Below are 65,777 nucleotides of genomic sequence, written 5' to 3' on the forward strand. Positions count from 1 at the left end.
CTACTCTCGTGACCGCATGATCTGCCTGCGTTGAATCCCACAAGTATAGCTCATAGCTCAGTCCCTTAGCAGAAGCATTTGTACAAAATATGTGTTGGGACATGGCCAAAGCAACAAAGCATTGACCCTGGGCAACACATTTGATGCAGCGCCTTATCATTTCTTCAGGGCGTCTCACAGAATATGCCGGATATTTTGTGGGCGAAACACGGCAGACAATTCTCGTGGATTGAGTAACCCAAATTTTTTTNCGTTAAAATATTCTTGGAAGGGATTATTACTCCCGGGAAAGCGATCTGCTAATTGACTAACAACCGGGTTCCAACTTGCTGCTGGGTAAATAGAGGCGTGCGGAGTAAGGAAACTTGCCCAAGGTTTTGTCCTGCCCGGGAATCGAACCCGTGTCCTCTTGTATAGCAAGGCGAGTAGCTGATATGCTACAGGACTCCACAAAGTACAGAGCGCTTTCCCAATCTTCCCTTCCAGTGCCAAAATATGGAAACAATAAAGCTGTTGTTTGCAGGCACAAACACACGCACAAATAATACAGCCCCCAACACGGAAAGTATTAACATTAGTTAACATCTACTTCTCCTACATTACCTGTCTCTATTTGTCTCCCTCTCTTTCTCGCTCTCCCTCTCTCTCATGCTCTCACTTGCTCTCTTACAAAGAACTTACCTCTGTGTAAAAAAAAGTACTTTCTGGCGATTGCCCTGAAATTGCCCTTTGCAACTATAAACCTATGGCTTCTTCTTCTGCTGACTCGATGCATCTGAACATATTGTTCTTAAATTGCTTTCTCAATCCCATTTGAAATCTTATCTAACTCTGTAAGGTGCCCCATGGCGACAACTCTTTTCATACTTATCTAATCGTTGCTCATTGCTCACCCCACTGACACTTTCTTTGTTGGCCAGACAAGTGTCTCACACATGTGGAAACCCCTCACCGTGCTCAATGCCAATAATAATGATAATAATCCTTGCGTTTGAAATAGCGTCTTATCATCTCTTCGAAACGTTTCAAAACGCTTCACAGATTATCCTATTAAGGGAATTGACTGTATATTTTGTGGGCGAAACGCAGCAGCCAATTATGCACGGCAGTGTCCCACAAACAGTCGTGGATTGAGTGACCAAATTATTTATTTCTTGAAGGGATTATTACCCCCGGAAAAGTGGTCTGCCAATTGACTGCAGCTAGGTAAACAGAGACATGTGGGGTAAGGAAACCTGCCTAATGTTTCACCCTGCCTGGGAATCGAACCCAGGTTAGCATGTGAATGGGATTACCAAAGCCACCTTCAAAGTCCTTCAGCAACAGCAATCCTGTAGCTCAGCAGTTAGAGCACTTGCCTCGCAGCGAGAGGCCTGGGTTCGATTCCTGGGCAGAGCGAAACGTTGGGCACGTTCCCTTACTCCACACGCCTCTGTTTACTTAGCAGTAAGTAGGAACCCAGTTGTTAGTCGATTGCTTTTCTGGGGGTAATAATTCCTTAAATTTTTTTTAAATGTGATCCCCTTTCTTACATTTCTCCTTCTACTTGGCTTGGTTACCGGTGTTTTCCGAGCATTTTCAGTGGCTTTGAGCTCACGGCCCAGGCTGATGCTCCAGGGCAGTGCTGAGGGGAGCATGACATTGTCGGAGGTGCTTTCCTTCGGACGATAAGTTACACCAAGTCTCATCACAGTCCTGTCAGTTAAGTGGCTTCAGCTGGTTAAACTCCACCAGTACCCTCTGGGGCCCCTCACAGATAAAATCACTTCAATGGTTGCGGGGAATTGCCGTGTACAAATTTATTGGTCATCTGCAAAATACGCAGTGAGTACACACTACAGTAAATCCAGCAAACCACTTTGAGGCACTATAGCAAATGCAAGGATCATTATTGTTGATGGGCGCTTTGCGACGTGCTAATGCTAATTATCAAATGCAAGGATTAGTCATCATCGTATTTGATATAGCGCCTTATCATGTTCTCTGGCCCACTGCTGTGAGCTGGTTACTCGCAATCAATGTACAATCATTCCCCAACAAAACAAAAAACCAGTTTGATGTGCAACACAGGTTTTGCATGAGAGCTCCAATGGGATGCTTGCCAGCAAATGGTTGGAGTCCTGTAGTGTGGTGGTTTGAGCGCTCGCCTCACAAGCGAGAGGACCTGGGTTCGATTCCCAGGCAGGGCAAAACCTTAGGCAGGTCTCCTTACTCCACACGCCTCTGTTTAACTAGCAATAAGTAGGAACCCGGTTGTTAGTCAATTGGCGGATCACTTTCCGGGGGTAACAATCTCTTAAAAAAATATAAATAATAATTTCATTCAATCCACGACTGTTTGTGGGACGCCGTTGTGCAGAATTGGCTGCCGCATTTTGCCCACAAAATATACAGGCAATTCACTTTACAATATATTCTGTGAAGCGCTTTGAGACATCTCAACAATGTGGAAAGGCGCTGGATCAAACGGAAGGATTATTATTAAGCGCTCTGGGACAATATCCGCTCGAAGGGCGCTATATGAATGCAACTTGTTGTTAATATTCAATGGCAAGTTAAGTGGCTTCAGCTGGTTAAACTCCACCAGTACCCTCTGGGGCCCCCAAGCCTTAGCTCTTGCCAACCCTTGCTTAATACTCTCCAGATTTAGATAAATATGGCATATCCCCCTGGGGAGAGAGCGAGCATTCCATCATCCATAAGAACATAAGAATTGTTCGACAGTCGATCACGCCATCCTCCTCCACCGCTTCTCCTCCCTCATTCAACTTAGTGGGACGCTCTCGCATGGTTCGAGTCCTACTTAACCAACCGCCAACCGCCAACATTTCATCTCGGCAAATGGTTTCTCCTCACGCCCTCACCAGGTCACCGCGGGGTATCTCAGGGCTCCATCCTTGGCCCTATTCCTTTGCTTATCTACACACTACCTCTCGGTGATGTCATCCAGTGTTTGCGGTTGACACCCAAATCTACTTCTCTTCCAGCTGCGACTCTTGCCTGATAAAAAAAAATGTAAAGAGTCACAGCTTGTTTGACGGACTTCAATGTCAGGATAAGCACAAATTTCCTGCAGCTGAATGTCGGCAAGACGGAAGCCATACTCTTTGGCTCCCGTCAACGTCTTCTCTCCTGCAGGTCTGAACTCCTCAACCACCACCCCCCCCCCACTTCCAGGCTCTCCCACAGACTCTTCAAACCCACGTGCAATTTAGGTGTCAAGTTCGATCCCCAGCTTTCTTTCCCCCCGCACATCCATTCCCTGACCAGGACCACTTTCTTCCACCTCCGACACATTGCCACTTCACAACCGACACAGCTGAGTTAGGGTTAGTCACTTCCCGGCTGGACTATCCCAATGCCCTCCTCGCTGGTTTCACCAGCTCCGCCATACACAAAATCCAATCCATTCAAAACTCCGCCACCCGGATACTGACAAAACACCATAGCATGAAGCATGGTGATGGGTTTCCGCCAGATAAAAGAAACACTGTAAAACGTCACAGAATCCATACCCCCGTTACTCAAAAATATTTTTTTATTTTATATGCACATCATAAACATTAACATAAATAGAATCGAACGGGAAAAAAATCTACGGATCAATCCAACATGTACAAAATTGAGGAGATACAATATATACAAACAGGACTATGTAACAAGAGTTTTGAACATTATATTACCATCAGCACAAAAATGTCAACAACAACTTGCATTTGTATCAACACATATCAATGCAAACAACAGCACAGCTCATAGCATTGGCGAATGGTGCCATAAGGAGTGTATAATGAATGGACGTGAGAAATCAGGGGAGAGAGAAAGAGAGAGGACTGTTAGGAAGGAAGAAAGAGAAGGGGAGGTAGAGAGAGGGAGGGGGATAGATGGAGATAAAGGTCTCACTCTTTCAAGGCTATCTTACCATCACAATTGTAGACTAAACAAGGAAAGGAGAGGAAGAGAGGTCATAAAGGGGGAGAGAGAGAGAGAGAGAGAAGGAAGAGAAGAAACAAAGTGATAGAAGGAGTAGGGAGGCACGGCAGAGGAGATGAGAGAGGTAGAGAGAGAGAAGGGGGGGAAGGAAGAGAAAGAGTGGGAGTGAAGGAGGTGGGGGTGGGGGGAGAAAGAAAAACAACAACTTGTGCATTTATATTGCGCTCTTCATGTGGGTGTAGGCTCTCAGGGTGTTGAAGAAAAAGAGGGGGAGGGAGAAGAGAGAGGGAAGAGGCTCTAAATAGAGGGAGAGAGGGGGATTGCAGAGAGTGTAGGAGTGGGAGTAAGAGGAGGTGAGAGGAGGAAGGAGTGCGCGGAGAGAGGGAGAGAGGAATTCCAGAGAGTGTAGGAGTGAGAGAGGAAGTGAGGAGAGAGAGGAGGAATTGTAGGCAGAGTAGGAGCAAGAGTGAGGGAGAGAGTGGGGGTGGGAGGGAGAGGAGTGGAGGGGAATATGGGCATCGATAGTTGTGGTGCATCATTGTGGTGCTTCCATCAATACCAGAGCTCAGAGTCCATATTGCATCAAACAAGGTGACTGGAGAAATGACAACCAACGAGCGGGTGAGGAAAGGTTCTCAGGGCATTGAAGAAAAATAGGGGGAGGGGAAAGAGGGTGCAAATAGAGGGAGAGAGGGGGATTGCAGAGAGTGTAGGAGTGGGAGTGAGCGGAAATGAGGAGGGAAGAGAGGAGGAGGGAGGAGAGTGCGGAGAGAGGGAGAGACAGAGTGTGACAACTTTGTGACGGGCATCAGGGAGAGGAATCGCGTCAGTGAAAGGTCACGGCATCCGGTCACAACCGCAGGTTTGGGCGGTAGGAGGAGAGCAGGGGAGGGTGAGGGAGAAAGTTCTCTCTCGTCCTTCCAAGGTCATCTTGTCCACGACGCTACACGTTCAGACTATACAAGGAAAACAAGAATAAATAACGTTACATTGAAAGAAAAAGGAACACATTCCATGTCTTACTGAAGCAATGGTGTTTAGATGTGTTTGGAAATAACAACAACAAACAACAACAAAATTACATTTATAGAGCGCCTTTCACATCGGGAGGACATCCCACGCACTGGACAGACTGGGGTTGGGATCCGAGGAGGGGGAAGGGGTGGGGTAGGGGTGAGGGAAGGCAGAGAGGTGGGAGGGCAACCGAAGGCACGATCGAAAAGAGACCGGCCTTGAAGGAGGTAAAGGACTGTGGGATGGAGTTCCAGAGTGTGGGGGCAGAGAGGCTGAAAGCCCAGCCACCGATGGTAGAGCGGGTCGGGCGGGAGACATGGAGGGAGCGGGCAGATTGGTAGGGTGTCAACAGGTCAGAGTGGTGGGAGGGGGCAAGGCCATGGATGGCCTTGAAAGTGAGGACGAGGATCTTGAATTCGATCCGCTGGGGGATGGGGAGCCAGTGGAGTCGGGCGAGGGTGGGAGAGATGGGGTCACGGAGCCTGGTGCGCAAGAGTACACGAGCTGCAGAGTTTTGGATGATCTGCAGTTTGTGAAGGGAAGAGTTGGGAAGGCCGATGAGGAGGGAGTTTCCATAATCGAGCCTTGAGGTGAAGAATACGTGGGTGAGGGTTTGGGCAGCCTGAGGGGTGAGGCAGTGGCGGAGTCTGGCAATGTTGCGGAGGTGGTGGTAGGCAGTGCCGGGAGCCGGGAAATAACATCTCCCCCGATCCTCCCCACCGACATTGGAATAATGGCAACCCCAAACCTGGTTGAGAAGCCCTGGGTTCTGCCACCTTGGATGATGGTTAGAGGGGGATCATTCTCAAGCAGCAAATAAAAAGATCTCTCCAACTTTAACCAACAACAACTTGCATTTATATAGCGCCCCTCACGCAGGGTAGCGTCCCAGAGCACTTGACACTGGTGTAGCACAACACCAAGTTGAGGGAGATGACCGTAGGCACGGTCAAAGAGGAAGGCCTTCAGGCGTAACCTGAAGATGGGGAAGGAAGGGGCAAGGTGGAGGGATCGAGGAAGAGTGTTCCAGAGTTTTGGGGCATAGCGGCTGAAAGTGTGGCCACCGGTGGTAGAACAGTGGGCACGAGGGACATGCAGGAGGCTGGAGCTAGTCAAGAGGAAAGGTCCCTGGGTCTTACTTTGAACGACAACATTTTCAGTACAAACTCATGCTACTATATTCGAAAGTGGAGATGGGGCAAGTTTCTGAACACATTTTAACGCCGTTCATTAATAGTGACATTCCACTAAAATAAATGTGGCCACTCAATCCGCGACTGTTTGTGGGACTCCGCTGTGCACAATTGGCCGGTGAGTTTCCCCCACAAAATACTTTACAATATATTCTGTGAAGCGCCTTGAGGAGCCTCAACAATGTGCTAAGGCGCTGTATGAAACGCAAGGATTATAACTCAAGACCGGAATATCACTCCATCTCACTCCACATCCAACCTCCCAAACCACCTACAGGAACAATGTGGGTGGGAGCAGACGTAAGAACTTGTTGGCGAAAGAAGACCCAAGGTCTATCCAGTTCGCCTTCCACCACCCTGGCAGTCGCACGTCATGTCCCAAACTATATATTGTATCCTGAAATATTTATAAGGATAAATATCCTTATTTTTGCTGGACAATTTCTTCATCTTGTTCCCCATCACAGAAAAGAATCTGGTGTGTTACCTAGTTTTGTTTGTAGCCTTGCCCATGCATTTGACGAACAGCATTTCATTTCCTGGGGTGATTTTCAGGGCGGAGGAGTTGGCTGCACAAAACACGTATCTGCAAACATAAACCCAGAGGTTAGTTACAAGAGTAGGTGGAGCATGCAATGGGGAGAGATCAGGGAATGGGGTTAAGAGTACAGAGCTCCAGCACAGATACGATGGAGGAGAATAGAGATTGGGGTTAGAATAGAGAGATCCAGTTAACAAGGGTTCAATGACCCCCTCTTCTCTCCCCACAAAACTCCCCCTCCCTCCTTGGTCAACAGCAATTGGAGCTTCGTTTCGCCCACAAAATATACAGTCAATTCACTTTACAGTATAGTCTGTGAAGCGCTTTGAGACGTCTCGAAGACTTGATAAGGCTCTAAATCAAATGCAAGGATTATTATTATTATTATTACTACTCACTTTTTCTGCAATTCACCAGATTTGATGCGAAGTTTTCTGATCTCCATCTCGGGCATGTCGTTGTGTGTCGTCTTGGAAAAGAAGTTTGTGATCCTTCCCCACAGCGAACTCCACGTGTTAGCCGTTCCCTCCCATCTCAGCTTAATCCTCAGCAAGTCCCCAATGTCATCCTCACAATACACCAGGAAAGAGTTGGTCTGGTTTATGGAGAAATTTTCTGCCCTGGAAATCACACAGGAGGGGGTGGGGTGGGTGGGGGGAACGAATTAAAAATCATAAAAATCACAGAAATCACAAGATATCATAGACTTCACAAGGGTGGGGGAGGGGGGGGGAATCGTAAAAAAAAAAAATCGCAGAAATTCCCCCCAAAATCATTGAAATCAGGGGAAATTGTAAAAAAAATTAAAGGAATCAGGAGAATTGCAAAAAATTCATCCAAAAAACACAAGATTTTTTTTTTTGGTGGTGGGGGTGGGTGGGTGTAACGTCAATGTGATGGAGAGCGGGGAGGACAGTGTGGCTGATCCAAGCCGGGGTCACAATCTAATCACAGGAAAACTTTCTTTGGGGTCTGTTTTACACCTTCCCACTCACCCCACATAATCCCAACTACCCACCCGACACATAATCGCCCTCAACTCCAACACAAAACACACCCTCGTCTCTCCCCCCCCAAACACACACACACACACAAACAATCACCCTCATTCCCCACTCCCCCCCCACACAAGCACTCTTCATACCCACACAAAAAAAAATTCGGAATCACAAGCACCGCACGCACACACAATTTCTCTCATCCCCCACCTCCCCCGAACCCGCACATAATTCTGGTTACGTACATTTTGATTACCAACTGTTTGCCGTCACGAGTGGTGCCGTGGAATCTGACGGAGAGTTTGGGTCTTGGGTCAGACAGGGGGGCCGAGCCGAAGGGGTGCATTTTCAGCTGGTAATGATACACTGATAGAGAGAGAGGGAGAGAGTTAAGAGGCACAGCAACAACAACAACGTATATTTACACAGCAGCTTTCACGTCGGGAGGACGTCCCAAGGCGCTGGACAGTCAGAGATTTGGACCCGAGCTGAGGGTTGGGAGTAGGAGGGATGGAGGGCAGAGAGGGTTGAAGGATACAGTCAAAGAGGAGGGTCTTGAGATGTGCTTGGAAAGAACCAAGGAGGGAGCGAGGTGAAGGGGATGGGGATGGAGTTCCAAAGCTGATGGCCTGACCGCCGATGGTGGAGCAGGATGGAGCTCACTGAGTGGAGGGCACGGATAGAGTTAGGGGCGAGAGCATTAGCTGCAGCCTGAGCCAGACATTACCTCTGAAGGGCATGTCAGCCCTGGTCTTCAGGTACATGGGTGCCTTGGGTTTGTTGCGGACGCGGTTGACGTTGTAGCCCAGCTTGTTGCAGCGGTTCTTTCGGCAGCTCAGACACAGGCCCTTCTCAAAGGTGTCGGTGTCTGAGCAGCGATACGCCAGGCTGGTCTTGTCCTGGTTCAGCAGAGAGTCGACAAACAGCTTGACCGAACGCACATGCTCACAATGCACCACATCCCACAGCTCTGCCGCCATGCACGAGAGAGAGAGAGAGAAAATTCCAGTGAGTCCCAGCCTTAACTGTCATTTATTTCAATGGGTTAATCAACCACAGCCAATACAGATCTGTTAAAGGCAAATCATAGAATAATACAGCACAGATGGAGGCCATTTGGTCCATTGTGCCTGTGCCAGGTCTTCGAAAGAGCTACCAACTGGCCCCACTCCACCACTCTTACCCTATAGACTTAATCCATCTACACAACATCAACCCACTCAATCAAGTTTATTAGTCATTTGAGGCCAAAGGGCCGATTGGCTTCCATCTGTGCTGTAATATTCTATAAATTTACCTTTAACAGATTGCCGTGTTGGCAGTGATTGATTAACCCATTAACCGAGGCCTCCTACTGTACTGTAAGATTCTATTATTCATCATCCTCCCATTCCCGGCCCCCGCCCCAGTGTTGTGAAGAGCCCGTTGTAGCGACAAGATAAATATTTGCTGGCAACGAAGAACGCTGACCAATATTTCACGTGTCCCCCCACACACTGAAACTCCCACTTCCCCCAACCTAACTCCTGCTGTGGGACACTTCAGTGCACACTTGGCTACCACGTTTCACCAACGAAATACACAGTCAATTCACTTTACAGTAGATTCCGTGAAGCGCTTTGAGACGTCTCGAAGACATGATGAGGCGCTGTATCAGATGCAAGGATTATTATTGTTATTATAATCTGAAGCACTTTGAGACGTCATTATTACTCATAAAATTAACAGAAGTACTCACGCCCGAAGGAGATGGATTTCAGGACGTCCTGCAGACCACACCCGGGCTGGTAGCCCCCACCGTTGGGGTAAACGTCCACGTGGCCCACGGCCTCCTGGATGCCAATACTGACCCCCAGGGCGTTCTGCGAGAACGTGTGCAGGACGTCGACGAAGTCCGCGTCGTCAGGTGACAGGCGATTATCTTCCGCAACCCCCTCAAACATGGGCCCAGCTGGGTCCAGCCCTGGAGAGAGAGAGAGAGGAAGAGTGATCAGTCGGATGCCTGACCCACAAGGAAACCCATCGTCGTAAACGTCACCCACATATGCAAATTCTGAAATGGCAGCTCTCCCTGGAAAGACACACCTTGCTTACCTAATTTGGGAGAGTATTAGGCAGGTTGGCCACAGCCCAGCTTTGGCGGTGGAGCGTGTGTTGGATAACTGCTGGAGTCTGACCAGCTAACACTACGTAGCTTGCCACTGATACTGTTTGGCACGCTTTCCCGCTGCTTGTCTAGCTTGGCCCACCTTTGGAGCTTTGGCTTGCAGGGTTAACAGGAGCTGAGTGGGAAGAATCCCTACCCCCAGTGGCTGGTCTGCCTTTCCAAGCCCTATTCATGAGCCAGGCCGGGCTAGTGTATATATATATATATATCTCAGCCGTGCCCTGGAATACTGCGGACCTGCATAGCTCAAGAACTGGACGATGTAACTGGACATGCTGCTGCCAAACACGTCTTGAAACCAGTTCAGCTCCAAGGAAACCGCACTTACCTTCCCTTCCCCCACTTTACTAATCCAAGTCCTGATCACACAACCTCCTCAGACTCAGAGGCGAGAGTGCTACCTGGCTGAGCCAGCCTGACACACTGTTATTACAGACTAATGATTATTATTATGTGATTAAAGTTAAAATCACGCGTTAGAGGTCATTTCTAACTGGTTTTCGGTGAGGAGTCAGCCAGCAATAACACTGCCACGTTACACGTGAATCGATATCACTTTTCTTAGTATGTTTGAACTTCCTAAAGCAGTTACTTGGTATTTTGTCAAGCCATCGGAATAGTCTTATTAATGCTCCCAGTTCCACCCATGATTATAGAAACTAATTTGTTGATCAATATAGTTCCTAATTTTTCTCTCGTTCATTTATTACGTTGTAATCCCTTGGGATAGCCACAACAATAATGTGTGGACGTACAATCTATTTGATTTTTTCTGATAATATTATAGTAACAATGATAATCCTTTTGTATAGCGCCTTATGACATCTTTGAAACGTCTCAAAGGGCATCACAGAATATATATTGTGAAGTGGATTGACTGTGTATTTGTGGGCGAAACATGGCAGTTGTCCCACAAACAGTCTCGATTGAGCAACCACATTATTATTTTATATACCTATTTCTTTAAGAGATTATTACCCCCAAAAAGCGATCAACAATTGACTAACAACCGAGTTCCTACTTACTGCTGGGTAAGAGGTGTGCGGAGTAAGTAAATTTGCCCAAGGTTTCGCCCTGCCAGGGAATCAAACCCATGTCCTTTTGCTGGCGAGTCAAACGCTCTAACCAATAGGAGTCCTGTAGCTCAGCAATTGCCTCGCAAGCGAGAGACCTGGGTTCGATTCCCGGCAGGGCGAAACCTTGGGCAAGTTTCTTTACTCCAACGCCTGATAATAATCCCTCAAGAAAAAAAAGAAACAATAATAAAATTGTTCACTTCAATCCGCGACTGTTTGTAGGACGCTGTTGTGCGCAATTGGCTGCCGTGTTTCACCCAATGCAATAATTATTATTATGATGATGATACAGGACTCAACATCTGGTTTGTTATAGCTGATTATCTTGCCTGTATGTACTTGTCATTAATTATTATTATTAGTAAGCACTGGGAGCACAGACATGATGGGATGAACAGACTCCCTGCACATTGCCACGAGAGAACAAGGGGAGGAGGTCGAAGGAAATTAAAATGTTTAGGAGTTTTTCCTCATGCCCGATGCTCTTACCGGTGATCCGGCCGATTTTCCCGGCTCTCTGCTGCAATGCCCCACCGGCAAAACCGGCGACGTGGGCTCCCAGGCTGTACCCGATCAAGTGGACCTTGTGCAGGGGCAGCTCTGACATCACCTGCACAACAGGGTTTACACTTACGTTCTTCCCTCAACACCTCTCCCCTCCACCCCCCCCAAACCCTCCACGACAACCCCTACCCCCACCTCCAGTTCCGGCCCTTCCCTCTCCAAAACCACCCACCCTATAGCCGCCCACCCGCCCACCAAGAGCCAGTTCCTCCTCCTCCTCCCACCCACCCCACAGAGCCATCCCCTCCTCTTGTTGACCCCTACCCCACCTTCCCCCAGAGCAGGCAACCCTCCCCCAACACACACGCCCTACTCTCCAGAGCCAGCCCCATCCCCCTAGAATTGGCCCCTCCCCCCAGAGTCAGCCCCATCCCCCCCAGAGTCAGCCCCACACCCCCAGAGCCAGTTCCACCCCTCCCAGAGCCACCCACTCAATCTGGCCCCTGCCCCATGATCCGACCTCTCCGCCACCCTCTTCCGCGCCAACCCAGACCTGAGCACCCGGCTCCCTTTCCCCGAAACTGCTTTGGCATGCAGCGAGCTGGTGGAGGCGGGCGAGGACGGGGAGGGAGGGGGGAACGAGGATAATAGCCGAGCTGGATGTTGGGGCCAGTGATGCCAGCCTGAGGGTTTACCTGGAGCCACTCCACCATCTTGCCGATCTCCGTGCCCACACGCCGGGTATTGTTGGCCGCGGTGATGTAAGTCTGGTGAGCGCTCATCAGCCAGTCCACCACAATCACATTGGAGCCCTCCTCTCGGTCCCCCAGTGCCTTGGCCATATCCGCAATCCAGCTCTCAAACAACCCAGTCGTCTGTGAAGACATTATAATAATTATTAATAATAATCCTTGCATTTGATATGGCGTCTTATCTCGTTGTCCAGACAACAACAACAAATTACATTTGTACAGCTCCTTTCAAGTCGGGAGGACGTCCCAAGGCACCAAACAGCCTGGGGGCGGAGAGGGAGGGAGCATGAACGAAGACACGGTGGAAGAGGAGGTTCTTGAGATGGGCCTTGAAGGGAGGGAGCGAGGTAAAGGGAATATGGGGTAGAGGTCCAGAGGGTGGGACCGGTCGGGCAGGGGATGTGAAGCAGAGGGAGCTGATGTCTCAAAGCGCATCCCAGAATATATTGTAAAGTGAATTGACTGTTTATTGTGTTGGTAGCCAATTGCACACGGCAGCGTCCCACAAACAATCGAGCATTGAGTGACTACATTTTTTTTTAAATATATTTTTTTAAGCGATTATTACCCCGGAAAGCGATCACCAATTGACTTAACAACCGGGTTCCTACATACTGCTGGGTAAACAGAGGCGTGTGGAGTACAGAAACTTGCCTGGAGTTTGGCCCTGCCTGGGAATTGAACCCAGGTCCTCTCGCTTGCGAGGCAAGTGCTCTAACCAATTTCAACCACGAACTACAGTCAATTCACTTTACAATATAACCTGTGAAGTGCTTTGAGACATCTCAATGACGTAATAAGGCACTTTATCAAATGCAAGGATTTTTATTATTACTATAGGACTCTTAACGCTCTCTCCTTTTCTCTCACTATCTCGGGGACGATGAGAAGAGCAGAGTGGTTTGACTCCTCCTCTACATTACATTTCAGCGGTTCCTCATCGATTGGGATGGATGCAATCGCTACTCACCGTCCAGCCGTGGATGATGAGGAAGGTTTTGGAATCCTTTTTGAAGTTACACTCTTCCAGGCTCTTGCCCACCCCTGGCCTGAGGTCACACTCCTTCGGGCCTGACTTGTCAGAGACGCTGAGTTTGAATTTTGTCTGAATGTCGCTGTAGTTCATAGTCACCTCATCATTGGAGGGCCCCTTAGCTACAATAAGAGACACCGGAGGTCAGGTCACACACCCGAACACCACGTACAAAGTCTACATGAAATTGAAGGAAAATATTATTAATAATACTTGCATGTTAATCACAATAATAATCCTTGCATTTGACATTGGACCTTATCACATCTTCGAGATGCCTCAAAGCACTTCACAGATTATATTGTAAGGTGAATTGACTGTATATTTTGTGGGCGAAATGTGGCAACCAATTGCGCACGGCAGATTTTTTTAACTACTAGGTAAACATAGGCATGTGGAGAAAGGAAACTTGCCCAAAGTTTCGTCCTGTTTGGGAATCAAATCCAGGTCCTCTCCCTTGCGAAGCAAGTGCTCTAACTGTTTTTATTGCAACCGGGGGTAATAATTCCTTCCTCTCCAAAAATAAATAATAAATAATAATTTAGTCAAGCAATCTAAGACTGTCTATGTCTCAATCACATTATAAGACGGTATATCAAATGCAAGGATTATTATTTAACATAGCACCTTATCAGGTTGTTAAGAGGTCTCAAAGCGCTTCACAGAATATATTGTAAAGTGAATTGACTGTGTATTTTGTGGGCGAAACGCGGCAGCCGACTGCACACAGCAGTGTCCCACAAACAGTCGTGGATTGAGTGACCAAATTATTATTTACGGAAGGATTATTACCTCTGGAAAGCAATCCGCCAATCAACTAACAATCATGTTTCTACTTACTGCTTAGGTAAATAGAGGAAACAGAGGAAATTTGCCTACGGTTTCATCCTGTCCAGGAATCGAACACACCGCTTGCGCGGGGAACTCGCTAACCACTACACAACACCATTCAACAACCTGAAAATGACTCCCCCCGCCTTCCCCCCCCTTCCCCCGCTTCTTTGTGTGTGTCTCTGGCTGGCCTTTATCAGCCAAGGTTGTGTGTTGACTACAGAGAGTAACTGATCACCACAGTAAGTTGTGGTAGCCAGTTGCTCTAAAGAAAGAGAGTATTTTTATTTCACGTTAAAACTACTCAAAATGCTCTCCAGCTCTTCCAGTTTTAGTGTAATGGCTGCTTTCGTCCCCTCACATGTACCCATGAGTGAAAGGCCAATCCTATCTACATATTTCTGCATATTTTATCCACAGAGTCCACTTTACAGTATATTCTGTGAAGCGTTTTGAGACATCTTGAAGATGTGATAAGGCGCTATATCAAATCCAAGGATTATTTATATTTCTATCTAGAACATTATCAGCCACGAGACTGGGAAATTTAACATCCACCTAAACAAACAGGACCTCGATTTATCTGAAGGATGGCAGTGCAGCATTTCGCAGGAATTACTGTAATGTGTAGTGACAGTGTATTTGTAAGTAAAAAAGGCAACCAATTTGCGCACAGCAATGTCCCACAAACAACCGGGAGAAGAGAAACCCTCTTCTCTTTTCCACTAGTCCACTCTTTTAACATTCTCCTGAACAGGACCTCGGTTTAATGTCTCATAAAAAGAATAGCTCCTCAAGCACCGCAAGGGACGGAAACAAAAGTGATAATAATATTGGACTGAGACAGCAAGAAACACTTTCAATTTCAGGTCCGGATATCCTTGACCAAATGCTTTATCTCAGCTGCGGTTACACTGAAATTAAATAATTTCTTTCAACAACTATTTTAAAGAACAATTCGTTGGGGAAATCACAAAGTGAAAGCAGGTACTGATTGCACAGTTTCTATTACATTGATAAGAGAGATAATAGTTTGATAATAGTTACTGGAGCTAATTCACCCACGCTTAGAAAGAGGAATCCTGTAGCATAGCGGTTAGAGAAAAGCGAGATTTGATTCCCGGGAGGGGTGGAATCTTAGGCAAGTTTCTTTACTCCACACACCTCTGTTTACCAAGCAGTAAGTAGAGTGTTAATCGAATTGACTGAGGGGTAATAATACCTTCAACAAAATAAATAAAAATTTGGTCACTCAGTTGGGTGAGACATTGCTGTTGGCTGCCACGTTTCGTCCAGAAAATATGCAGTCAATCCATTTTACAATATGTGAAGCTCTTTGAGACGGTTTAAAGACGTGATTAATAGTCAATCTAGTCCCAGATGAAATCCTTCAGATGAGATGTTAAACCGAGTTCCAGTCTGCCTGTTCCGGTGGACATTAAAGATCCAATGGTACTATTTGAAAAGAGAAGGGAGTTTATCTCTTCCGATCTCCTAGTTAACAATCCCCCAAATCAAATTGATTGCTCACTCCCTGGCTGTTTGTGGGCCAGTACTGTGCACAATTTTTCGGCCGCATTTCCCTACAAATACACTCACTCTATGTCACATTAAGCCCTGTGAAGCGCTTTGAAATGTCCTTCCAAGGTGATAAGGCACGATATCACATGCAAGAATTATTATTATAATTCCAACACACTGAGGTTAGAAATCATGGAAATATTCAGCACAGCAGATGGCCATTCGGCCCATCATGTCCGTGCCGGCTCTTTGAAAAGAGCTATCCAAATCAATCCCACTCCCCCGCGCTCTCCCCATAGCCCTGCAAACTTGTCCTCCCCAAATAGTTATCTACTTATCTCTCAAAAGTTGTTATTGATCGGCTTCCATAAACATTTGAAACAATGCATTCCAGATCCAAATAACTCCTCACCTCCCCTGCTTCTTTTAACAACTATCTTAAATCGGTGCCCTCGGGTTATCGACCCACCCGCCAGTGGGAGTAGTTTCTCCTTGTTCACCCTATCAAATCCCCTCATCATTTTGAAAACTTCTATTAAGTCTCCCCTTAATCTTCTCTGCTCCAAGGAGAATAATCCTAGCTTCTCTACCTCTCCTGATAACTGAAGTCCCTCATTCCTGGCACCATCCTGGTCAATCTCCTTTGCACCCTCTCCAATGCTTTGACATCCTTCCTAAAGTGTGAGGGCCCGAACTGAACACAGTCTGTAGCTGAGGCCTAACCAGTATTTTATAAAGGTTCATTCTAAGATTTTTTCCCATTCCCCCACTCAAGACATCTGCATTTCCTCATAGGAACATAGGAATTACTGGACAAAGAAAGACCAAGCTCCATCTAGTTCGCCTTCTACCATCCTGGTAGTCGCTTTCTACAATAATGGAAATGTTCATAGCAATAGCCCACAAATATACAGTCAACTTTACAGTCTATTCTGTCAAGCGCTTTGAAGACGTGAAAAGCACTATATCAAATGCAAGGATTATTATATATTATAATTAATCCTGTACGGATTTGTGTACAGCAGAGTGGAAAGCTACGGGAACTTTTATTCAAGGTTGCCTGGTTCTTCCAAACATGCCATTCAAATTACTCATATACTGTAATCCCAAATATTGTTTTTTAATTTGTTCCTCAAATCTTAACAAAACAAGTCTTGGAGGTGGGGGAGGGGATGGGGAGGCTGGAGCGAAGTAGAGAAGGATAAATCACGGAGTCTTAACACATAGGAAACAACTCCTATTCCCAGCCCAACCCGGAGGGGCGGTCATTGTCACCGAAATCCCTACACAATAAAGTGGGATTAGGTGGGCTGCGGGACAGGATGCCTGGGAGGGAAGTGTTTTCTCCTACACGATTGGGGGTGGGAGAGACAGAGGTAGGTTTGGGGAGGTAACGATCAACTGAACTGCAGTCGTGGTTCGTTTGATATCCTAAGAAACGTTTTGCCTTTTTTTAAAAAAAATTCAAGACAAGTAACACTTTACATTAAGAGCATAAGAATTTGCTGCCAAAAGAAGACCAAAGTCCATCCAGTTCACCTTCGACCATCCCGGCAGTCGCTTGACATGTCATGTGTCCGAAACTATAGATTGTCATGAGTTAAAATCCTGTACAGCACTTGGAAACGTTTCAGCAAAATGACAAGGCATTATTATGAAATAAGACTGAAACTTAAAATATTTAAGAAGCTCATCGTCAAGATGGGTTGTTAAACCAACTTCCTGTTCAGATGGATGGTAAATGGCCTACAGCGTTGATGGATAAGCGAAGGGAGTTTCTCTTGGTGTTTGGCCAACAATCACAGTTCCAAAAACTTTCACTTCCTGATTGTTTTTTGCTGTGTGCAACAAATACTACACCGAAAAGCTATTCAGTCTACACTGGCACTGCTAATAGAGCGCTGGGGGAACGATGTATTGTCAGAGGTTGTGAAGTCCTTTGGATGACAAACTGAGATTCCGTCCTTCTGTTCTGGTGGACATTAAACTTCCCGTGGTACTATTGGCTGTCGCATTCAAATGTAGTCGCTATACTTTACAAGTAAATCCTGTGAAGCACTTAGATGACATGACAAGGCACGATATGAACTATAGGATTATTATTCCAGGCTAGTTTTGCTCACTGAACTGCCCACCTCTTCCCTCCACTCTGAACTCTGCAGCTTCTTGTCCTTTCCCACAGGCCTATCACCACCATCCTCACCCGGCTCCAATGGCTCCCCATCCCCCAGCAGATCAAGTTCAAGATTCTCGTTCTAACCTTTAATTACCTCCTCGGGCTTGCCTTTGACTTGCCCCCTTCCTTTGCCCCCTTCAAGGTCTGTCTCAAGACCTTCCTCTTTGCCCGCACTTTCAGGCACCTCCTCCCCCCCAGCTCGGGTGCAAACCCTGGACTGTCCTGCCCCTTTGAGACGTCCTCCCAAAGGGTGGGTGTGTACAGTGAATGATTGTCTGCCGGGGTTTGCCCACAAAATGCAGTCAATCCATGTTACAATATATTTGTGAAGTTCTTTGAGACGTCTCAACGATATAAGGCGCTAGATCAAATGCAAGCATTATCATTATTATATTACTAGCTGTACCTGTTGCAGATACACTTGCAAACAAAGGATCCAATATGAATTGTAGATTTCAGTGATACCATCACAAACCATTTAACATGCGATAAACACTGTGTGTACACCTTAAGCAAACATGTGCGATGAGCTTGTTTGGGTCATAGCTTATGAACGATAGAAGATCCTATCAAAGCTACGTGAACCGAACGTGGTTTACTGCGTGATCCGGCAGGTCCTCGAGTTATTGCAAGGCTTCCGTGAAGACGACATTTGCGGTTTTTCCTCCTTCGGTCATGAAGTACAGGTTTTGAGATGTAGCCACACATGAGCAGCCAATATAGAATTGTCCACGGGAAAAGCAAGCGATATTCAAGAAAAGGCCAACAACCTTTAAGCTCTGCCCCTTGTGCCTTGTTAATTGACATGGCAAAGCACATTTGAACAGGGAATTGGAATCTTTTGAACTCAAACGGGTAGTCACTTGCGAGCAGTGGGATGCGAGGAATGAATACATCTTCCCCTTTGAACTGACCAGTCAGAAACAGTTGCTTCTACAACATGCGGCATCAACTGCTTCACCACCAACCTTGTGCCGTTGCATAGCTTCGGTGCATCTAGATTCCTCAGCAGCATGATTATGCATCGAAGCTTCAGTACGGGTTTGTGTGCAGTCATGCTGGATGGTTCCAAAGAGTTTAAACACTCAGTTGGATAGTTGACAGCATTTTCGACGTCACGAACAGTATCTAATCGACTAATACACAGTTTCTTGGCCAGGGGTGTCATTTAGTAGCCGGGAATTAATTTTGCTGGGAATTAATCTTGCTGGCAGACTCATTTTTTTTGAACAAGGATGGCTCGCTCAAACAGTCACTTATGATTTACTTAGTTATGGCTGAGGTTCAGGAAAACTTTGTTTTGGAGTTCTGCTACATCTTGTTGATTCCACAACCTCGGAGGAATTTGCATTCGGCCATCTGCTGGATCCACTGGAATCTTGCCATCCCCAATTTCCAGAAGGTCGGCATATGTATTGCTCCAGATGTGAAACTGCCAGGAAGATGGACTTGCATGTTTGTTCTGAGACTCTTCTTTTCCCCACACGCCCACAGCCTGGAAGCCTTAAGAGTGGCATTGAGTTCATCAGCACGAGCACCACACTGTACGACCGCTAGTGTCTCCTGACAAGATAGATGTCATCCCTCCCATCATCTGGGCATTTTCCCTGATGTCCTGAAGTGTCCCGTCCAGAGACTCAAAGGCACGTGCGTGCGAGCTGGTGCGTTCATCCACCACAATGTTTTTCAGTCCTTGTTCAATGTAGTCGCGGAATATATTAATATAGTATCTCTCTAGAAGTGTGTGTGTGCTTTCCTCTGACGCCACTTTGTTGTAGAACACCCCGCATACATTTTGGGGTGGGGGGGGCTCAATTAAAGTATTTCTTGGAATATATATTTTTTAATATAACTCATCAATATAGATCCCTGAAAATATGCCCATGTCTCTCCCCCTTGCAAGACCTTTCCGATGAGGTATAAATCATGCCTTGTCAATAGGTTTATTGCGTTCTTGGTGGACAGAGACACACACACACACCACACACACAGACACACGTTTCATCTTTATTAGATATTACACATGCGTAGTGGATCCAGATTTCCTTGTTGACATTATGGCACCATCTGCTGTTTAAAGTGCAAAAGCACAGACTTTAAAGATTTTACTGGGATTATCTATCTGAACTTTTCAGAAAAAACGTCATCTGGCGAGCAGTTCCTGCGAAAAGTCACCGGTTATGGATGGTGTGTGTGTGTGTGCGTGCGGGGGGGGGGGGGGGGGGGGAGGAGGGGGTGGTGGGATGTGGTTAAGTGAATCTCCTCATTTCAACTAATTCCAGATCCCTAGAATTGAAAAGATTATAGTTTCCCAACAAAATCTCTGCCGGCTTATTATAGTCACATAAATATGGTCACATGTATTAAATTACATGCGAGTCAAATTATAACCATCTCCAACACAGGCCAGGAACCGGGCAGGACATTTTTAAAAGTTTCTTTCACAGAAGCATCCCGGTCTTTGAATAACACACCATATACCCACCCACACCATACACCCAAACACACACCATACACACACCATACATCCACAACGTACACACACACTCACAACATGCACACACACACACACAACATACAATATGCACACAACACACAACAGGCACACATAACATGCCCACAAAGCACACACAACATACAACACGCGCGCACAAACACGCGCGCACAATATACAACACGCGCGCCCACACGCGCGCGCACAACTTACAGCACGCGTGCCCACACAATCGGCCGCAACATACAACAAGCGCGCCTACACATGCATGCACAACATACAACACGCGCGCCCACATTCACGCACAACATACAACGCGGGCGCCCACACACACACACACACGCGCACAACATACAAAATGTGCGCCCACACACGCATAACAAACAACACCCACACCAACTTACACTTATGTAGCGGCCTCCATGCTGGGAGGCGTCTCAGAGCGCTTAACGATGGCGGAGCCCAAGGCTGAGCCAGGCGGAGGGGAAAGGTGACCTGAAGATGGTGAAGGATGGGGCGAGGAGAAGGGGTTGAGGGAGGGTGTTCCAAAGTATCGGGGCGTAGTGGCCGTCGATGATGGTGCGGAGGATTCAGGGAACGAACCTAGAAGAGCGGAGGCAACGGATACTGCTGTGGGGAGAGAGGAAGTTGGAGAGATGGGGGGACGGGTGGGGGGATGGCAAGGAATGGAGGGATTTAAACACTACAGTGAGGATCTCGAAGCGGATCTACTCTGTGACAGAAGTCAGTGGAGTTTGGCCAGGACTGGAGTAGTCGGGGTACAGAGAATGCGGGCTAACACATGCACACCCCCCCATACGCACCACACACACCCCCCCATGCGCACCACACACACCCCCCCATGCGCACCACACACACCCCCCCATGCGCACCAGACACACCCCCCCATGCGCACCAGACACACCCCCCCATCCGCACCACACACACCCCCCCATCCGCACCACACACACCCCCCATCCGCACCACACACACCCCCCCCATCCGCACCACACACCACCCCCCCATCCGCACCACACACACCCCCCCATCCGCACCACACACACCCCCCATCCGCACCACACACACCCCCCCATCCGCACCACACACACCCCCCATCCGCACCACACACACCCCCCCATCCGCACCACACACACCCCCCCATCCGCACACACACACACCCCCCCCCATCCGCACCACACACACCCCCCCATCCGCACCACACACACCCCCCCATCCGCACCACACACACCCCCCCATCCGCACCACACACACCCCCCATCCGCACCACACACACCCCCCCATCCGCACCACACACACCCCCCATCCCCACCACACCCCCCCATCCGCACCACACACACCCCCCATCCGCACCACACACACCCCCCCATCCGCACCACACACACCCCCCCATCCGCACCACACACACCCCCCCATCCGCACCACACACACCCCCCCATCCGCACCACACACACCCCCCATCCGCACCACACACACCCCCCATCCGCACCCACACACACCCCCCCATCCGCACCACACACACCCCCCATCCGCACCACACACACCCCCCATCCGCACCACACACACCCCCCCATCCGCACCACACACACCCCCCCATCCGCACCACACACACCCCCCCATCCGCACCACACACACCCCCCCATCCGCACCACACACACCCCCCCATCCGCACCACACACACCCCCCATCCGCACCACACACCCCCCATCCGCACCACACACACCCCCCCATCCGCACCACACACACCCCCCATCCGCACCACACACACCCCCCATCCGCACCACACACACACCCCCATACGCACCACACACACACCCCCCATACGCACCACACACACACCCCCCATACGCACCACACACACCCCCCATACGCACCACACACACCCCCATACGCACCACACACACCCCCCCATACGCACCACACACACCCCCATACGCACCACACACACCCCATACGCACCACACACACCCCCATACGCACCACACACACCCCCACACGCACCACACACACCCCCACAACTAAAAACAATAATTAAATTGGTCATTTTCAACCTACACATCACACACCCCCCCCACAATATACAGTCAATTCACTTTACAGTGTGTTCTGTGAAGCGCTTTGGGACGTCCTCCCGACGTGAAAAGCGCTATATCAAATGCAAGGATTATTATTATTATTATACCACACACTCCCATACAACATACACAAATACACCTCACCCACACACGCCCAACCACGCCACCACCACAAACAACCATGTACACACACACACACACACAAAACCCTCACATAATTATTTGTTTTGGTCGGCCGGGTCTCCGTCACATGCGGAAACCCATCACCGTACTTCAGAGTATCCAAACCATATTGAGAATTCCATGCATCCGATCTACACGAGGAAATTCCAGAGATAAACTGTGAAACTTCTGCGATGTTTCAATCTTTCTGGTGCAATATTAACAGCAACAACCACAATGTACAACCAGATCATTTAAGAGATTAAAGTTAGAACATTTTCTAAAATATCATGATTATCGAATATTATCTCTAAATTGATCTCATTGCTATTGATAGCCTTGTAATGCCCTCCACAGTACGCATTTCAAAAGAAAATCCACGGGAATGCTCCCCCCTCTCCCCCCCCCCCAAAAAAAAAATGTTAGTTTAGAAAACCTTCAAGGCTTTGTGTTTTTTCTGGAAAAGAAACAATAAATTCAGGATTGCCGAGTATTCGCTTTAAACTTTAAGCAGAGCTGAAGTAATCAGTTACAGAGGCAGTCGCACGAGACTTGTCAGGGTCATCATACATCGCATTTCCACACATTGACTTTGAGGGAGCAAAAGCGTGACATTGGACGATAAGGAGCCAGACCACAGCTGCAACTGATCAATGAATGAAACCTTTTCAGTCTCTCGGAGTTTGGGATTCGGTGCATAAATTTGCACACGACGACGACAACTTGCACTTACACAGAGCGCCCTTCCTGTAAGGGTAGCATCGCAGACACTCACCTTCCTCCCACCCACCCACCCACCCACCCGAACAAAAAAAATCCCTTACTTTTTTTCAATATGAAATACACACAATACAAAAATTTCACCCACAAAACACACAGTCACTCCGCTTTACAGTGTATTCCGTGAAGCGCTTTGAGACGTCTCAACGACGCGACAAGATGCTGTGTCAGACGCGAGGATCATCGGCATTATTGTTAAATCCCTTTCCACTTTAAGTGCAATTAAAATACGCGGAAAATAAATGAGAGAGAGTGGGGGTGGGGTGGGGGGAAAGAGATAAGAAGACAAAAATAGTTAGTGAAACTTGACTAAATGTGGGTATTTAAGCTTCAGCAGCCAATTGAGCAAAGACACCCCAGAGACAAACTAAACTGATGGATAACTTAGTACAATTAAGAACAAATCAGCTTTTCTCACTCTCACTCTCTCTCTCTCTCTTACCAGGAAGTTGTGTGAAAGGATCGACCTGGGTTGAGCTGGTTTGCATTGAGCACATCAGACACAGCAGCACGTTCAGACCTTTCATTCCCCTCTCCATTCAAGTGAAAGTGCTTTAAAGCCACAACGATGTTAGAAAAATGCCCTTTCTCCTGTGTAATGCTATGTGATGTTCCCCCTCTCTCTCTCTCTCTCTCTGTCTGTCTCTCTGCCTTAAATCTCACAGTCAGTCCAAAAAGTCTCAATAAACTTTATGAACCATCTGTCCCCCCTTCCATGGATGCACTACAAACTTTGGTGTGATAGCCAGCGATTGGCTTTTTAAATAGATTTCCTTAAATCACCCGACTAATCGGCAGATAGATATTTGACTAATTTATTCTGCTCTCACATTGAGGATTGGTTTAGTTGGAAAGGGCTGGCGTGGCTTTAGTCAGTCAATGGGATGAATGGTAAAGTAATACCTGTTAATATTCTCTTAACAATCTTCTTTCCAGACTTTGGGAAGGAATGTTGTATAACATTTTTTTTTGCCTAAAACACACACTGCAAATAACATCAGAGACCAAAAGCTCATGATCTTCAATGACTCACATCTTGTTGTCCAGGATTACATTGGAAAAAAAGGAAAAGAAACAACTTATTGTAAACTTTTTGCAAGACTGTGTGTGTGTGTCTCTGTGTGTATGTGATGAGGAAAGTCCCTCTTTTTAGGAAGTAGATTAAACTGTGATATTAAAGATTATTAATTCATATTTTAGCGCTGATTGAGTTGCGATGTTATATTAACTTAAGGTAAAAGCGGTGGATTTGTTCTTACACCTTGGTCCCTCTTTTTCCGCCTCTCCCTCTACCCCAACCCTTCTTTGCTTAGTGTTAATTTCAATGTTGATTTCAGGTGTGACCAATTGAAACCTTTGCACTGCGCGGAGAGAGATTGAATGACATTGATCTGGTTTCACCTACTGGTTTTCTCGTGGAAAAAAATGTAGATCAGAAAAAAAAGCAGGAGTAAGAGAGGGAGGAATTGGCAGGTTATAGGGAGGCTGGAAAAAAAAAGGTCAGTACTGTACGTCTCGAATGTAACCGGCTGATACGTGTCTCCACGTGCGCATTCCATTCCACACACAAGGATATTTCCATAAAGTGGCTATACATGGAACTCTCAGTCTGGTTTGGATACTCATAAGCCCGGCGATGGGTTTCCGCACGTGGCAGACCATAAAAAAAACACCAATCCCCGACAACAACAACAAATCACATTCGTATAGCGTCTTTCGCATAAGCAGCAGCAGCAACAACAACAACAAGATTCCATTTATAGGGCGCCTTTCACGTCGGGAGGACGTCCCAAGGCGCTGGACAGTCGGGGAACACAGTCACTATACTTCACAGTAAGCGCTGTAAAATGCTTTCAGGTGTTTCAATGTCACAGTCGTTGTATAACAATAATCATCTTTGCGTTTGATACAGCGCCTTATAACATGGCTGAGATGTCTCATATACCGTAAAGTGAATTGATTGCATATTTTGGGGGCAGCCAATTACGTACAGCAGTGTCCCACAAACAGTCTTGGATTGAGTGACCACATTTTTTCAGGATTATAAACCTCTAGAAAGCAATCTGCCAATCGACTATCAATCAGATGGCTATTTGCTGCTAGGTAAACGGAGGCGTGTGGAATAAAGAAACGTGCCTAAGGTTTCACTGCGCCGTGAATCAAACCCGGGCCCCTCACTGGCAAGGCAACTGTAACAGGACTCCGCAAATGCAATGATTATTTATTGGATATTTATAGCACCTGCAGTGGAAAATCTGGCTGATTCACACACGCACAACCAGATAATTACACACCTTCCTAGCGCAGGGTCACTGTGGTCAACGCAAAGCATTTGGGAAGCGATGCCCAGTTTGCAGTCAAGCGAACACAAGGCAGAGAGGGAGAAGTACTGAGGCAGTTGACAGAAAGGGAACTAAGCCACCACAGGACTTTGCAGTGGACTACCACCTGATTTTGCAAGAGGAAGTTAAGACAGAATAGATAAAGCATTGCAGAAAAAATGCATAGAGAAGCTAACAGAAGGCATGACATTGGCATTTGTTGTATTGGATACAGCAACAGGAACAACTTGCACTCATATAGAGTCTCAGACCGCTTAACAATGGCGGGGGCTGACTCCGAGCTGGGGGTTGGAGGGGGGGGTTGAAGTCACAGTAAGCACGGTCGAAAAGGAAGGTTTTAAGGCAGGACTTGAAAAAGGGGAGGTGGGGGCAACTTTGCAGCTAAACCACACTCTGTGAGGCACTACTGCTGTGTGCAATTTGCTGCCACGTTCGCCAACACAAAATACACAGTCAATTCACTTTGCCATATATTCTGCAAAGCGCTTTGTAATGTGTCAACGAGGTGATAAGGCGCTATATCAAATGCAACGATTATTATCCTCTCCACACAACACTGTGCGGTTAAAAAACAATATTGCTCCTTAAGTAATTTGATAGAGCGCCTTTCACATTGGGAGAACATCTCAAACCGCTTTTCACAGGATTTCATAATGCTGTATAATGAACCTTGCGCTTGACACAGCGGTTTATACGTCAAAGTGTTTCAAACGATTTACTGTAAAGTGCAGTGTATTTGGTAAGACAATGTGGAAGCCAATTTGCACACAGCAATGGCGTTGCAAGCAGCTACCAAGTACAACAACAACAACAACAAGATTCCACTTACAGAGCGCCTTTCACGTCAGGAGGACATCCCAAGGCACTGTACTGTTGGGTCAGGATCCGAGCATTGGGGGGGAAATGGTCAGGGTGAGGGAAGGGAGGGAGTGAGGAGGGGGTCAAGAGTCGAGAGGGGAGCTGAAGGCACGGTCAAAGAGAAAGGTCTTGAGACCAGCCTTGAAGGAGGAAAGGGAGGAGGCGGTGAAGGCACTGGGGGATGGAGTTCCAGAGCCTGGGGGCTGAGAGGCTGAAGGCCTGGCCACCGATGGTAGGGCGGTTGGGGCGGGGGATGTGGAGCAGACCGGAGCCAGAGGAACGGAGGGTACGGGCAGGTAAGTAGGGGGATAGTAGGTCGGAGAGGTAGGAGGGAGCGAGGCCGTGAATGGCCTTGTAGGTGAGGATGAGGATCTTGAATTCGATCCTCTGGGGGATGGGGAGCCAGTGGAGGCGAGCGAGGGTGGGAGTGATGTGGTCCCGAAGCCTGGTGCGGGACAGTACACGAGCTGCAGAGTTCTGAATGACCTGCAGTGTGGAGGGAGGTGGCGGGAAGGCCGGCGAGGAGAGAGTTCCCGTAGTCCAGCCTTGAGGTGATAAAGGCGTGGACCAGAGTTTTAGCAGCGTGAGGGGTGAGGCAGTGCCGTAGTCCGGAGGTGATGGAAGGCGGTGCCAGTTGTGGCGCGGACACGAGGGAGAAAGGACAGCTCAGGGTAAATTAAATTACTTGCACTGTTGTGTTGGCCCATATGATCTCAAAGTCCTTGTTGTGGGGGGAGCAATGTGGAGTCCTGTAACGTAGTGGTTAGGACCAGGTTTAAATTCCCGGACGTGGTGAAACCTGAGGCAGGGGTGGGGAGAGATGAGCTCATAGTGGTATTAAGGAGCCTCCAATGTGTCATTTGGCCTTAGATAACTACCTGGTATTGCGGTGGGAGAGAGGAGGAACTCATAGACTATCCATTAAAATCACTGGGAAACCTGAGACACCTCAGAACTTTGTGGTAAATAACACCTGTGAGGAATTCGATCGCCATGGAGCTGAGATCAATCAAACATGTCCTTTAGATGTTAACATAAGGTTATATCTGCCTGTTAGAAGTGGGTGTTTAAAGATCCCAGGACTCAATTAAAAAAGGGTAGGGAACTTCTCACAGTGTCCTGCTCTGCCCACAGCACAGAGACAGTTTGTCAAAGTCACATACAACGTCCTCTCTATCTGTGATCAGGGCTCCCTCTGCCTCCTCATCCTCCTGGATCCCTCTGGGCAATGTCATCCGCAGACATGGGCTAAACTTCCACATGTATGCGGATGACACACAACTCTACTTTTCCTCCTCCAGTACCAACTCCAGGTCTGCTGATGTTTGATCAGCTCGTCTGACATCAGGGTCTGGATGAATGTAAACTTCCTGCAGCTGGTCAAGACAGAAGCCATACTCCTCGGTCAACAATCTAAACTCCTCAACCTCCCTGGGCTCTCCCTCAGACTCACTGAGTGTCTGGTTCGACCCCACAGCCGTTCTTCCTCTCCCACATCCTGTCCCTGACCAGGACTGCCTTCTTCCACCTCCGCCACATTGCCCGCCTCCGACTGTACCTTACACCAAATACAGTCGAAACCTTTGTGCATGGGTTTGCCACCTCCCGCCTGAATTACTCCAACGCACTCCTCGCTGGTCTCCCCAGCTCCATTTCAAAAAATCCAGCTCATTCGGAACTCTGCCGCCCGCACGCTGACCACAACCAAACTCCGTACCCCCATCCCACCAGTTCTGGCCCAGGCCCCACTGGCTCCCCATCACCGAACGTAATCGAGTTCAAGAACGTCTGCCCCACCAGTGGAGGTCAAGCTTTAAAACACTACGCCCCGAAACTCTGGAACACTCTCCCTCAATCCCTCCGCCTTGACCCCCTCTCTCCCCTTTTTCAAGTCCAACCTAAAAAACTTCCTTTTTAAATATATACTGTGAAGCGCTTTGAGATGTCTCAATGCACAGGCAGACATTTCGTCTTGATTAGTATAGATGTATCTCCCTGGAAGGGTGTGTGATTTCCTGTCGCTATTTTGTTGCATCCCTCATATTTTGGGGCTCAATTAAAACATTTTTTAATTCACGTCTCTATGTCAATACCCGGTTAGTGCGTACACACGACTGTCTATGCTGGAGACAAGGACGCTATCAGGTGAGCCAAACTGCCACATCCACAGACGTTTTACTGAAACTAAAACTGAAACTGATGCGAAAGGCGCCTATATGAACACAAATCAATAATAATCCTTGCATTTGATACAGCGCCTTATCACGTCTTCGAGACGTCTCAAAGCGCTCACAGAAGATACTCTAAAGTGAATTGACTGTATATTTTGTGGGCGAAACGCGGCAGCCACTTGTGCACAGCAGCGTCCCACAAACAGTCGTGGATTGAGTGATCAAATTATTATTATTTTTGATTTTTTTAAGGGATTATTCCCAGAAAGCGATTGCCAAATCAACTCACAAACGGTTTCTTGCTGACTGCAGAGTAAACAGAAACGTAAGGAGAAAGGAAACTAGTTTAAGGTTTTGCCCCGCTCTTTTCTTGCACTGTCAAAGAGGAAGTACTTGAGAAGGATCTTGAAGGAAGCGAGGGATGAGGCGAGATGAAGGGTCTCTAGGATGGTACCAGAGAGTGGAGGCAGAAGGTCTGACAGCCTGACGCAGGGTGGAAGATACAAAGCAGACCAGAACCCACCAAGCGGAGGGTTGGTAAACGTTTCAGAAGGTCACAGAGTTAAGGTGGGGCAAGACCATGGAGCGTTTCAAAAGTGAGGATGAGGAACTTGAACTCTATCCTCTGGGGGATGAGGAGCCAGTGGAGCTGAACGAGGATTGGGATGACAGCCTCACAGAGCCTGGTTCGCAGTCGTTACACTTCACAGAAAATCCTGTGAAGCGCTTTGAGATACTTTCTCCAGACATGAAAAGCACTGTATCAAATGCTATTACATAAGAACATAAGAATTAGGAGCAGGAGTAGGCCATTCGGCCCCTCGAGCCTGTGCCCCGCCATTCAATAAGGTCATGGCTGATCTTCAGACCTAACTCTGATTACCCGCCCTATCCCCATATCCCCTAATCCCTCTATTTTTCAAGAATCTCTCAGTCTCAGCCTTGAAGATGTTCAAGGACTGACATCTATAGCCTTCTGGGGGAGTGAATTCCATAAATTCACTACCCTCTGAGTGAAGAAATGTTTCCTCAACTCTGTTCTAAAAGGCTGACCCTTAATTTTAAGACTGTGACCCCTGGTTATAGATTCTCCCACCGGGGAAACAGTCCCTCTGTGTCTACTTTATTAGCCCTTTAAGAATCTTATAAGTTTCAATAAGATCCCCCCTAATTCTTCTGTACTCTGGAGAATACAGCCCGAGTTTATTCAGCCTATCCTCATAGGTCAGTCCCCTCATCCCAGGAACTAACCGAGTGAATCTACGCTGCACTCCCTCTAGGGGCAAGTATGTCCTATTATTGTTATTATTAGTATAATAATAACTAATTATACTAATTATAACTAATATTCTTCGCCCAAAGAATTGAGCAAAGGAAGGATGTTGGAAGGTTATGGGAAAAGAGCAGCGAATTAATAATAATATAATTGCTGACAAATGTGTCAGTAGCGTCATGGTTAGAGCACTCATCTCACAAGCGAGAAGACCTGGGTTTGATTCCCAGGCAGGGTGAAACCTTAGGAAAGTTTCCTTACTCCACACTCCTCTGTTTACCTACAGTAAGTAGGAACCCGGTTGATTCGATGAGCGGAATGGTAATAATCCCTCAAAAAAAAATTTTGTTCGCTCAATCCACAACTATCTGTGCGTGCAATTATTTTTAATTAACCTTGAAGTCTTTATTTTTTGTTTTAAGAAAATTGTCAACATTTAAATAGAGCCTAGATAGCATTGGGGTCTGTGAAATGCTGACTGCCTCCTCATGTTCCTGCAATGCTTTACAAGAAAGTTAGACCTATCGGGAATACGATAATATTTGGGGAGATTTAACAAAGAATTGGGCAAAGCAAGGGCGTTGGAAGGTATGGGAAAAGAGCAGCAAAATAATATTACCAGCATTTGATATAATGTCTTTTCACATCGATGAGACGTCTCAAAGTGCTTCACAGGATATACTTTAAAGTGGATTGACTGTGTATTTTGTGGGCAAAACTGGAATTGGGATTATAGTGGACGGCCTCTTGATTATGGATTACACAAATGCCCCCAAATTTGCCCAAATGGTCTTTTTCTTTGTACATTTCCATCGTTCTACGATAGGTCTCTGTGTTTACCAAGTGTTTGGTGACACTTAGTGGTTAAACAACAATACTGCATTTTATTATAATAATCCTTGCATTTGTTATAGCGCCTTATCATGCCTTCGAGACGTCTTAAAGCGCTTCATAGAATATACTGTAAGGTGTAGTGACTGTATGTTTCGTGGGGGAAACGCGGCAGCCAATTGCGTAAACCGGCGTCCCACAAACAGTCGTGGATTGAGTGACTTTTATTTATTTATTGGAGGAATTATCTTATTATTACTGTATTGATAATCTTTATGTTTTACTAGAACATGGAATGATTTGATACAAGTGGCTTCTGTGTGTCCAGTTCAACCCCCAGCTGTCCTACCTTCCCCGCATCCTATCCCTGACCAGGACCGCCTTCCTCCACCTCCGCCACATTGCCCGCCTCTGACCATACCATACCCCAAATGCAGCCGTAACCCTCATGCATGCATTTTTCACCTCTCGCCTGGATTACTCAAACGCTCTCCTCGCCGGTTTCCCCAGCTCCAGTATTCAAAAGGTCCAGCTCGTTCAGAACTCTGCCGCCCACATACTGACCCGGACCAAACTCCGTACCCACATCTCAACAGTTCTGGCCCAGGCTCCACTGGCTCCCCATCACCGAACGGATCCACTTCAACATCCTCACTCTCATGTTCAATCCCTTCGCTCCCTGGCAGAAGTATCAACAAAATGTAAAAAAGGAATTTCATAAGCGTTTGACAGAGAGGCCAAATACCACACTGGGAAAGAGAAAGGAATTGGGATTAGATTGCTTTAGATAGTTCCAGGAGGTCAGATAGGACCTATATATATTCAATGACAGAATAATAATTGTATTATAACTGTAATTCTTATTAATAATAATGATATTATTATAATTTTTGATATAGTAGGTTAACATGTCACTGAGACATCTCAAAGCATTTCACAGATATGCTCTGAAGTGGTATATAAACATGGGAGTTAATTTTGTGCACCTCAATGTCCTGCACACAGAAAAATCACAGGATAATACTGCTAAATAATTTGCTGACTGTACCAAGCATTGGCCAGGTGACTGCTGCAAGGAGGATTAATTGTGTTTAAAAAGATATGGGGAAATAGCGTGATTTCCTGAAAGTATTCCTTCATGCCCTGGCACCTCCCTACCTCTCCAACCTGCTTATCCCTCCAACCCACCACCCGCTGCCTCCGCTTGACTGTCTCCGGCCTGCTGCATGTCCCTTGTGCCTTCCGTTCGACCATTGGTGGCCCCACTTTCAGCCCTGAAACTCTGGAACACTCTTCCTCTATCCCTCCGCATTGCCCCTTCCTTCCCCATCTTCAGATCGCGCCTGAAGACCTTCCTATTTGACTGTGCCTACAGTCGCATCCCCTTCCACCCCCGGCTCGGCATCATGTTCCGCCACTGTCAAGTGCTCTGGGACTCTACCCAGAGGGGCAAGTTGTTATAATACAAATGACCTCTTTCTATGAGGCTATGGGGTATAATTGGGCTACTAGGAGAGTTGCATTAAACATGTGACTGCTGGAAAATTTGGTTGCAGTTGGGAAGTAAGTGAGTGGCTACTTGGACCAAGTTAGTGATGGATAGATGGAGAGGCCATGACGGAGCGTGTCACTGGGTGAGGTGTATGGGAGATTGTGGCTTTTCAAGGTGTTGTGTGTGCACTGCTCTGACCTTTCTCCTACTCTGTGGTTCCTCCTCAGGCTGTGACACACGAATAGTTGAACTATCGACCAATTGCTCGCCACTGAGTTAACTTTTGTTTTGATCAGTCAGGTATCTGACTCATGGAGAAACCTTTCACCCTGGTTATGGCTATCCAAATCAAACTGGAAATTCCATTCATCCATCCCACCTACACAAGGGAATTCCAGAGATATTTATTCAAATGGAATGCCCACTCTCTAACTGGACACATCCTGCTTACCCCATTCCAGAAAATATTAGGCGCAAGTTGGCAAGAGCCAAGGCTTGGGGTGAGCCCAGAGTGTGTGTCTAACCAGCTAAAACCGCATAGCTTGCCGTTGATATTGCTGTCTGTCAAGCTTTCCTGCTACTTGTCCAGCTAGAACCATCCTACCCATTAGGGCTTGCAGGGTTAACAGGAGCTGAGTGGAATGACTCCCTTGCCCCAATCGGCGTATCTTTTCAGGTCCTGCCAATGAGCTAGGCTGTCATCAGCAGTGCCCTGGAGTATTGCAGACTCACCTGGCTCACGAACCAGACTACCAAGACCGCCACGTTTAGCGGGTTGGCTCAATTCCGATAATCCATTGCCAAAGCTATCATCTTGAAGCCAGTTCATCTCAAGTAGTTCCCGCTTACCTCCCCCCCAAAGAGGATAGTCACTTAGTGGTTATAGCACTCGCCTCACAAGCAAGACACCCGGGTTCGATTCCAGGCAGGGCAAAATGTTGGACAAGTTTCCTTACTCCACACGCCCCTGTTTACCGAGCAGTAAGTAGGCACCCGGTTGTTAGTTGAATGGCGGATCATTTTTCAGGGGTAATAATTCCTTTTTTAAAAAACATTGGTCACTTCAATCCATGCCTGTTTGTCGGACATTACAGCACATAATTGGCTCCCACGTTTCGCCCACAAAATATACAGTCAACTCACTTTCCATAGCCCATATGAAACCGACCACATGCTCCCTCGACCCCGTCCCTACACCTCTCTTTACCTCGCAGCTCCACCTCCTTGCCCCTCTACTCACTGACATCGTTAATCTCTCACTGTCCTCTGGTACTGTTCCCACCCCATTATAAACTGCTGCCATCACTCCTATCCTTAAAAAATCCTCTCTGGACCCTTCTTCCTCACTATCAACCCATCTCCAACCTCCTCTTCCTCGCCAAAATCCTGGAACGAGTTGTTGTTTCTCAGCTTCGCTACTTCCTCTCCTGCCACTCCCATCTCGAACACCCCTCTAATTGGGCTTCCATGGGCGCCCACAGCACAGAAACAGCCCTGGTCAAAGTGACAAATGATGTTCTGACATCTGCAACTAGTGCTGCCTCTGCCTCCTCGTCCTCCTTGACCTCTCTGCTGCCTTCGACACCATCAACCATTCTATCCTCATCCACCGCCTCGCCTCTCACCTCTCACCTCAGGCTGTCCCTGATTGATTCAGATCGTATCTCTCACACTGCCTGCACTTCATCTCCACAAACAGCTTCTCCTCCAGCCCCTGCACCGTCTCATGCGGTGTTCCTCAGGGCTCTGTCCTTGGTCCCCTCCTCTTCAGTATCTATATGCTCCTTCTTGGTGACATCATCCGCAGACATGGGGTCAACTTCCACATGTATGCGGATGACACCCAACTGTATCTCTCTGCCCTCCACCCTTGACTCCAGGACCACTGCTGTGCTGACAGAATGTCTATCTGACATCAAGTCCTGGATGAGAGCTGACTTTCTCCAGTTAAACGTCATCAAGACCGAGGCTCTCCTGATTGTCTCCCATCAGCGCCTCCTCACCTCATGGCTGACAGCATCACCATCCATGGTTACATACTCCACTTCGCTAAGCCAGTCCGGAACCTTGGGGTCTTGTTTGAACATCAACTTATCCCACATCTGCGCCATATCCCGCTCTGCCTTCCCCACCTCCGCAACATCACCCAGACCCGCCACTGTTTCATACCTCAGGCCGCCGAAACCCTTACATGCCTTCATTGCATCGAGGCTCGACTATGCAAACTCATCATCCAGAACTCTGCAGCCCATGTCCTCTCCCGCACTAAGCTCCGCGACCCTATCACCCCCATCCTTGTCCAATTCCACTGGCTTCCCATCACACGGAGGCTACAGTTCAACATCCTTGTCCTCACCTTCAAAGCCCTCCATGGTCTTGCTCCCGCCTATCTTTCTGACCTCCTAGCCAACCCCCTACCATCTTGTTCGCTCTCTCATCTCAGCAGGCTCCAGCCTGCTTCATGTCCCCCGCCTTGCTCGCACCACCATTGGTGGGCGGGCCTTCCACCACTCTCCCCCCACCCTCTGGAACACCATTCTGTAGTTCCTCTGCCTCTCCTCCTCCTTCGCCACCTTCAAGACCCATCTCAAGACCCTCCTCTTCGACCATGCTTTTGATCTCCCTGCTTCCCCCCCCTACCCTCCACCCTACCCTACCTACCCTGACCCCCAGCTCGGGTCTGTCTATCCACCGCCTTGGGACATCCTCCCCACATGAGAGATGCTTTACAGATGAAATTTTGTTGCTTACAGTAACAACAACAACTTGGGATTTATATAGCGCCTTCCACGCCGGACGTTGTCTCAGAACGCTTTACAGTAACGGATCCTGGGGCCGAGCCGGGAGGAGGGGGAGGAAGGTGACCAAAGGTGCAGTCGAAAAGAAAGGTCTTCGGCAGAGTCCTGAAAATGGGAAGGGAGGGGGCAAGGCAAAGGGAGTGAGGAAGGGAGTTCCAGAGCCTCGGGGCATAATGGCTTTAGGCACGGCCGCCGAGGGTGGAGCAGAGGACTCGGGGGACGAAGAGGAGGCCAGACCCGGAGGAACGAAGGCAACGAGTGCTGTTTTGAAGGAGAGAGGTCAGAGGGTCGGGGGGTGCAGAAGAGTGCAGGGACTTGAATACAAGAGTGAGGATCTTGAAATCGATCCTCTCTGGGACAGGCAACCAGTGCAGTCTGGCAAGGACTGGGGTGATCGGGGAGCGGAGTTTTGTGCGGGTGAGAATGCGGGCGGCAGAGTTTTGAATGATTTGGATTTTATGGATGGTAGTGGACGGGAGAGAGCCGAGAGGTGACAAAGGCATGGACCTTTCAGGAGCTTTTGGGGAGAGGAGGTATTGGCGGAAACGAGCAATGCGTTGCAGGTGGAAGAAAGCGGTGCTGGTGAGGGACCAGATGTGGGGGAGGAAGGATAATTGGGGGTCGAACCTGACGCCTAGGTTGCGTATGGGTTAGGAGAGTTTTAGGGGGAGGTCGGGTAGGTGGAGGAGGTGACAGCCGTGAGATTTTACACGTTGATGAGGGCCAAAGAGTATGGCTTCCGTCACGTCAGGGTTCAGCTGAAGGAAGTTTGCGCTCATCAGCCCCTGAGATCTGACAGGCAGGCTGACAGAACATCAGGGGACTGGGGGTCGCAAAGAGAGGTGGGTGTCATCTGCATACATGTGGAAATGTACCCCATGTCTACGGATGACATCCCCAAGAGTGAGCATGTAGATCAGAAAGAGGAGGGGGCCAAGGATGGATCCTTGGGGTACCCCGCAGGTGACCAGGTGAGAGCGGGAGGAGAAGCCGTTTGTGCAGATGTACTGCTGGCGGTTTGTGAGGTAGGACTCGATCCAGGCGAGTGCATTCCCACTGAGGTGGATGACGGAGGAAAGGCGGTGGAGGAGGATGGCGTGGTCGGAGGAGGTGAAAGCCGTGAGATTTCACAGTAGATTCTGTGAAGCCCTTTGAGATGTTTCGAAGACGTGATAAGGTGCAATTACCAAATGCGAGGATTATTAGGATTATTACATATGAAGAACAGACCCTTAAGTAAGATACTAAATGATACTGACTGACAGACAGCATTTTCGAGAAGCAATTCGGAATCACAAGAGGTTCAGATAAAGTAGTCCCTCCGGTCCATTTGATCTCATCAATCCACAATACCTACAATCCACTATCTTCCCATCACAGCAACAAACTGTTTCGTACGTGAATCCCTTGTTCTAGCTGTCATAAATAAATAATAATGCTTGCGTTTGATACAGCACCTTATGTCTCGAGTTGCTCGAATCTGGAACCCATTGCCTGAAAGGGCGGTCGAGGCCGATTCGATAACTACTTTTAAAAACGCAGTGGACAGGTATTTGAGGAGGATGGATTTGCAGGGTTATGGGGAAAGGGCTGGGGAGTGGGATTGACATTACATTGCTCTTTTCAAATAGCCGGCACAGACTCGATGGGCCGAATGGCCTCTTTTTGTGCTGTACGATTCTATGAAAAGCACTTCACACAAAATAATAATAATAATCCTTGCATTTGATATAGCGCTTTTCACGTCGGGAGGACGTCCCAAAGCGCTTCACAGAACACACTGCAAAGTGAATTGATTGTATATTTTGTGGCCAGGACACCAGGAGAAAGAAACTCCCTTCTCTTTTTGAATAGAATCATAAAATCTTTAACTTCCACCTGCTTGGTTGCAATTCCCCCCACCCCTTTGTTTTGCATCATTAACACTGCTTTAACCCAACATCCCCTGTCCTCTACTCCATTTTAACCTTTGTCTTCCTTGCCCTGCCTCCCCCTTCTCTGTCAGCCCTTAAAAACCTCTCCCTCCCAACATGCCCGAGTTCTGACGAAGGGTCATGGACCCGAAACGTCGACTCACTTTCCTTTCTCCATAGATGCTGCCTGACCTGCTGAGTGTTCCCAGCGACTTCTGTTATTGTTTCAGATTTCCAGCATCTGCAATACTTTGCATTTTCTTCTATAAGGTCCCCTTGATAAGGCTGAAAGGATGTAGCTTATCAGGCTTTATTCTGTCTCCAGGGTGTTGGTTGCCTCTTATGTCACCGTGACCAAAACCACATAAGATCTTTGAAAAAGATATGTCTGAGACAAACGTTTAGGAATTTCAAGTCAGCCCAGAAGACATCTGTTGGCTGGTCCCAGTAACTGCAGCATCTCTTCCAACCCTGAGTCCTCCTGTCCGCCACCTAGAGTTGGTGGAACAAATAATAAGTTCAAAGAAGGATCATAGCCCAGGTAACAAGATCTTCAACACAGTCGGTAACTTTGGGTCAAAAGGTTGTGGCCTCCCACAATTGTAAGTTGCATATTAAATGTTCTCAAAACTCTTATCTTAACCTTACAACAAAAACAACAAGATTACCGTGGAGTCCTGTAACCCAGTGGTTAGAGCACTTGCTTTGCAAGCGAGAGACCTGAGTTCAATTCCAGGCAGAGGGCGAAACCTTGGGCAAGTTTCCTTACTCCACACAGAGCCTAATAATAATCCCTCCAAAACCAAAAACAATAATAAATTGGTCATTTTCAATCTACGACTGTTTGTAGGACATTGCTGTGCGCAATTGGCTGCCGCGTTCGCCCACAAATATACAGTCAATTCATTTACAGTGTGTTCTGTGAAGCGCTTTGGGACGTCCTCCCGACGTGAAAAGCGCTATATCAAATGCAAGGATTTTATTATTATTATTATATTTGTATAGCGCCTTTCAAGTCGGTAGGACATCCCAAGGCGGTGGACAGGGTACAGCATTTCAGACCCAAGCTGGGGTCAGTGAGGGAAAAGGGAAAGGAGGGGAAGAGGGGTGGCCGATGGCATGGTCAAAGAGGAGGGTTTTGAGGCGGGACTTGAAGGAGGCTAAGGAGGTCCCCCTACCTACCTGCCCGTACCCTCCGTTCCTCTGGCTCTGGTCTGCTCCACGTCCCCCGCCCCAACCGCCCTACCATCGGTGGTCGGGCCTTCAGCCTCTCAGCCCCCAAGCTCTGGAACTCCATCCCCCAGTGCCTTCGCCTTGCTTCCTCCCTTTCCTCCTTCAAGGCCGGTCTCAAAACCTTTCTCTTTGACCGTGCCTTCAGCTCCCCTCTCGACTCTCTTCCCCCTCCTCGCTCCCTCCCTTCCCTCCCCTCCCCTCACCCTGACCATTTCCCCCCTCCTCGCTCCCTCCCTTCCCTCCCCTCACCCTGACCATTTTCCCCTCCTTGCTCCCTCCCTTCCCTCACCCTGACCATTTCCCCCCTCCTCGCTCCCTCCCTTCCCTCCCCTCACCCTGACCATTTCCCACCTGCTCGGGTCATGACCCAACTGTGCAGCGCCTTGGGACGTCCTCCTGACGTGAAAGGCGCTTTATAAATGGAATCTTGTTGTTGTTGTTGTTGAGGGGCAAGACGGAGTGATTGGAGGATGGAATTCCAGAGGTTGGGGGCAGAGTGGCTGAAGGCTCTCCCGCCAATGGTGGGGCGGGTGGGTCGGTGGACGTGAAGCAGGCCAGAGCCGGCTGAGCGGAGGGAGCGGGCGGATTGGTAGGGGGTTAGGAGGTTACAGAGGTAGGGTAGGGCGAGGCCATGGAGGGCTTTGTAGGTGAGGACCAGGATCTTGAGCTGGATCTTCTGAAGGATAGGGAGCTAATGAAATCAGGTGAGAATGGGGGAGATGGGGTCATGGAGTTTGGTGCGGGAGGACACGGGCTGCAGAGTTCTGGATTATCTGCAGCCTGTGGAGGGAGGAGATGGGAAGGCCGACAAGCAGTGTATTTGCATAGTCGAGCCTGGAGGTGATGAAGGCATGAACAAGTGTTTCAGTGGCCTGAGGGGTGAGGTGGTGGCGGAGTCGGGCGATGTTATGGAGGTGAGGGAAGGCAGAGTGGGTCATGGCTTGAATATGGGGAAGAAAAGACAGTTGGAATCAGAACTCAAACAGTTGAATAATAATAATCCTTGCATTTGTTATAGCACTTTATCACGTCGTTAAGTCATCTCAAAGCGCTTCGCATAAGATACTGTAAAGTGAATTGACTCTACATTTTGTGGGTGGCCAATTCCAAAGTCCTGACTTTGGGGGTTCAAACCCAGAAGTGAGAGCGTGATTTTCTGAGCTCGGCTGCTAATTTTCACCTAATAGGTTTGCTGGGACCAAATAGTGCAGATAAGCAGCTCTGTGCTGCAGACACTAGGACACTTTTCTGGAGGGGGGTGATCCTAGAGTCCTGTAGCTCAGTGGTTAGAGGACTCGCCTTGCAAGCAAAAGGATCTGGGTTTGAAAACTTGAGCAAGTTTCCTTACTCCACACGTAAGGAAAAATGATAATAATCCCTCAAGAATAATAAAACAATCCACGACTGTTTGTGGGACACTACTGTGCTTAATTGGCTGCCCAGTTTCACCCACAAATATATAATCAGTTCACTTCACAGTATATTCTGTGAAGTGTTTTGAGACGTCTAGAAGACATGAAAAGCACTATATCAAATGCGAGGATTATTATTTATTTTTATTATTAGGCGAAACATTAGGCAAGTTTCCTCACTCTACAAGCCTCTGTTTATCTAGGAGTCAGTAGGAACCTGGTTGTTAGTCAATTAGCGGTTCGCTTTCCAGGGGAAATAAACCCTTAAAAAAATTGAAAAAATAATAGTTTGGTCACTCAATCCACGACTGCTGCAATGTAGAATTATTTGCCCACAGACTGCTGTTCAAGCAAAGTGCATAGATTGATTCAAATGGGAACAAGTCAGATGCTTAAAGAGGAGAAATATTAAAGGGTGGAGAAAAATGTGTCTGCCATTCATGCAGTCTAGCAGCTCAAACATTTGCCGATAAAAACAATCACTTAGTGATGTAGCCTGATTCAGTTTGTCACACACTTGTCTTAGAAGGTTGTGGTTCAAACCCTACCTTGGGACTTAGGTCCTCGTCTCAAGGTAGGGTTTGAACCCAAAACCTTCTAAGACAAGTGCCTTAGGACATCCTCCTGATGTAAAAGGCGCCATACAAATGTAATTTTGTTGTTGTTATCCAGGTTGACATTTCAATGCAGTGCTGGGGTTGTTCGGGTGATATGATAAACCCTGCTTTGTGTTCAGAGCACTCCCCTCACAAGTGAGAGGACCTGGGGTTCGATTCCCAGGCAGTTTCTTGGGAATTTGGGCGAGTTTGGGCACATCGTGCAAGTTTCCTAATAGACCCTTAAAAAAAATAACTTGTCCACTTCAACCCACGAGTGTTTGTGGGACTCTATTGTGCGTAATTGGCTGCCCCGTGTCACCCACAAATATACAGTCAATTCACTTTACAGTGTGTGTCCTGTGAAGCGCTTTGGGACGTCCTCCCGACGCGAAAAGCGCTATATCAAATGCAAGGATTATTATTATTATTATTATTATTACTATCCATTCACTTCACAAGCGCTTCGAGACGTCCGGAAGACCCGAAAAAACACTGCCGCGTTTCGTCCACGAGACACGCGAGCACTACACTTTGCAGTGTACTTCTGCGAAGCGCTTTGAGACGTCCAAGACGATGACAAGGCGTTGTGTCAAAATGCAAGGGATGGATGGTCCTCCTCCTTCTTCTTCTTCTTCTTCTCCTCACCATTGCAGACCCTCCCTTGGGCTGAAGTCTCGTTGAGGGACGGTGCCCGCTGAGATCTCGCGAGACTGGCTACGCGGGTGACCTGCTTCCCGTGAGCCTCCGCTCCTCCTTTCGCGGCTGACGGCCTGGAGGTGAGAGCGCGAGAGCGGCGGCGGCGGAGCAATCCGTCACCATCGGGGGTGGGGAGGGGAGGGGGGCGCACCGGCGGGGTCGGTAGCTTATCCGGGACTCGGTGGGCGACAGCCCCGGGCCGGTAGTGGGAGTCCCGACCGGCGAGTTTAGGCGGAAGATGAAAAACGGTTGAGCTGTGGCGGGTGTGGGGGCCGCCGTTCAAAATGGCGGCGGCGGCGGCCCCGAGCGCGAGGGCAGCGGAGGAGGAGGTGAAGCTCGCGCTTTGGCTTTCACTGTCGCTGTCGCGGGCGGCGGGAGGTGAGGGGAGGGAGAGGGTGGGGGTTAATGTTGACTTCGTGAGTCAGGGCGTTGGTTGGGGCAGAAGGGAAGGAAATCTACTCCCGAGGCTGTGAGGCCTAGGACCCGGCGCCTGAGAGAGCGGTGTGGGCCCGGGCCGACCGTGGGGGTGGCTGTGGCGGCATCTTGCGTTGCTCTGTGCGTGAGGGAACGGCCTCGGGCGAGTGCCTTAATTTTTCAGGTTTTAATTTAAACCCTCTCCCTCCCCCCCTCTCTCCCTCCCCCCACACCCGCCTTTCTTTGGAGACCTTACACCCTTTCACAAGCGCCGTCTCTGACGCTCCCAGTCACTGCCATGGATTCATGGAGATCTAAGCGCAGGAGGAGGCCGTTTAAGAGCAGCCCATTCAGTCCCACTCCCCGACTCTTTGCCCCCATGGCCCTTGCAAAGTTACTGACCCGAACTGGCCACTCTGCTACCCGTGACAACAACAACAACAAGATTCCATTTATAGAGCGCCTTTCACGTCGGGAGGACGTCCCAAGGCGCTGTAACCCACACGAGCAGGTAACCCACAGCATTGGGCTGGTATTTGGTGGACTTTGGCTTACAAATGTGTTTTAAAATGTGTTGACCTACTATCCCCCTACCTACCTGCCCGTACCCTCCGTTCCTCTGGCTCTGGTCTGCTCCACGTCCCCCGCCCCAACCGCCCTACCATCGGTGGCCTTCAGCCTCTTAGCCCCGAGGCTCTGGAACTCCATCCCCAGTGCCTTCACCGCTTCCTCCCTTTCCACCTTCAAGGCCGGTCTCAAGACCTTTCTCTTTGACCGTGCCTTCAGCTCCCCTCTCGACTCTCTACCCCTCCTCGCTCCTTCCCTCCCCTCACCATTTCCCCCCCAATGCTCAGGTCCTGACCCAACTGTACAGCGCCTTGGGACGTCCTCCCAACGTGAAAGGCGCTCTATAAATGGAATCTTGTTGTTGTTGTTAAATTCTGCCCATACTGACTGGGAGAGAGAGAGAATGTCTGTAGGGGTGAGAGAGGCTAGAGTATCTCTGTCTTCCCTCCACCCCCCTAAAAAAAAAGTTTGGTGTTGCTGAGTTTTATTTCCAATTGATGTAGGTTTGGGCTTGTAACTTGGTGGTTATAGGGAGATAGATAAACCACAATTAGTAAATGAGTATAAGACACAATGGTTGTTAATAATTCTTGTATTTGAGTGACAACGACGCGTAAACTCAGGGTGGTCACTGGAAAGAGTTGAGGGAGAGGAGTGGAGATTATATATTTCTTCCATCCGGTCAGATCTCATGCTGATGAAACCCTTGCTGCACATGGTTTTTGAGGCTGAGAGTTGAGGTCATTTTAGAAAGGCATTAAGTGGATGTGTTTTTCTTTGGGAGGGGTGAGAGGATATCTCAAACCATGCGTCGCTTTCTTGATTGCACTGTAGATTGTTCCTTCCAAGGAAATAAATTAAGTTCGTCTGAACTGCCACTGTCTGACCTCATGGATCAAACTTCACAGACAATTGAAGGAAAATTAATGTATATCTTTCTGTTCTGGGATTGGCATAAGAATGATGGTTTGGATCCAATTAGTGTTTCTAGATCATGGGGTCACTGAGAAAAAAGCCAAATGGTGAGATGTCGCAAGCATTTACACCAGTTGCTGGGCTGCTGTACTGTGGGTCTACATCCTGATGGTCCACTTTACCTGTACTGTAAAAATAACAAAAAAAAACACTCACTTAGAATTCATGTCTATAAACTGTAGCTGCAATGATGACCTTCTTAGGACACCTTTCGATTAATCGTGAAAAGAATTTTTTTTAGTCTGAGCTGCTACAGTCTGACTTCACAGTGAAGGCCTTTGGTTGCCCTGTGTTGTATATGCACCTGTGGTAGTGGTTGAACCAACTAAATTATTGGAAGAGATTGTTTATATGTATGTGTGGCATTATCAGGGCTCATTGGTCAATTGAATAGCAACTTATGCCAGGGTCCACTGACTCCCAAATACAGAAAGGATCAATTTCAAGATTCTCTCACTCGTTTTCAAATCCCTTCATGCCCTCGCACCTACCTACCCATCCCACCTGCTTACCCCCCACTCCCATCACCTGCTGCCTCCGCTTGGCTGGCTCCGGCCTCCTGTGTGTCTTTCATTCCCTCCGCTCCACCATCGGCAGCTGTGCCTTCAAACATGCTATTCAAAATTGGAACTCCACCTCAATCCCTCGGCCTTGCCCTCTCCCTCTGCACTTTTAGTCTGCACACTGACTAAGGACCTTACTTTTTGATCATGTTTACGGTCTTCCCCCTAGCTCGGGGTCAGACTCCACCATTGTCAAGAGTGAAGGGCACTATATATATGCAAGTTGTTGCTATTGTCCACTGTCAAGAAGCTGTTGGTTGATACTAACTTGCGTTTTTACTCTGCTTCCTAGTTCCCCTCCGAAAATGGTCCGCTACTCACTAGACCCAGAGAACCCCACAAAATGTAAGTGATTCTGCTTCGCATTGTGCTTCTGAGACATTGCAGCGATTAAAGAATTATGTAACTGACCTGTCCTTGTTTGTGCTTTTTGCAGCATGCAAAGCCAGGGGATCCAACTTGCGAGTACACTTCAAGGTAAGGGTCACCTGAATGCTGATAAAAACTGGAAACAGCACAGATTTTGGTGTCAACTGTAGCTGCAATGATGACCATCTTAGGACACCTTTCGATTAATCATGAAAACAATTTTTTTTTAGTCTGAGCTGCTACATTCACATAGGGAAGTACGAAGTCATCCACCTGGGTAGCAAAAACAGTAGAGCGGGTTATTTTTTAGAAGGGGAGAGATTGGAATGTGTTAGTGTCCAGGGGGGAATTGGGTGTCCTTGTACACCAATCACAGAAAGTTAGTCTGCAGGTGCACCAAGCAATTAGGAAGGCGAACGGTATGTTAGCATTCATTATGAAAGGATTAGAATATAAGAGTAGGGAAGTCTTGCTGCAACTGTATAGGGCCCTGGTGAGACCACACCTGGAATACTGTGTGCAGTTTTGGTCTCTTTATTTAAGGAAGGATGTACTTGCCTTGGAAGGGGTGCAGCATAGATTTACCAGGTTAGTACCAGGGATGAAGAGGTTGAGTTACGAGGATAGGCTGACCAATTTGGGCCTATATTCTCTAGAATATAGAAGAATTAGAGGGGATCTTATAGAAACCTATAAGATCATCAAAGGGCATAATAGAGTAGATAGTGGGAGATTGTTTCCCCTGGTTGGAGAACTAAAACCAGGGCTCACAACCTTAAAATCAGAGGCAGCCCTTTCGCATTGAGTTGAGGAAGAACTTCTTCACTCAAAGGGTGGTGATTGTATCAAACTCACTACCCCAAAGGGCTGTTGACGCTCAGTCCTTGAACATATTCAAGACTGAGATAGATATATTTCTTATTGTAAAGGGAATTAAGGGATATGGGGATAAGGCAGGGTCAGGTTATTAGCTGGAGTTAGATTAGAAGATCGGCCATGATTGAATGGCAGGGCAGGCTCGAAGGGCCGAATGGCCTACTCCTGCTCCTGCATGTTATGTTACTTTGCTTGTCCCCACAAATAAAGTCAGTTCACTGTACAGTAGTACTTTGAGACGTCTTGAAGACATGATAAGACGCTATATCAAATGCAAGAATTATTATTAACAGCACCTTGGGACATCCCCTGACCCAAGAGGTGTAGTGCAAATGTAATTTGTTGTTTTAATTGAACATTCACATACGCAGTCAGTTTTCAAGACTGAGATGGCTAGATATTTGGTAGGTAAGAGTCTAGAATAACACAGCAGGTTCAAGGGGCTGAATAGCCTACAACCGTTGCAAAGCCTTAGGTTATTTACCTGGGCAGAATAGCCCCTGGGCACCAATCTGTATCCATACTGGACTGATGCTACTTCCCCATGGACTGAACCAATAGAAAAGTGCAGCCACACCCATCATCTTCTAAAAATCACCATAAATGTAGTTTCTGACCCACTGGCCGCTCGCATTGTTTACCTGAATTCACTGCCTGAGCGGCTCCGCATGTGGTTTGCAGCTCGAGAAGAAAATGGGCTTCACTCGGAGGCTCCGTTGTTGTGATTGTCTGTGAGTGTGTGTCTATGTGAGTGTGTCTATGTCTTCTACGTGTGTACGTGTTTCTTGTCTTGAGTGTATGTCTCTCTGTGAATCTGTGTCTCTTGAGTGTGTGTCTCTTGCTGGGTCTCTGTGCCTGTGTGTAGTGAGAGGCAGGGGGTGGTAAGCACCTGTACCCTTGCTGGTGCCACCCCCACCCCAAAATGGCCACCCAGTTTTTGTTAAAGAAGCAATCAATTTTTTTTGCAACTATATTAACGTGTTATTTCCTTAAGTTTAGTTTTTATCAATAACATACAAACGTGCAGCAGTAAAATGTACCTCAATAACACCAACCAGTCCCCGCAATTACCCGTAAGATCTGCAGAGTGTTCCGCTTTTTTTGCAAAAATGTTTGCACTTTGCTATTCCCCCCCCCCCCACATGTTACTAAATACACCGCTCCTTGTTGAGGTGATACTTGAAATAACTGGAGCTTTCATTGGGACTTTACTACGGCACCTGTTGGAGAGGGGGAGAATGCTCTTAGTCAAGTTTACGTATATTTGATGGAAGAATCCAGAATATAGAATTACTCTTCAGAATTTGAGAACATCGTGTTTGGAATAGTCATGAGAATCTGTATTTTATCTGTGTAGACATGCTCATATCCCTGAGTTCTCCAGGCCATATTTTGTGAGTCTCCTGTTACCTAATGGTGGTTCTGTCAGGATTGCTTAGCATTGGAGAGCATATGACAGGGCTTGACTTGTCTCATCGTGAGATTGTGACCGCAACGGTTTTGTTTCTCTAGAACACTCGTGAGACTGCCCAGACCATCAAGGGGATGCACATCCGCAAAGCGACCAAATTCCTCAAGGATGTCGTCATCCAGAGGCAGTGTGTTCCCTTCCGACGCTACAACGGTGGAGTTGGCAGGTGTGCTCAAGTGAGTTGTGTGTGCGTAGGCGACAGTGCCCAGTAACCTTCAGCAGTAAAGAAAGGCAATCTGAGCTCTCTTATATAAGGAGCAGTTGCTTTTGATTGCTAAATGTTTCTACTACTTAGCAATTTATTTAAGTAGCATTGAAATTGTTTCATAGATGTGAACTGAAAACTGTAGCTGCAATGATGACAATCTTAGGACACCTTTGGATTAATCATGAAAACAAATAGTTTTTTAAATCTGAGCTGCTACAGTCTTGATTTCACAGAACTTTCTCCAAACCACTGGTAAATGAGAGAAATGTCTGGTCTGTTTCCATATCTGACCGCTATGGTCCTCTGCATGTAAAGCCGCTTCTAATTGGAACGCTTGCCAGAGGAACATCTTGTGGAAACAAATTTGCAGCAAGGAGACAGCAAGTGTTGCCAAAGTAGATTCATCTTGCGGAATCTACTTTAAATTTTTATTTGTCTAATTTCCCATATTTTTAATTCTAGTCGTCTGGTTAAAGGCTTTTAACCAAATGAGAGACTCTACTTGCTGTTCCTGGCTGCAAATTTAATGTTTTCTCTCAGCCAGCCTGGGGTGTTTTGCTGAATGTGCCAAAGTGCGTTTAAGCCACATGTGTGAAGACAGGCGTTTTTATATTGTTTGCTTGGGCGTAAATCAATGAGGAAATTTACATGTTGTTGTTGTTGTTGTGAAGGCTAAGGCCTGGAACTGGACACAGGGGCGATGGCCTAAGAAGAGCGCGGAGTTCCTGCTGCACATGTTGAAGAATGCAGAGAGCAACGCAGAACTCAAGGTAAGCTTATGATTATCTAAGCCAGGGTGGTCCAACCTTTTGGCTGCAAGTTATGGAGGGAAGGGTAGGCCAGATGAAGTGGAGGAGGGGGTGAAATCAGCCTATGGGCCGGTTGTGGCCCATGGGCCGCCAGATGGACCACCCTGGCCTAAGGAATGTGTAAAAGTCTTGACAGCTAGTATCTACTCTGACTGCCGGAATTGAATCAGAGAAACTATACCGAATAGCCTTTGGCTAGTCTTTTATCTGCTTTCCCTAATGAGTGAGATATTGCATTGATAAGGATTCAGATCTGAACATCATTGTAGAAGGTACCTGTTGTAGATAGTTGTGCTGACCAACATATTGTGGTTACAATGATGACCATCTTAGGACACCTTTGGATTAACCGTGAAAGGAAGATATTTTGTCTGAGTAACCACATGTAAGATGGCCCAGTGTGCAGCCGAGCAGCTCTTTGGGGGTTGAATTAGAAGTTTCAGGCAATCAGAATGCAGAATGTTCACTTTGTTTTTTGTAAATTAAATTAATGCGCACTGTGTAGTTGAGGAGAATCAGAGTATATATTCTATAGTTTGAAGAGAGAGAACACCCGTATAGAATCCTACAGCACAGGAGGCTAATTGACCCACTGTATCTCTGCCAGCTCTTTGAAAGCTACCCACTTCAAGTAAATATCCAGTACGCTCTTTTCATGGTAAATGGCATGGGTATGAGTGATGGATGCCATTTTAGCATCTTTTCTCCCAAGGTTCATGTGACCACAATTATCTCTTCTAGCTTGGACGGTATTTATATTTTATGTGTTTGGTTTAGATGGCTGTGAGAGTGTTGTACTCTTTGTGCACCTCACAGAAGTGTGCTTGATCATGAGCCACACTGTATTTTATAGCCTTCGTAATTGCATGATTTCTTGCTAATTGCAAATCACCCTTGTTGGGATCTTCTTGAGAAGAATTGGGTTACAGTGGAAAATTAAACTGAATGCATTTTCAACACACTCCTCCCTACTGGAACCAGTTCAATCCACTTAAAACACTCATAATTTTTTGCATGTGTTACTTATTTTATAATGCTTAAAAAGGTTGACAGGCCGTGTGGGTCGTTTTTTTTAATCTGCTGTATATTCAGTTAACACACGTTTTCTTTGACTACTGGAGCCTGACTTGAAATCTATTCCATTTAATCATCTGCTTAGGATTGGAGCAAAGGCTTGAATCTCACATGGTGAGGTAATAGTAGGAAAAACATTGTACTGCCTTTGCTGGCCTGAGAACATAAGAATTGCTAGATGAAAGAAGACCAACGCCCGCCCAATTCGCTTTCCAAGATCCATTGAAAATGCATGTCGTCCCAAACTATATAACTCTATCCCCAATGCTGAGATAAACAGAAATTTATCTTGCTGTGTGCAATTGCCTACTGCATTTCGCCAAGAAAATATACAATTCACTTTACAGTATATTCTGTGAAGTGCTTTGAGATATCTCAAAGACGTGATAAGGCACTACATGAAGGATTAGCTCATTTTTGAAAGAATCAACACTTTCTGCTTCCACCGTCTCACTAGGAAGCTTGTTCCATACATTTACATCGCTCTCTGAAGTAGTGTTGCCACAGATTTGTTTTGAATTCACCCCCCTTCAATCGCAGTCCATCTTGAGTTACGCTTTAATAGTTCTAAGCCCAGTTGGGTATGGTGGTGGGTATGGGTGTTGTGAATTCTATTCTATAAGGAGATGTGCTTTACCTGGTGAATGTTTCCCTGTTTTCAGGGTCTGGATGTGGATTCCCTGGTGATTGAGCACATTCAAGTGAACAAGGCACCCAAGATGCGCAGACGTACTTACCGAGCTCACGGTCGTATCAATCCCTACATGAGCTCCCCCTGCCACATTGAGATGATCCTCACTGAGAAGGAGCAGATTGTCCCCAAACCAGAGGAGGAAGTTGTTCAGAAGAAAAAGGTAATTGAATTGTGGGCAGATTTTCTATCTAGTTGCCTATCTTTGGAGCAGCCTCGGTTGAATTCAAAGAAAATTTTGCACAGATATTACATTTCACCCATAGTTGTTCACTTTACAGTGTATTGAATGCTGATTAACACTGCTGATAGTCCAGATTTTTGGTGTCAACTGTAGCTGCAATGATGACCATCTTAGGACACCTTTCGATTAATAATGAAAACAACCAAGATGAACTTAGTCTGAGCTGCTACATTCTGGCCCACTTGTTTGGAGGGCTAAGGACATTACACTTGAGCCTCACAGGTTTGGTACCAATATTACAGTGGAAAAAATGAACTCGGTGACTCTTTGACAGATTCCTCAATTTTGGAGATGGTTCATGCCACACTTGACATCCTGGAGATTTTTTTTACCCATATGGTACTTGTCTATTTCCTTAACAGGGTCACAGACTTTGTAGACCCAGAACTTTTCCAGACGCGTTTTGCACTCAGTTAAGTTGCCCAAGGCATGGGTGGAATGTAATTGTTTACCAGAGTTTATTGGCTTTAAGTTCACCAGAGTTGTAGCTGCTTCATTTGGTTATTTGCTCGTCCTATATGGCTTTTACATGCGTCTTTTCTTTCTCACGGCGATTGGTGTTGATATTGAAAGTTCAGTTACAGTATTGGATATCACAGAGAAAGCTTTGGATTAGCCATGACAATTCAGTGTGTCTGAGTGCCTTCAACTCAACTGCTATTTTTTGCGACGATTCAAAGTTTAAAACACTTGGATATTTAGATATATCCTTTTCTTCCCTGTCCCCCCTCACTCCACACTATCTGCCACCACTAAATAGGACATGGATGTGTATCCAGATTCCACTTCAACTAGTGGACAGTAGTAATTATTCTCACAAACGTTCACTGGAACTCGTAGTGTCTGTGCTGGCCATTGCAGAAAGGACAATCTTGAGTGTTGACAGCCGTCCTCTCCTTTCTACCCCTGCCAATACATCTGGTTGTGGGAGAGGGGTGTGCATTGTGTCCTGCTGGCTGAGACCAATGGTAACTTTCTACACCTGGCAACTATTAGCTTGTTTATTGGCTTGTGCACTGCCACAGCAGCTTTCCTGCAGACTGATGAATATGTAGAGACTTAGCTGAGTGAGACAATCACATTAAAGACCTTAGATCTTTCATTTTTCTGCTTATGGTAATCAAACTGAAACAAACCAGGCATAAGAGTTCCTCACGCAGCGCCAAGTCCACGATTTGCGGGACGTGTTAAATGTAAAAGCTGCGGCCAGACTTTGAGCGATGCTCTAAGTGAAATCATGTTCTTCAGGTCTTCAGCCTCTCTGTTTCCATCCTTTGGAAATCCAACCCATTCACTTCGCCCCCTTCAAGTCTCATCTCAAGATCCTCCTCTTCGACCATGCTTTCTGTCACCCTCCTACTCCTTACCCTCCTGATCCTAAACCTCAGCTCAGGTGCAAATCCTGACTATCCAGTGCTTTGGGATGTCCTGACGTGAAAGGCGCTATATAAATGTAGTTTGCGTTGTAGAAACATTTCAAAACTTGGAATAACAATGTCTACAATGCTGGTTAACTGTTCACAGATTGAGAGACGCTCTCTGACATGTGGAAATATCTTGCAGTCAGTGTTGGAAGATTGCCCTCTATCTGCTCCATGTGGAGTAACTTTCTTTTATTTTGTTTCCAGGTTTCCCAAAAGAAGCTGAAGAAGCAGAAACTCATGGCTCGGGATTAAACTCGACAGTTGCTCCTGTATATAAAGTTTGAAAAGAAAGCTTTTAGAAACTAACACAGTGTCTGTTTTTTTTAATAGTTTTAATAATAATGATCCTTACATTTGTTATAGCGCTTTTCCCGTCCTCTAGATTTTAAATTTAATGCAGATAAGTGCGAGAGGAAGTGCACAATAAATGGAAGGACAGAGATGCCTAGTGGTTCATATTACAAAGATTTGCAAACCAAGGAAGGAAGGGGTGGAGTGACCATAGGCGCAGCCCAATAAAGGTGGGATTTAAAAAGGGGGTTATTGAGGCAGTAAGTTCCAGCGGTTCTGGAGTGAACTGCCCTGGAATACTGAGGACCCGCCTGGCTCAGGAACTGGACTAGACACCGTCACAGAGGGATGGCTTGAATTTGACATTCCATTGCCAACAGTGGTGGTGCAAAGGAGAGTATGTCGTATAGTTGGATAGCAACAATGACATGTTCCGGGACTTTGGAAAGAAAGAGCAATACAGTTGATGCCAATATACCTGTCACATGAGCACATTATAAAAAAGCTTCATAACAAAAAATTACATTTGTATAGAACCTTCCATGTTGGGGGGNAACCTCTATACATACTGCGGACCCATCTGACTACAGACTGTCACAGGAATGGCTTGATTCTGACATTCCATTGCTAAACATGTCAAGAAAAACTTGGATTTATATAGCACCGGTGTATCACCTTGGCGGCAGTTCAGCTACAAGGGGTCCCATGTGCCTGTTCTCAAATTATCGCCACCATTGCTTCCCAGCAACAACAGCAAAATTACATTTGTATGGCGCCTTTCACTTAGGACATCCGGCGCTGGACGGACAGAGTTACTGACCCAAGCTGAGGGTTGGGGTGGGAGAGGGTGGCGGGCAGGGGGGCAAGCAGGGAGGTTGAACACGGTTGAGATGGGTCTTGAAGGGGGAGAGGGAGGGGGTGAGATGGAGGGACTGTGGGATGGAGTTCCAGAGGGTGGGTGTATAGTAATGGAAGGAAGGCAAGCTGGGGAGTGAAGCAGGCCGGAGCCCACTGAGCAGAGGGAGCGAATGGGGTGGTAGGGGAGCGCAAGACTGTGGAGGGCTTTGAAGGAGTAGAGAAGGGTCCAGGTTTTTTTTAAGAATAGGAGTGATGACAGCGGTTTTAAAAAGGGTGGGAACAGTACCAGAGGACAGCGAGAGGTTAACAATGTCAGAGAGTAGAGGGGCAAGGAGGTGCAGCTGGGAGGTAGGGATGGGGTTGAAGGAGCGGGTGGGGTTTCATATGGGTTGTGGTGGTGAGAGGAGAGGGAGGCAGGTTCAACGAAGGGAGGGGTGGGAGGAGAATATGGGGAGGGGCTACAGATGCAATGGAAGAGGCAACTGAGCAGATTCCCTTGACTGGATTCGAAGAAGTCCAGCATCGCCCTCGCAGTTGGGATTTGAGGTGAGGATGGGTGGCCCATGAGAGGGTGGGTGGGGGAGTCGGTTTGTGATGGGAGAAGAGGAACCTGGGGTTATCCTTAGCCTCCAAGAATTTCTTGGGAGTAGAACGACGATTTAGTGGAGGCGAGGGCGGAGCGGTAGGATTTGACATGATCCAGTCAGATCTGCCGGTGGACACGTTTGATTTAAGCCAGGTGCGCTCGGCGGAACGCGGCTGGGCTTCAAGGGAGCGGAGGTGGCTGGTGATTTGCGTGAGTAGTAGACGGTTCGGGAAGAGAGTGGATTGAGGGAAACGAGAGTGGAGGAGAGGGAGCTGGGTGGCGGTTGAAGAGTTCAGGGAGATGAAAATGATGGTCCGAGATCGCTTTGTCGATGATGGTGAGGACCGAGACGGTGAGACCCCGAGTGATCACCAGATCGAGGGGGTGACCGCGGATGTGGAGGGAGAGATAAGGGAGGAAAAGTCTGTATAGTCTCAACTATACAAAAAACCCAACTCCCATCGCCAGGAGGATACAGTTCAAGATCCTGGTCCTCACCTTCAGCCCTCCATGGTCTTGCTCCCCACTACCTCTCGGACCTCCTAACCCCCTACCATCCTGCTCGCTCCCTCCGCTCTGCTTCACGTCCCCCCGCTTCGCTCACCCCACCAATGGCGGGCGGGCCTTCCAGCACTCCGCTCCCACCCTCTGGAACTCCATCCCGCAGTCCCTCCACCTCGCCCCGTCCCTCACCACCTTCAAGACCCTCGTCTTCGACCTCCTCTTGCGATCTCCCTGCTGCCCCCCCGCCCTCCCCCGTCTCGGGTCCGAAATGTCTGATCAGCGCCTCGGGACTCCCTCCGGACCCGAAAGGCGCTTTACACGTGTAATGTTGTTGTTGTTGTTCTCTAATCCTCTCTCACACTCTCTGTCTCACTGTTGTTGTTGTCGTTGCTCCTCCCCCCACACCCCCCCTCGCGCACCGGCCGCTGAGCCCCGCCCCCCTCTGTGACGTCACAATAGGCGGGGATGAGCAGCCAATGGGGAGCGGGGCGAGGCCAGGTCCCGGGTCCGCCCCGCAGTAACCGTACGGCCAATCGGGAGAGCGCCCGGGGGAGCTGGCAGCCAATCAACAAGGAGCATAACAAGGTCGCCCCGCCCCCCCTCGCGCCTGGCTCCACCTCCCCTCTTCCGGTCCTGACCCGGACGCGAAGCGAAGCGGAAGCTGAGGGGAGACACCGCGTCCGACAGTCGGCGCTGGAGGTACATCAGCGATACATCAGCGGTGAGTTCCGGGGCCTGGTTTCCCGGGGGGGGGGCGGGGGGGGGGGGGGTCTCACCTCACCCACCGCAGCGATTCCCCCTCTCGCTCTCCGTCTCTCTCTCTCTCTTCTTTCTCTCTCTGTCTATTCTCCGCGGTTTGTTGACAGTTCGGGGTCTCACCCGCAGCCGCTGAACTCGACCTGAGCATCGCCATAGGGGGGGCCACCGCCAGAGGGCGCTGTGGGGCACTGCCCGCGGCCTCCGCCAGGGGGGCGCTGTGGGGCACTGCCCGCGGCCTCCGCCAGGGGGGCGCTGTGGGGCACTGCCCGCGGCCTCCGACAGAGGGCGCTATGGGGCACTGCCCGCGGCCTCCGCCAGAGGGCGCTGTGGGGCACTGCCCGCGGCCTCCGCCAGGGGGGCGCTGTGGGGCACTGCCCGCGGCCTCCGCCAGGGGGGCGCTGTGGGGCACTGCCCGCGGCCTCCGCCGGGGGGCGCTGTGGGCGACACGACGACAATAATAATAATAATAATAATGATTATAATCCTTGCGTGTGATACAGTGGCCCTATCACGTCTTCTCGACGCCTCAAAGCTCTTTAAGCACACACTTAACACCAATACTTTGACCCCTCGCCTTATTATTATTATTATTTTTTGGGGTGGTGGTGGGGGTGGGGGGTGTGGGCCTCACATGGCCCCCAACCCGCGAAGTGCCTCGAAATCGGACGGGTGGGTTCCGGAAAGCAATCCGCGCCCTCTCAGCCGCGATCTGGTGGAACGGCGGAACAGGCTCGAAGGGCTGAATGGCCGACTCCTGTTCCTGTGATCCTCGGAGGGACATCTCCCGCTCAGCGAGTCCCCGGCGGCGTTGGGCCAAGGCCAAGGCCAACAGGAACTTCGCTCGTGGATCCCCTGTGTCTGATACGCACCTGTGTGACATCTGCAGTCGCCGCATTTAGTAGTAACGATAATCTTTTTCCTTCGATTATACGGAAATCTTTGAAGGTGGCAGGACAGGTACAACACAAAGTTACATTGGTATAGCGCCTTTCACGCCGGTAGGACGTCCCGGGGTAGATAAAGCTGTCAAAAAAAAAAAAGCGTACGGGAACCTTGGCTTTAAAATAGAATACAAAAGTAAAGAGGTTATGATGAACCTTTACAAAACGTCAGTCAGGTCTCAGCGAGAGACTGGGTTCAGGTCTGGGCCCCACACTTTAGGAAGGATGTCAAGGCATTGGAGAGGGTGCAATGCAAAGGAGATTGACCAGAATGGTACCAGGAATGAGGGACTTCAGTTATGTGGCGAGACTAGAAAAGCGAGGATTATGTTCCTTGGAAAAGAGAAATTTAAGGTGTTCAAATTTAGAGGTGTTCAAATTTATGATGGGATTTGATAAAGTGAACAGGGAGGAACTGTTTCCACTGGCGGGTGGGTCGGTAACCCAAGGACACCGATTTATAATAGTTGCCAAAGGAGCCAGAGGGGAGGAGACATTTTTCCAAACTGTGGGTTGTTCGGATCTGAAAAAGCATTGCCTGAAAGGATGTGGAAGCCGATTTAATAACAACTTTCAAGAGAGAAGTGGATAGATGTTTGGGGAGGACAAATTTGCAGGGCTATGGGGAGAGCGCGAGGGAGTGGGATTAATTTGTTTAGCTCTTTCAAAGAGCCGGCACGGGCGCAATGGGCCGAATGGCCTCCCTGTGCGTTGTATGACTCTGTGTAGCGTCTTATCACGTTGTTGAGATGTCTCAAAGCATTTCACAGGTTTGTTGAGTGGTGAACGAAACGTGGCAGCAAGTTTTACACAGCAATGTCCGAACAGCCATGGAGTGAGTGACCAATTTTATTTGGGATTTGCTGGCCTAGACACCAGGAGAGAGGACTACCTTCTCTTTTCGAATAGTGCCATGGGATCTTTAACGTTCAGATGAACAGACAGACGGGGCCTCAATCTAACGAAGGAAGGCACCTACGACAGTGCAACACACCCAAAGCATTGTGTTGGAAGTGTCAGCCTCAACTGAGATTCTACGTCCTAACGTGGGGTTTGAACCCACAGCCTTCTGACTCAGTGGTGAGAGTGCTATCACTGAGCCAAGCTGAGGTAGGACATAGTACAGGTCAGTGGGTCAGCCTGGCTCAGTTGGTAGCATTCTGGCCTCCGATGTCAGTAGGTTGAGACGCCAGGGAGGGACCTGGAGCTCACAATCCAGGCTGACTTCCCTGGTTAGTGCCGGGGGAGCTGCATTGTCGGAGGTGCTGTGGTAAATAAAACGTGGTCCTGCCTGCAGGAGGCATTTTGACGAGGCTCATGTTACACATTCTTTTACTCTACACCCTCATGGACTTTGTTATTTATGTGTAAGCCATGAGTCAGAATACTGAGGGTTCAAGCCCCCACGTCGGAATTCACAGTCGAGGCTGATGCTCCAGTGCATTTTTGGAGGTGCCGTCCTTCAGAAGAGACCATGGCCCAACTGTACCTGTTCAGGTGGATATTGAAGATCCTGCAGAACTATTCAAAATCAGAAGGGATTTTCCATTCAGAACTCTGCCGCTCGTGTCCTCTCGCGCACCAGGCTCCGTGAATCTATCACCTCCATCCTCGCCCGGCTCCACTGGCTCCCCATCACCCAGAGGGTCGAGTTCAAAATCCTCGTCCTCGCCTACAAGGTCCTCCCTACCTCTGTGACCAGCGAACCATGCAGATTCTGCTCCCTGCTTGGCAGGCTCTGGCCCTCTCCATGACCCTCGCCTTGCCAGTCCCACCATCATGGTCAAGCCTGCAGCTCCTCTGCCCACATCTTCTGGAACTCCATCCCACAGTCCCTTCACCTCACCTCCTCTCTTGCCTCCTTCAAGGCGGGTCTCAAGACCTTCCTGTTCGATCATGCCTTTGGTCACCGTCCTACTCCCACCCTTCCTGCCTTCTAATCCCTCCTGATCCCAAGCTCCAGTTTGGTTCAAAATCCTTGACTGTCCAGCACCTTGGAACGATCTCCCTTCAGCTCCTGTTAACCCTGAAAGCCAAAGCACTAACAGGCGGGATGGTTCTAGCTGGACAAGTAGCGGGAAAGCTTGCCAGGCATGACATCAATGGCAAGCTATATGGTTTTAGCTGGTTAGATTCTAGCAGTTACCAACGGACACTCTGTGGTCCCCAAGCCTTGGCACTTGCCAACCTGTATCTATTAGTCTCTAGAATGGGTCCCTCCCGGGAGAGAGTTTGCATTCCATTCCAGCAAACATGTGTAGGTGGGATGCATGGAATTCTCGGTTTGGTCAGTCACTACACAAGTATATCAGGTGAAGTGCTTAGCGACATCCTCCTGATATGAACGACTTAAGTTGCGTTAAACACGGTTACGTGGATTTACTACAACTCTGTTTTTTTTGGATGAGCCATTAAACCGCGGTCCCATCTGCCTGTTCAAGTGGGTGTTAAAGAGGCTGTGGCGCTAGAGAGGGAATATCTCTGCTGTGTCCTGACGCTATATCAAATGCTAGGTTTATTATTATATTTAGTGTGATGTTTTGTGGAGTCCTGTAGCTCAGTGGTTAGAGCACTCGCTTTGCAAGTGAGAGACCTGAGTTCAATTCCAGGCAGAGGGCGAAACCTCGGGCAAGTTTCCTTACTCCACACGCCTAATATAATCCCTCCAAACCAAAACCAATAATAAATTGGTCATTTTCAATCTACGACTGTTTGTGGGACATTGCTGTGCGCAATTGGCTGCCGCGTTCGCCCACAAATATACAGTCAATTCACTTTACAGTGTGTTCTGTGAAGCGCTTTGGGACGTCCTCCCGACGTGAAAAGCTCTATATCAAATGCAAGGATTATTATTATTATTATTATGTTCATGCGTGTACATCAAATGTAAGGATATTTTTTATTATCTGCGGTAATAATTTTTTCCCCATTGATTCCCAGCAATGGTCTGCATTCCCTGCATAGTCATTCCAGTCCTCCTCTGGGTCTACAAGAGATTCCTAGAGCCCATCTTGTATCCCTTTATCTCTCCCATTATCGCCCGCATTTGGCCAAATCGAGCGGAGAGAGCATTGAGCAAGGGGGGCACAGCCAAGACAGCAGAACTCAATGGGACATTAAAGGTAAGCAGGCTGCAGTTACAAGCCCCATTTTGGTAAGCAAGCCGCAGTTATAATCGGGATCACTTTATTCTGAGGTCCCCACAAAGCCCCTCTCATTTCACCTCCTCGCTTTTCTTTGTAGTTTTCAGAGATTGTTGACCTGGGTTGGGTCCTGTCAGTAAAAAGACTGCAAACTCAGAGTTTTGTGTCCTGAAGCCACCCAGTTTGGGGTTGGCCTGCCCCTACTCCCCATATTACTCACTCTCCCCCCACCCACACCCACCCCACACACACACACACACACACACTCTCTCCCCTTTTTCTCTCTCTCTCCCCCCACACACCTCCCTCTCTTTCCCGTTTCTCTCTCTCTCCGTCTCCAGTTCCATCTTGCTCCTTTCCCCCTCACGCCCCTTTCTCCCCTTTTGTCTCTTCCACCCTGACGCCCCCCCCCCTCTCTCTCTCTCTCTCTTTCTCCCCTTTCCCCACATTAGCCTCTGGGTTTCTCTCTCTTCCCCCCCCTCTCTCTTTCCCCCTCCCCCCTTGTTGCCAGCTCTGCTGTGAAGTGACTTGTGTTGTGGTTGTTGACAGGAGAGGAGGAAGCGCAGACCCAGGGCGTGTAGAGCAGAGTATGAGATCAGAGCCGTCAGAACGCTAGACCTAGGCTCCAAAATCAGATAGTTAACAACTGCTTTAATTACTGAATCAACTTTCTGACGGACATCTGCTCTAAATAAAGGAAACAAACTAGTGTCCGCAGTGGTTTCTTCACACCGTCCTACTTGAAAACTTCCTCCCTTCCCTCTCTCTGTATCTCTCACTGATCCCACCACATGTTTGAGCTCCAGGGTTAGCTCCTGAGCTTAGTTAAAATGTTTCATTGGCCGATCTCTCTCTCCCTCCTCTGCCCACATGCCCCCCCCCACCGACTGCAAAGAATGGGAAGCGACATACGTAGAGATGTGGGTGTAGATGATTGCCCCCCGATCTCCTTCTCTCTTCCCCCTATCTCCACCACCACTACATGATGACTTGCTTATCTCTCCTAAAGATGAGTAGAGTGGGTTCATCCGAGGAAGTAACTGAAGTTCACAAATTTCCCTCGTTCCCCCCCCCCCCCCCCGCCCAAATTTGATTCACTGCTTCCTCAGGGCACCTGAACACAAAGACATGACCTTCCCACCCCCTCCCATGTGGCTTCTCTTCTTGTTCGGGGTCGGGCTCGGTTGGGAGTGAGGGTGCGCGGAAGAGCAAATGAGGGCTAGGAAGATGGCTTACCAGGCTGGCTGGCGGGGGACACGGAGTAGGCAGTGTTTGATTGCCTCCAGTCAGTCTGGACGCACTTCCCCTAACACCGCGCGTCTCTCTCTTCAGTCTGAAATTCCGGACAAATGCGGAGAAGCGAACGGCCTGATGGCGAATGGAACGGGAGGAGCGGAGTCCTGCATTCCCACAGAGGGACCACCTGGAATCCCGGACAAAAAGACCGACTGACCAACGGGACTCCCCCTCCCCCTCCGCACAAACAACCACCTTGGATATCTCTGCTGTGCAATTATATCAGCAATGTTTAAATACATAAAGAAGGAAATAGATTTTATTTATTAATGGCTTTCAGATTGATACAGATTTATGAACTCTTGCTGCTTTGTCTCTGCGTCGCTCCCTGCAGGTCAGTCTCAGAACTGATCGAGACCACACACACACATACCCCCACCCACCCATCCCCTGTAGATGGCCACCCTCCCTCTATCAGGTACTTTGAGAGACTGACCTGCTCGGATCTCCAATGTCCGCTGTTGTTTCCTGACCCCCTCTGGTTGCACTTTACTCTGCGTTATTTGTGCGCAATTCTGTAACGAGCTGATTCCTGCAAAGGTTTCAACAACCTGTATGAGTCTCTCAACCTTTTGATTAAACTCTTCCTAATAGAGGCTCCTACTGGGTTTATGAGTGTGTATGTGTGTCTCTTTGATCACCAGTGACAATTTACATTTATATCCATCGAAGCCTGTTAATTCATGGCAGTCCTGTAGTGTAGCTTCACAAGCAACATCCCGGACGAAACCTTAGGCAAGTTTCCCATTGGCGGATCGCTTTCCGGGGTAATAATTAATCCCTTTGAAAAAAAAGCCTTCACTCAATCAACGACTGTTTGTGGGACACTGCTGTGAGCAATTGGCTGCCAATTTTCGCCCACGAAATACTCCTCCTCATTTTACAATATATTCTGTGAAGAGCTTTGAGACGTCTTAACGATATGATACTCCATTATATGAAATCCAAGGATTATTATTAATTTGAGGTTCAGGGTAAAATAATAATAATCCTTGCATTTGATATAGCACTTGTCACGTCTTCGAGATGTCTCAAAGCGCTTCACAGAATAGACTGTAAAGTGAATTGATTGTATATCTGTGGATGAAACGAGGCAGCCAATTGCACAGAACAGCATCCCACAAATAGTCGTGGATTGAGTGACCATTATTATTGTTTTTATCTTGAGGGATTATTATCAAGCATATATATACACAGCCTCCTGTACACACAGCCTTTCCTGCATACACAGAGCCTCTCCCAATTTCTCCCATTGTATCCTCTATACACACAGCCTCTCCCAGTGTCTCTCCTGTATACACAGAGCCTCTCCCAGTGTCTCCCACTGTATACACACAGCCTCTCCCAGTGTCTCTCCTGTATACACAGAGCCTCTCCCAGTGTCTCCCACTGTATACACAGCCTCTCCCAGTGTCCTGTATACACACAGCCTCTCCCAGTGTGTCTCCTGTATACACAGCCTCTCCCAGTGTCTATACACACAGCCTCTCCCAGTGTCTCTCCTGTATACACAGAGCCTCTCCCAGTGTCTCTCCTGTATACACAGAGCCTCTCCCAGTGTCCTCTATACACACAGCCTCTCCCAGTGTCTCTCCTGTATACACAGAGCCTCTCCCAGTGTCTCCCACTGTATACACACAGCCTCTCCCAGTGTCTCTCCTGTATACACAGAGCCTCTCCCAGTGTCTCCCACTGTATACACACAGCCTCTCCAAGTGTCCTGTATACACAGCCTCTCCCAGTGTCCTGTATACATACAGCCTCTCCCAGTGTGTCTCCTGTATACACAGCCTCTCCCAGTGTGTCTCCTGTATACACAGCCTCTCCCAGTGTCTCTCCTGTATACACAGCCTCTCCCAGTGTCTATCACTATATAGACAGGCTATACTGCACTTGGCCAGGATTGCCGTGATGATTATAAAACACTTGGGCCTCAGCAAGGAATTTGATGACTGACAAGCGCTGGGATGTAAGAATGAAATGTGTGGGTCAGTCGGTAGCACTCGCTTCTGAATCAAATGGTTGTGGGTTCAAGCCCCACTTAAGGACTTTGAATTGACTGCTTAGGCTGATGCTGCAGTGCAGTGCTGGGGGTGTGCAACATTATTGGATGCCCCATCCTTCGGAGACATTACATCGAGCCCCATCTGCCTGTTCAGGTGGATGTTAAACATCCTACTACTTATGCCATGGCCAACAGTGCCTCTTATGTCTGTATGAATTGACTATTGCGTCTTCCTGCACATTTATTGCACTTTACAGAAAAATGTCATCAACGTGTGCTCTTTGAACGAGCTTTTGGAGTCCTGTAGCTCAGTGGTTAGAGCACTCGCTTTGCAAGTGAGAGATCTAAGTTCAATCCTAGGCAGAGGGCGAAACCTTGGGCAAGTTTCCTTACTCCACACAGAGCCTAATAATAATCACTCCAAAACCAAAAACAATAATAAATTGGTCATTTTCAATCTACGACTGTTTGTGGGACATTGCTGTGCGCAATTGGCTGCCGCGTTCGCCACAAATATACAGTCAATTCACTTTACAGTGTGTTCTGTGAAGCGCTTTGGGACGTCCTCCCGACGTGAAAAGCGCTATATCAAATGCAAGGATTATTATTATTATTATTGGCTATCTCTCGGCCCCCGCCCCCGAACTTGCGTGCAAACCATGTTAAGTGCCTTGGGATGTCCTCCCGACGTAAAAGGCGCTGTATAAATGTAAATTTGTATCGCAGGAAATCCAAGGATTATTATTCTAGTACAAAAATAAGCAGTTTATATATAAACTAAAGTTAGGGCCAGTAACTTGCCACTGGGGGGCGCAGTGGTCTAATGACCAGAGGACACTAAAAAAGTCACAGTAGGATCATTGTCAGGTAGCGTTAGCCTCTCCTCCCCAAAATATAAAGGAGTTGCTTCCGCCACCCAGACTGACCCTGTCACCTAATGTACGGTGCTGGACTACACCTTGATTCTCATCTCTTGAGTCAGAAGGTTATGGGTTCCAAACCCCAGGACAGGACTTTGAGTTCATGGTCCGGACTGACACTCCAATTCAGTGCTGGGGGTGAGTTGCAGTGTTGTCGGTGCCATCCTTTGAATGACGCAGATATAAGAATATGAGAATTTGCGAGGCAAAAGAACGAGGTCCATCCAGTTTGCTTTCCACCACCAACAACAACACAACAAGATTCCATTTATTGAGCGCCTTTCACGTCGGGAGGACGTCCCAAGGCGCTGTACAGTTGGGTCAGGACCCGAGCATTGGGGGGAAATGGTCAGGGTGAGGGGAGGGAAGGGAGGGAGCGAGGAGGGGGTAGAGAGTCGAGAGGAGAGCTGAAGGCACGGTCAAAGAGCACGGTCACCCTGGCAGTCGCATGACATGCTGCGTCCCAAACTCTTTATGATATCACGTCAGAAATTTCCTAATCTATCTCATTTGTTTTTGAATTAGTTGACACTTCCTGCTCCCACCGTCTCCCCTCGGGAGCCAGTTTCATACATTTCTTCTCGCTCACCGAAGTAGGGTTACAGAATGAGTCTGTACCTGTTCAAGTGGATCCTCGGTACTACTTAAAAGGATTATTATTATTACTATAGAGGCTTCCACGGGCACAATTCTGACATTCTATGACCAAGCCACGTTACCTTGGCACCCTGCCGTGCGCAACTGACTGCTGCGTTTCACCCACAAAATATACGGTCAGTTCACTTTACGGTATATTCTGTGAAGCGCTTTGAGACGTCTCGAAAACAACGACGACAACAAGATCACATTTGGATAGCGCCTTTCACATCGGGAGGACGTCCCAAGGCGCTGGACAGCGTACAGCATTTCACACCCGAGCTGGGGGGTCAAGGAGGGAGAAAGGAGAGGGTGGTGGGGGTGGGGGGGGAGAGAGACGTGATAAGGCGCGATTATCAAATGCAAGGATTATTATTACTGTACACTCTCGAGTGATCACTGCGACGGGTTCCAAGGCGTCGCAATGAGATGCACCGCCATAAAAACACAAGTCGATTTTACTTCTCTCAGAGAGACTGGCCTCACCGGAGTTTTGGCCACGTCTCACTGAACAGCAGGAGAACATTAGGAGGGTCCCCAGGTGTTGGCTGCGGCTGGCGGCAGCCTCTCCGACTCACTATGAGACACTGTGGCACCACAGGTGATTAGCACCTCCTCTGAACAAAGCAAAGCATTTGTTTCCTTTTGAACATTGCGAGACACTGCCACCGCTTCCCACAACCCGCTGTCTCCTGCTTTGAATTTTCAGCTGCTTATCTTGGTGCCAGACTCCCGGCCAAATCTGCTCCGCGTTCGGAGGTGGCGCTCAGCCATTCCAACACAAAACCTTCGTGGCTTCGAAATGAATGCATGATGAATGCACTCAAGAGGCTTGCTGGCATTTAGCTGGTTCAACCTACCTCTTCGACGGCACCAAACCCCATTCCTCCTCAGTCGGATTATTCCATTTCATACAGTACCTTAAGAAAGGGAGTCCTACCGTGTCCTGCAGGTGAGAGGATCTGGGTTCGATTCCCAGGCAGTGCAGGGCAAAACCATCAGCAAGTTTCCTTACTCCTCGTGCCTCTGTTTAGCCTTTTAGTTGATTGGCGGATCGCTTTCCAGGTATTATAATCCCTTTAAAGAAAATGTATCAATAATCCACGACTGTTTGTGGGACAGTGCACGACTTGGCCGCCGCGATTTGCCTACGAAATATACAGTCAATTCACTTTACAGTATATTCTGTGAAGCACTTGTTCTCAACGACATCTCAATGATGCGATAAGCCGCTATATCAAATGATTCCTATTATTATGTAAAACAAAAGACAAAAAGCCTTTTGAGTTCTGACAAAAGGTCATTGACTGAACGGTTAACTCACTTTCCTCTCTCCATAGATGCTGCCTGACCTACTGAGTGTTCCCAGCGACTTCTGTTTCTGTTTATCATTATCATATTATTATTTCACATTGGGAGGACCCTCCAAAGCACTTGATAGGATATAATAATAATAATCTTTGCAATTGATATAGCGCCTTATTACGTCTTCAAGACTTCTTAAAGTGCTTTGCGGAATATATTATAAAGTGAATTGATTGTATATTTTGTGGGCGAAACACGGCAATCCAATTGCACACAGCAGTGTCCCACAAACAGTCGGGGAGCGGCGGCAGGACAGCGCGGGGAGGAGCCTGGGCGTACCTACCCAGGTACTTAAGCACGAGGCGGCAGGGAGTGCAGTTAGGGGAGTGTGGGGGAAGGGATGGGGACGGAGTGGGGGAACCGCTGACGTCATAGTTTAGCTTAGTTTTCAGGAGCCCCCCCACCAGGGCTTACATCAGAGCCCACCATGGTCCTGTTGGGTTGGTTGCTCCAGCCTATGGGCTAATGCCATCCACCTGACCGCTCGCTCCCGGTCCCCGCGTGCGCACTATGGCTGCCGCTTTGACCCGAGCCCCCTCAGCCACTCCCTCCCTCCCCCCCCCTCCCCCTCTCTACCCCCAAACCCTCCCCCTCTGCATCTCTCCCGCTCTGTCCTCCTCTCTCTCCGTCCCTCTCCTTCTATCCCCACTTGACCCTCCCACAACCTCCCTCTGTTCCAGCCTGGGAATCCTCCGCCGGGCTCACCGTGGCACTCGGCGTTGGCTGTCCAGCAGCAGCCACACCGACTGCCCCATTCCCCACCACACTCGCCAGCCACCCCGGACACAGACCCGGGGAGCCAACCTCTCCTCCCTCATCCCCATTCCCCCACCCCTGCCTCACAACCTGGACCCCCTCCCCTCCCACACACCCTTCTGTCAACCGCTCCCTCCACATCGGACTACAAAATGTCCGCTCCCTCTGTAACAAGGCCCTGGTCATCAACGATCTCATCCTTGATGAGAGCGTTGACATCATGGCCTTAACGGAAACCTGGCTCACCCCAGGCGACACCTTCCCCCTCACGGAGGCCACACCACCCGGCTACACCTCCCACCACATCCCTCGCCCCAACCGCCGTGGCGGTGGTGTGCCCTTATCTCAAGGACACCACTTGCCCTATCCCCCTACTCCTCTGGCTCTTTCCCCTCTTTGAGCACCTCACCCTCTCCCACCCCTCCTTCCTCTCCTTAAAATCCTCCTCCTCTACCGGCCCCCTAAAACCTCTCCCACCTTCATCTCATATTTCAACACTTCTACATCTCTCTGCCTCTGCTCTGATCGCCTCATCATCCTGGGCGACTTTAACCTGCACTTCACCCCCTCCTGCTCCATCTCCTCAGACTTCTCTTCCCTGCTCTCCTCGCTCAACCTCTCCCTCCACATCAACTCCCCCACTCACAGTCACGGCCACCCACTCGATTTGGTGATCACCCGGGGCCTCAGTGTCTCGGATGTCACTATACCGACAAGGCCATCTCCGACCACCACTTCATCTCCTTCACCACCTCCACCCCCCTCCCCACCTCCACCAGACCCACCACCATCTTCTACCGCCCTGGAAGAAGTTACCCCCACAATCCCTAACCGATGCCTTGGAGTCCTCTGAACTCCTCTCCCTCTGGCCTTCAACCCTCACTGACCCCTCTTCTCCTCTCACCCTCCTCCACAACACCCTCTCCTCCACACTCGACACTCTTGCCCCCATCACTCCCGTACTGTCTCCTACTCTCGCTCCTCCCCCTGGTTCACCACCCACCTCCGCTCACTGAAGAGCCAGGTGCGGGCCGCTGAACGCACCTGTCAAATCTGGCCTAACGGTCCACCGACAAATCTGGCTGGACCTCCTCAAAATCTACCGCTCCACTCTAGCCTCGGCCAAGTCGTCCTTCTACTCCAGGA

General features: G+C 48.4%; 3 protein-coding genes and 5 non-coding genes across 8 annotated transcripts; 7 read left to right on the top strand and 1 right to left on the bottom strand.

Annotated features, from left to right (window-relative positions):
• Window positions 1-4,395: 4,395 nt before the first annotated feature.
• Window positions 4,396-24,034, bottom strand: LOC103187343 (endothelial lipase). Its single transcript, XM_007906788.2, has 10 exons — window positions 23,711-24,034; window positions 13,149-13,333; window positions 12,122-12,301; window positions 11,412-11,532; window positions 9,418-9,642; window positions 8,407-8,649; window positions 7,925-8,045; window positions 7,080-7,301; window positions 6,628-6,726; window positions 4,396-4,889 (listed from the first exon to the last, which is right to left on the bottom strand). Exons 1-10 carry the CDS (start codon window positions 23,805-23,807, stop codon window positions 4,877-4,879), a joined length of 1,506 nt encoding a protein of 501 aa, XP_007904979.1. The 5' UTR covers window positions 23,808-24,034; the 3' UTR covers window positions 4,396-4,876.
• Window positions 24,035-40,944: 16,910 nt separating this feature from the next.
• Window positions 40,945-50,875, top strand: rpl17 (ribosomal protein L17). The gene is given in 7 exon segments (NM_001292622.1): window positions 40,945-40,966; window positions 43,698-43,750; window positions 43,842-43,882; window positions 46,163-46,297; window positions 47,001-47,099; window positions 48,875-49,066; window positions 50,776-50,875. Coding segments are annotated over 6 exon segments (555 nt in total). The 5' UTR covers window positions 40,945-40,966; window positions 43,698-43,710; the 3' UTR covers window positions 50,824-50,875.
• On the top strand, window positions 43,025-43,093 carry LOC121850776. Its single transcript, XR_006085752.1, has one exon. It is a non-coding gene; the product is annotated as a small nucleolar RNA SNORD58 (small nucleolar RNA).
• On the top strand, window positions 43,945-44,014 carry LOC121850777. Its single transcript, XR_006085753.1, has one exon. It is a non-coding gene; the product is annotated as a small nucleolar RNA SNORD58 (small nucleolar RNA).
• On the top strand, window positions 46,472-46,543 carry LOC121850774. The gene has a single exon (XR_006085750.1). It is a non-coding gene; the product is annotated as a small nucleolar RNA SNORD58 (small nucleolar RNA).
• LOC121850775 lies at window positions 47,451-47,518 on the top strand. Its single transcript, XR_006085751.1, has one exon. It is a non-coding gene; the product is annotated as a small nucleolar RNA SNORD58 (small nucleolar RNA).
• Window positions 49,241-49,314, top strand: LOC121850779. The gene has a single exon (XR_006085754.1). It is a non-coding gene; the product is annotated as a small nucleolar RNA SNORD58 (small nucleolar RNA).
• A 2,560-nt stretch (window positions 50,876-53,435) lies between the features above and the next one.
• On the top strand, window positions 53,436-59,545 carry LOC103187345 (UPF0729 protein C18orf32 homolog). The gene is made up of 3 exons (XM_042336019.1): window positions 53,436-53,531; window positions 57,451-57,632; window positions 58,986-59,545. The coding sequence occupies exons 2-3, from the start codon at window positions 57,453-57,455 to the stop codon at window positions 59,103-59,105; spliced, it is 300 nt and encodes a 99-aa protein (XP_042191953.1). The 5' UTR covers window positions 53,436-53,531; window positions 57,451-57,452; the 3' UTR covers window positions 59,106-59,545.
• Window positions 59,546-65,777: the final 6,232 nt, after the last annotated feature.

Source organism: Callorhinchus milii, unplaced genomic scaffold, assembly GCF_018977255.1.
Source record: "Callorhinchus milii isolate IMCB2004 unplaced genomic scaffold, IMCB_Cmil_1.0 Scaffold1, whole genome shotgun sequence".
In the NCBI taxonomy this organism is placed as follows: Eukaryota; Metazoa; Chordata; class Chondrichthyes; order Chimaeriformes; family Callorhinchidae; genus Callorhinchus; species Callorhinchus milii.

Excerpts from the sequence above, each read along its gene's own strand:
- LOC103187343 (XM_007906788.2), bottom strand. The coding sequence starts at position 23,807 with ATGGAGAGGGGAATGAAAGGTCTGAACGTGCTGCTGTGTCTGATGTGC. Across the intron at positions 13,334-23,710 it reads TCCTTTCACACAACTTCCTG|CTAAGGGGCCCTCCAATGAT; the intron begins GTAAGAGAGAGA and ends CTCTTATTGTAG. Across the intron at positions 11,533-12,121 it reads AGATGGTGGAGTGGCTCCAG|GTGATGTCAGAGCTGCCCCT; the intron begins GTAAACCCTCAG and ends CCTGTTGTGCAG.
- LOC103187345 (XM_042336019.1), top strand. The coding sequence starts at position 57,453 with ATGGTCTGCATTCCCTGCATAGTCATTCCAGTCCTCCTCTGGGTCTAC. Across the intron at positions 57,633-58,985 it reads AACTCAATGGGACATTAAAG|TCTGAAATTCCGGACAAATG; the intron begins GTAAGCAGGCTG and ends CTCTCTCTTCAG.